At 40.2% G+C, this 71,694-nt stretch overlaps 3 protein-coding genes across 4 annotated transcripts; 2 read left to right on the top strand and 1 right to left on the bottom strand.

The window, feature by feature from the left end:
• Positions 1-16,342: 16,342 nt before the first annotated feature.
• Positions 16,343-19,791, top strand: LOC147530983 (uncharacterized). The gene is made up of 5 exons (XM_086649706.1): positions 16,343-16,495; positions 16,862-16,951; positions 17,048-17,668; positions 17,783-19,032; positions 19,134-19,791. The coding sequence occupies exons 1-5, from the start codon at positions 16,343-16,345 to the stop codon at positions 19,789-19,791; spliced, it is 2,772 nt and encodes a 923-aa protein (XP_086505832.1).
• Positions 19,792-54,775: 34,984 nt separating this feature from the next.
• LOC147530982 (uncharacterized) lies at positions 54,776-57,372 on the top strand. 2 transcript variants are annotated; one of them, XM_086648805.1, is made up of 4 exons: positions 54,776-55,157; positions 55,237-55,279; positions 56,225-57,024; positions 57,137-57,372. In XM_086648805.1, exons 1-3 carry the CDS (start codon positions 55,083-55,085, stop codon positions 56,863-56,865), a joined length of 759 nt encoding a protein of 252 aa, XP_086504931.1. In that variant the 5' UTR covers positions 54,776-55,082; the 3' UTR covers positions 56,866-57,024; positions 57,137-57,372. The 2 variants fall into 2 exon arrangements, with proteins under 2 accessions (XP_086504931.1, XP_086504932.1); XM_086648806.1 differs by having other exon boundaries at positions 54,811-55,157; positions 56,225-57,039.
• Positions 57,373-60,181: 2,809 nt separating this feature from the next.
• Positions 60,182-60,909, bottom strand: LOC147530981 (uncharacterized). Its single transcript, XM_086649705.1, has 2 exons — positions 60,780-60,909; positions 60,182-60,669 (listed from the first exon to the last, which is right to left on the bottom strand). The coding sequence occupies exons 1-2, from the start codon at positions 60,907-60,909 to the stop codon at positions 60,182-60,184; spliced, it is 618 nt and encodes a 205-aa protein (XP_086505831.1).
• Between the last annotated feature and the right edge of the window lie 10,785 nt (positions 60,910-71,694).

Here is a 71,694-nt window from a genome sequence, read left to right as displayed (position 1 = left end):
GTGCAGACATACCATTTTTACAAGATAAAGGTAAGAATGTCATTTAAATAACATAAGGGTAAAAATGTCATTTTGGTATTATACGAGGGTAAAAATGTCATTTTGACAACATACGGTAAGATTCCAATTTGATACTATAAAAGAGTAAAAATGTGATTTTGGCAACATAAAGCCAACATGTCTTTGACAACTTGGTAAACATGTCATTTGGTAAGAACGACAAAAATATCATTTGCCCAATGTATTAGTGAAAGTGTATTCTGTCAAATTTTATAGGTAAAAATGTCATTCTGAATGAATATACATGGAAATATATATCAGTTTCAAGTTTCCGAAAATATAAATATATATCAGTTTCAAGTTTTTTTTTGGAAACCATAGTTTCTAAGAAATATTTATCCAATCATATTTTCCTTCACCCTATAATCAAACACACCGTAGTCTATTTATTATTTATGTAGTGGGTTGGTGACCCACAAAAGTTATTAGTCCGGACTTCCAGGGTCCATTCCAACTACCCACTATCCAAGAAAACAAATAAAATGGACACAACTTTCAACTTGCCTATTTTGACTTTCAAAGCAAGCAGTATAATTTCTGTAGGGTTTCACGTTTATTATTCAGGACACGGCCAAGAAGACACGGCTTCCGAGGGGACTTTGTTTAGGAAGTGAAGGTGCAATAATTTCTCTGCCATTTTTATCATTACGCAGGACATAACTTCTTTTGATGCGCCAAAAATTATGGAATAAAGAAACAGATAAAACGTTCTTGGTTGTGTGGTGGTATGCAGGTAGAAACAGATAAAACGTTCTTGGTTGTGTGGTGGTATGCAGGTAGAAACAGATAAAACGTTCTTGGTTGTGTGGTGGTATGCAGGTAGGGGTGGGAATCGGGTGGGAATCGGGTGGGAATCGGGCGGGATCGGATGGGCTCGGGCAATTATGAACCGTACTCGGGCGGATCGGGTTCGGATAAGGCGAGTCCGCGCTAGAGAGTCGGGCCGGACCAAACACTCTTTATATGAGTCCGTAGCCCGTCCGAACCCGGCTGCCCAAGCGGATTCCAACGGGCTCGGGCTGGACGGGCTCGGGTAATTTTATTAACAAAAGTATTAAAAAACAAAAGTACGAAAACCCTAACTTCCAAGTACAGCTGTCACATTTTGAAGCCATTACACTCCGATTCATCCCACGTACGCACAATACTTTGGCCCACAGTATGGCGGAAGCTGCTCTAAGTCCTTAGGCTTATTGTTAGTCCTATCATCCTATGTTACTCCCATCTGTAATAGGGTTTTAGTTTTATTAACTTCATTGTATTCACAATAGCCTTATTGGCAATTAATGAGGTTTTTTTTCAAAAAAAAAAAACTTCCAAGTTCAATTAAAAGTAAAAAACCCTAATTTTCTCAAATTTGAATTCAGATATTCTCTTTTATTTACTGAGTTTGTTTCATGTGTGGGTAAACCTTAGAGTGAGATGAATGAAAATGAAAAGAGAGAGACATATACAAGCTACCCATTTCTTCAATCACCTATTTTATTGAATAATCACAACATTGATGCCAATAAACATCCCTTCCCACCCATTTATGTTCATACAGAAAGAAAGACAAACTAAAATAAAAAACAGAGATTTACATCAAGAACACCTCCAAACAAAAGTAAAAAACCTTAGGTAATTATAACATCTAAATGAAACACTAGACTACAATTTTATGAAACTTTGGTTAGCCAAAGATTTAAAAGATTCAAACAGATTGATGTTACAAGAGATATACAAGTCTATTGCCAAAAAAACCTACACGATATACAACTATACAAGTCTCTTGCCTCTCTGAAATAGATCTGACTCAATATAGTAGATCTATTTCAGAGAGTTTACAACTTTCTACAATTTTGAAAAAAATATAAGATAACGAATTTGATGTTCAAAGGCTTCAACCGCTTCCTCTGATCTGTAGATCATCAGCGTACAACCAACCGAACATATTAAACTTTTGATCCAATGAAGTTGTAAGCGGTTAAGATTTCTCCGAGATTTGATGTGATTAATAGATAGAGGAGATGGGATGAAGTGGTAAATGGTTAGGGATTTAGGTTAGTCTTTAGGGTTCATTACTTCATTGTGTCTGTTTGAGTTAGAGAGAAGAGAGGCAGAGAGAGTTTTAGGGTTTCATTTCTCAAACAAAAAAGAATTCTAGGGTTTCTGTTTGGAGGAGGTTATTTATGGAGATGAAGGGGTAAGGTGTTTAGATCCAACGGCTGAGAAGAGACGCCCTATCTCAGCCGTTGGATCTAAAGAATTTCACGCAGATCACGGGTTCTCGGGCTCGGGTAGCGGGCAGACTCTATCGGGCGGGGTAGCGGACAGGCTTTTCGGGCCGGGACTCGGATTTGAGAGCCTGTCCGAGTCCCGACCCTATAAGCCCTAGCCATCGGGCCGAGTAAGCCCGGCTCGGGTTGGCTTCGGTCATCGGTCTCTCACGATTCGGGCTGAACGGGCCGGACCCCGGGGTTTCGGTCAGTTTTCCCAGCCCTATATGTAGGTCAATGCTTTGAAAGTGATTTCGAAGTAACCTTGTTACAAATTGCAAATTACTAATTCCAATCACTTCCCAAGGATTTACCACAACTAACTGACTTCAAATGCACTGGAGAAGATAGTAATGGAGATTGCAGACTTCTCAACTCAGTATTCAGAGAGAAGATGATAACCAAATTTCTGTGTGTCTTCTTTGTTGATTTCAACCAAAATATATAGCAACAAAGGAAGACTTAACCGACTAGGAAACGTGGTAAAGAAGATAGGTTAGTTGGATATAAATTTGGAAACTGATTTGATCAACCCCACGAAGTCAGTTAGAGATAGACTCAAACACTGAGTAGGTTAGTCCCACGAACTCAATTGTAATCCTAGTTTAGCTCAAAGTAAAATTGTTCTTCGTGTCAAAAGAGTCATTTCCCTTTAAGCGCCCAAGCGCCCGAACACATGCGCACACGGGCTCACAAAGCCACGACCCCAAAACCGAAAGACCCAAATGGCCAAAAAAGCCCAAAAGCCTGCCCGCAAGGCGAGTGTGTGCGCGTGTGTGGGGACCTTATTTACTCCACTAAGTTCTTTACAATGAGTTATCAAACAACTCATTATAAAGACTTTCTAGTTTCACTAGTTCAAAGACGTGGGATACTGGGTTATAGAAAGAAGTGGGTTTGAATGCCATCTCCTTATCTAAAGGTGGTCCCCACCCATGTGCTAGTTAGAAGACAATATAGTCTTGACTAATATCAAGTGGGTGAGGTTCACTCTCAATTAATTTCAAGAGTGAGATAAAGCCAATAAACCCAACAATCCCCCACAAGATGGCTATCAAAGACTTCTGACTATTGAACGAAAGTGGAACATGTACTTAAGTGTTCAATATCTTTCGATTTGAATTGACACATAGTAGAGTGAGACAACAACCAAAAATAAAACACCTAAGTGAAATTACATTTGAACATGGTGATTCTTAGCCGAGACCACCACAACACATATGATACCCGTTGAATTATACGTTCTCCGTGATGCATTCATGTTCATTAAGTAGGCGCTAAACATGAAAGATATATTCAAAGATATATTCATTCGGTCTGAAGGAAGATGTCCTTCTGAAGGAGTGTCCTTCGACCAAGATGGCAATGCGTGCAATTTGACGAATAGGATAATGATGACCTTATCCGCAAGATCATCCAGTACTTCGGTCAAATTAGGGGTCGTAATGCTTAGCTAGAAGCCGCTTACGATCGTCGGATCACTTAGGTAATCTGCGGCTAACATAGACCGGATCCTACAAGGTTTACACATAAGAGAGGTAACTTGAAAGGAGATAATATGACTAGTGGGAGCTTGCCTATAGATGGATATGATCCAGTCTGATAGTGCCAAATAGAAAGAAAGAACCGGACTCGAAAGGGAAGCCCGGAAAGGCTTAAAAGGCAACTATGGGTCGGGTAGATCAAGCCCACTAAAGGGGTGATCTAACCGGCCATACTAAGGGAGTGAGCCGGCGAGGCCAAGCCCATAAATAGACTACTCTTGCCGGCCACACCATTAGGGAAAAACCCTAATGAAAATTCTAGGATTTTTCCCATTCAGATGGGACCCTGGTGTTTATCTTTTCTAGGACTCTTATTGAAACCTAATTCAACTGAAATTCTAATTAAGGTTTCTCTACATAAGGATCATTAGAGAACCAAAAAAGGTGTGGAATTTTCTCAAGAGAAAATCAACTCTCTCACACATCTTAGAGAGAGAAGGTTTTAGAGAAAAGCTCCAAGTTCTTTCTAACTAGTCAAGAAGGAGTTCTTCATCTCAACCTTCATCAAGGTCCTAGTTCTTCATCTTTCTAACTGGTTTTGGTGTTCTTCTAGACTCCACAGAAGACTTTCGTTGACCCATTTCAACGACCTCTAATCTATTTGCTAATTCAGTGAAAGCTGGATGGGATTTTATATGGTATATGCCTCCCTTGTTAGCTACATTCCTCCTAGGCTCTTTAAAGGGTTCCCATTGGTGATATTTCTCTGCCACATCATAGTGGTACTCCATTGCCTCTTCTGATGTTTTATTCACGAATCCACCATTGCAGAATGACTCAACCATGGTTTTCGTTTGATAATCTAGTCCATCAAAGAGAATCTGGACTATTCTTATTTTCTGGAAACCGTGGTGAGGGCATGGTAAGAAGAGGTCGTTACACCTCTCTAAATAATTACCAAGGGACTCTCCATCTTGCTGCACAAAACCTGCAAGATTTTGCCTAATGGTAGCGGGTTTGTGTACCGGGAAGAACTATGAAGAAAAGTTGTGGTTAACTCTTCCCAATGACTGATCGACTAGGGTTGCAAGGCATGCAACCAAGATTTAGCTTTATCTTTTAAAGAGAAGGGCAACAACCTCAATTTTAACTCATCCTCAGACATATCTCTATATTTCATAGTTGAACAAATCTCATCAAATTCCCTAATATGGTGATATGGATTCTCATTTTCTGCACCACGGAATATGGGCAACATTTGGATCATACCAGGTTTTAGCTCGAAATGAGTTGTGGTGACAGGCAACTGAATACATGACGGACGACTAGTCCTTGTGGGGTACATGTACTCTCTAAGAGTTAGTGGCACATTTTCAATCCTATGTTGATTCTCGTTCGCACCCAATTCTTCAACAAATTCACCTCCTGGATCTCTTTTAATGAAACGACCTAAGTGTCACGAGATCTAGGTGGCATAAACTAACACGGACGGAGGGAACTACGAAAACCCTAGGAGGAAGGAAAATCACAATCAAGCTGACTTAGCCAAATAAATCCTAATACTAACAATGGGGGTACTCAATTTCACCTAAATTAATCTAGACAACTTCAAGTTCTTATCAGAGCTTGAACTATGATTGTTAGTAAGGTTACTCCGTCACAGTACCACGATCAAGCAATTCTCCGGTGAACAACCAGCTACGGAAGCCTGTCCTCCTGGCAACGTTTCCTCTTCTCGAGGCGGCCCTGGAAAAGAATTATGTGCTTGGCTCGTTCCCTCACCCTGGGAGTGATCAAAATAACAAGCGAGTTCGAAATTTGTTAAGAATTTTCTATAAGCTCGAAACCTTAGGCCAATGTCTAAATCAATTTTTAAATTTAAGTGAGACTTAGGATCGAGTACAACGAGGAATCCTATGTGGGTAAGAGATCGGTGATGAAATCCGACTCTTATCTTATAATGGGTTAAGTGCCCTTACTAAAACGGCCAAACCACGCAGTTCCTCAAGCAATTATGCACAGAAAAGAAAACACAAAACCCACTCACAGGAGATTCATGGGTGATAGAAAAACGTACCTCCCGTTCTAGGCGGGGGATGAATCGGTTGTAGTCTGATGAGACATGAAAATGTCTCATTAGAACCTCTTAACTCGGGTTAGTTAGTCCAGTTCGAGCGGTTACTCTGATGATTTGTCTGATTTTCTTTCTCAGGTCTCATTTATGGAGTTCGATACGAAAACATCATGATAAAGACATACTTGAGGGGCATTTTGGTCATTTTAATGACAAGGGTATTCTGGTCAATATTAGTGCTCATGTGAAAGTAGAGTCCAATACGAATCTATCGGTGAAAGCGGAAGTGGAATTGGAGTTCGGATCAAGGAGATAGTCCAAGTCAACGTTGGAGTCAAAATCATTTGACCAAAGTCATCTAGTTGACATGTGGCAACCAACCAGACGGCGAGGGATACGTTCTCGGTACGCTGTTGGTTACAATTCGGGACAGTTATTTTTGTGGGAAGGCAGTTCAGATCTAGCGGTCCCTGTCGCTCCGGATGCACGTGGCCTCATTTGGGATGACGTTGCAAGTATCTCCCGTAGTCCGCGACGCAGCATAATGTTCTAGGTAAATAAATGCCAACGTCAGCTCCAGCTTGTGCTTACTGGTTGGGCCACATCAAATCACAGGTTTCCTCTTTCTCTCTTATCCCCTCCATTCTTCATTAGGATACAGTAGAGAGAGAGAGAGAGAGAGAGAGAGAAAGATATTTTCTTTCTCTCTTTAAATAAAACCGAGAGATCGAGGAGGAGACAGAGAAGGGAAGTAATCAGCTGAAGATGGCAACATTTAGAAATTATAGTTCTTTCTCCAGAAGATGGAAAGATTGATAATAGAAAGAAGGGATTCTATGGAGAAAGATTGATGGCTGTTTATAAAGAGATTACAGTGGAGCTGAATTGAGAAAATTTTCTAAAGATGGAAGGAGTGGGTCGGTTGGAATTTTTCTCCTTTGATTCTATAAAACAGGAAGGCTAAGAACGAGTTGAGTATCACGGTTTAAATAGGGAACTCTCCACAGCTAAGGAAGATAAAAAAAACAGAGAGACATCTCGGCCATTAAAGATCAAAACCGAGCTAGAGAGAGAAAGAGAATTTTTGAAAGTTTAGAGTTTTGTTTCTTTTTCCTCTTCTTCTTCTGATTATTCTCTTTGTGAGGGAGAAAAGATTAGAAAGAAAGAGTTAAGAGAGATACTGTAAACAGAGAGAGAAATTTCATATTAGTAAAATCGATTTTGTTACATCTCTTTATCTTCTTCTCCCTTTACTGGTTCGGTTATAGAGAGAAAAAGAGTTTCTTATTGTTATAAAGAGAGAAAGTGAAAGTCTAGAGGAAGAAAGAATGAGAAAACAGTAGAGAGAGAAAAACCAGGTGAGGAAAATAATTTTCTCACCAGGAAATCGTTTCCGGGAGGACGAGAAAATTATTTTCCCTAAGGGTCTGTTTGGCTGCACAGAGGGAAATTTGCGAGAAAAAAAGGTGTTTTCTTCTCCGATTCTTTTTCTTTCTCTAATGTTATTATTTCTCATTTATCCCACCATGATTATGATCTCTTTAGTGATGAGTAGCTAATTTTCCTTTAGTCTAGGGTTTTGATGAAGTTCTAATTATGCATATTACACAATTATTTTGATAAATTAAATGCTTCATGTATTGATTTCTTTCAAACTTTGTTCATGATTTATTCATCGATTAATATTCTTGAGTTGATTTATCATATTTAGATTGACACCTTTAATGATTTATACTTCTTAGTTGTTAGTCGATCATTGAATCGTGACTTGTCTTTCATTACCTATGCTTCTTGAAGCTTGATCCACCATGTTTAGGTTAGGTTCTTTAATGGTGGATACTTGCTAGTTGATAGACAATAGTTGGAATTGATAAGAACTTAGTATTTTGATTCATAAAAGATATAAAATTTAATTCGAGGTCTATGCATGATTAGAATGGATTCTGAACCCTAGGCTACTTCTCCCATAAAATCATTTACCATTATTATTTGTCTTTATTAGTATTATTGTTTGAAATTGCAATAAAATCAAAATCTGAAGAAAATCCAAATTAGTTATAGGAGTCGGAATAGATTGACTTAGTCTCTGAGGACCGAACCGGTCTTACCGGAACTATTACTTGACGCCCGTATACTTGCGGGTGGTGACCTATTTAGGAAACTTTTTAGGCCCATCATAGTCGACTCGGCCCACCGATTCCCTTGTCAGTGTACAAAACCGAGGGGCCGAGACAAGATCGTACTTTTTGTCCTTCTTTCCCTATTACAACTTGTTCCCAAATTTGGGTCAAAACAAATTTAAAATAATACTATTTAACTACTTCCTGTTCCTGAACTACCTAAAAAGAAAGTTTCTAAAAATGAAAAGCTAACCCAGGAATTTCTAAAATTCTTGGATCTTTGCTTTTGCTTCACACTTTTTGCTTTCCTGGTTTCCTTTTCTCGCCTCTTGCTAAAATCTGTAAAACAATCACAAATAATCCGAATTTAGAAAGTTCCCTAGAAAATTGTAGAAATAAAGTATTTTTGTGAATTTTGTTTTAAAAGGCAAATAAATTCCTAAACTAACTAGTTTACAAATCAATTCAAAATTTAGAAACAATTCCTAAAAACAAAAGCGGCGCCAAAAACTTGATTTGAAATCTAGTACACCTAAATAATAGGCTAAAAACTCGCAAGTGCACGAACCGTATATGAATATGGTATGTATTACGAAGTCGATCTCACGAGGATTTGTTTGGAACTAAATCTAAACCTAAAATTAACTATTAAACTAGGAAAGAAAATAGTTGATTGTGAGAAGATATTTGAAAAACTAATAAAATTGACACTTAGAAAATAAGATAAAGTTGTAAGGAAACTATAAGATGATAAATCTAGGATATTGGAATTCACCACTAACGATCAAATTTGAATCTAATATCTAATTCAAATTATTTCCCTCTTTTGATAACTCAAAAATTGCTACAAATCAATCTTCAATTTTCAGAAAATAAGACATTTAGAAACTTTGACGATACTCAAAACCCATAACCCACTTTAGTTAAAATATATTGCAATTCAAATCCAAGTTGTTAGTTTTTTAGACTAACCGAAGTACGATTAATTTTGAAACTTTAAGGCACATCAAAAGAGATAATATAATAAGGCCAGCGCTTTGGGGAAAGCTAAATAGTTTCCGGGGTGTGAAATTTTAAAGGGAATATGCAAAATTTCGAAAAGTTTCCGGGGAAACATATTTTATGGGGAATATGGCTCAAAATAAAAAATTCTCCCCCTCACCTCCCTCCACCTCACCTCACCTCCCTCCACCTCATCTCACCTCCCTCCACCTCATCTTCTCTCTCTCTTCTCCGATAGGTCGCCGGCCGGGAAATTTTCCGGCCGGCGACCATGAAAAAAAAAAAATTTTTTTTTTTTTTTTTTTCTCTCACACCTCTCTCTCTCTCTAAACTCCGGCGAAGGGGGTTTCCCTTCGCCGGAGTTCCGGTCTGTTGAAGAACAGACCGGAACTGGTCTGTTCTTCAACAGACCGGATCTGGCCTGTTGAAGAACAGACCAGATCGGTCTGTTCTTCAACAGACCGGAACTGGTCTGTTGAAGAACAGACCAGTCCGGTCTGTTCTTCAACAGATCCGGTCTGTTGAAGACTTCAACAGACCGGATCTGTTGAAGAACAGACCGGACTGGTCTGTTCTTCAACAGACCAGTTCCGGTCTGTTGAAGAACAGACCGATCTGGTCTGTTCTTCAACAGATCCGGTCTGTTGAAGACTTCAACAGACCGGATCTGTTGAAGAACAGACCGGACTGGTCTGTTCTTCAACAGACCAGTTCCGGTCTGTTGAAGAACAGACCGATCTGGTCTGTTCTTCAACAGACCAGTTCCGGTCTGTTGAAGAACAGACCGATCTGGTCTGTTCTTCAACAGGCCAGATCCGGTCTGTTCTTCAACAGACCGGAACTCCGGCGAAGGGAAACCCCCTTCGCCGGAGTTTAGAGAGAGAGAGAGATGTGAGAGAAATTTTTTTTTTTTTTTTTTCATGGTCGCCGGCCGGAAAATTTTCCGGCCGGCGACGTATCGGAGAAGAGAGAGAAGATGAGGTGGAGGGAGAGAAGTGAGGTGGAGAGAGAGAGAGCTGAGGTGGAGAAGCTATTTTGCTTTCCCCCTAAATAAAATTGTCAAACAAAATTGACCAATTTTTGACCAAGTCTTCACACCCCGGAAACTATTTAGCTTTCCCCAAAGCGCTGGCCTATAATAAATATGATACTAGAATTCAAATACTCATGTTAGGGTTTCATCTTCTATCCTAGCGGAAGAGTTAGAAACCCATGAATATTAAATACCTAGTTCAATAATAATTTACAAGTAAAAGAAAAGAGAGAGAGAAAAGATAAAATCGAATTAATATTGATGAAGCCTTTTACTTTCATCTTTCTCCAAAACTTGTCTTCAATTGTAGCTCAAGAATCTCCCAAAAATTACACTCCAAAAGAAGCTAATGAGTCTCTTGTGTTGCTCCTCTAAATTTGTACTCAATGTTGGTATGTCGAGTTGTGTTTGAACTCTTGGCTTCTCCGCCCTTTTATAGATTGACAAAATTGATTTAATTCGGAACTTCTATATCTCAGCCGACGTGCAGACCTCCCTTGTGAGCACCTAGGGCGGTTTCCCATTCTTGATTATTGTAGGCCTTGGACAATTAGAAGTTGCTGATGTCCGGTTGACTTGTTACCAAAATTTACAACTAGGTGCTAGGGATGCGTTTGAGAATAGAGAGGATGGAAGAATATCCTTTTTGATTAACTTCACGTGGTCCCAGCCTAATAATTACTGTATAAGGTGCTGATGTCAAAAAATAGCCTTCCGTTATATAAGCATGAAACATGGACTTGATGCATGATGGCGTACGTTATGATCGAATATTCTGTGAGTTGATTAGGATTCCTTCTTTCTGCTCCTTGCTCCAGCTCCAACTCCTCCTCCTGCTCTAAGATCCTAGCTCCTGTTTCCTGGGGAAACCTGTAAAGGGTTCGAAAACCACTCCGACACTCAAGGCAACCAGGTTGCTCTTTGCAGTAAAAAAATGAATATTGATTGATCTTTTTGGGGGCGAGTTATGGGAACTCTGTGAAAAGTGGGGATCTTTCTGGTTGAGAGATCGGGTCTTGTGGAAGACGATGGTGGGCCATTTTACAAGCGATGTTAGACCGACTATGATAAGTGGCGTAGGTGAGGCGGCTGTCGTCAAATGGTTAGAGAAGCTACCTCTTAATTGTATCTAGGGTTTCCTTTAAAGTCTATCTCATATCTAAGTTAACAAGAAGTTCCTATTTTTAAGGGTACTTTGTAGATTTCCTGCCGAGGTGATAGATCTTTGGGGAGATACTTTCTCCTTTGAGACTCTTGAAGTCCGAACTTGCTGAAACACTTAAGATCCTTAACCGACTGGGATCTTTTCGGGAGATTCCGGGATTGAGTCAGTATGTGTAGGCTCGCTTCTGCCTCCCTAGTTTAGGGTTTGAGACATCGGCCTAGATTACACGAACCCCCCCCCCCCCCCCTCATTCCTTTATAGATTCCAGGGATGATCTGTTCGTGCAGCTTGGTCAAATCCTTCGAGTTTAGGATGAAGACAGAGGGTTTACCTGGACCAGAGCTGTTTCGAGAAGCTTGGTCAATTCCTTCGAGTTTCCTGAGCTCCGTGTTTCGGGGCTGATTTTACCTGGGTTATTTGTGTAGCTTTCTTCTTGGAGTGTGTTGATGAGGTGTTGTCTAGCAAAGCTGTTCTCAGCCAGATTCATCCAAGCAGTGGTTTTCTGAATATTAGCACGCCTACCTTTTCACATGACACGTCTCGATTTCTGCCGGGGGAGATTGATTTCCACTTCCATGTGTAATTCTTTGATGTCACAGATTTGATCTTCTGATCCCGCGTTTTCGGCGTTGATCTTTTGTGTACCTGCGCACGGTACCTCAGCTGCCATGTGTGGGCACGTGGTGTCTTGCAAATGGGGAGGCGGACGAGTTATGTCGGACCCAGTAAGTCCTTCCCTGTGTCAGTCAGTCTTGAGCCACACCCAAATACTTTGTCATTATTGCTTTACACGTTACCGAGGTGCTTTTTCCTTCTTTCGTTTTAATGTTCTCTTATCTGTTGGGAGAATCCATTGATCTTCTTCCACTATAAATAGCCTCCTTGTGCTTGAATTTTTCCAGGAACAGTCTTTTTGATTGTTTTGCCTTCTTGATATTCCTTTTTTTGCCCTTCTCTCTTGGTAACTTTGAGATGGGGCCCCTATTCGAGTTCTTATTTGGTACCTTCTTGGTAGATCTTTTTCCGATGATGGCGATAATTAAAGGTATCTTTTCTGACAATGGAGATAGTTACCGAGGATGCCAATTTGAGTCTGGCCCCTAAGGTGGTAGTGGGCTTAGATGTCATTCTAGGCTTGGCTTTTGGTCGAAGACTTCTTCTTTTCGGCCAAGGTCTCTCCTTCTCCTCTCATAGGGGAGATACGTCTAAAGGTCGACTGGCAGCCAACTTTCAAGAGGCGATGCTCTGCATGAGAGGATTCTCATCTCGGTCGTGTTGTTGGTGGATTTGGCTCTAGTTCGTCCGAAACCTTTTTTTGTCCTCAACTGCTTTTTCTTTCCTCTTGCAATTTCTTCTATAATAGATGTTTGGTCATCCAGTCCGGCTTGGGTGTCCTTATTTGTAATTTTGTTTGTAAAGAATTATGAATAAATAATTGCTTTTATCTCCATTGTGTTTTTCTCTTTTCGTATTTGTTTGGCTCGAGGATATATTTTTTCCTGAGCCATCAACTATTGCCTCCTCGTGTTCGCTCTCTATTCGTGACTGGCGTTGGCACGGATCCGCAGTTGATATCGCCTTTGGGGCTGCTTTATAAGTACCTCGACCCTCAAGATACATCTTTTCCTTTTATCTCTCATATCTCTGCTCTTTTTATCGTCGTTCTCGGTTGTTCTGCAAACACTCCTTTCTCTCTCTTCCCTTTTCTCGAAAAAAATAGCTGCTCATACTCCTTATTCTTCTTATCTTGGTCAGAGACGTCATCCTACTTCGATGACTCAGAGGGATCTTAATAATCTTCGCGCGGAGCACTCATTTCCAGCCTCTGTTGAGGTCCTCCTTCCCAGTTCTGATAAACGGGTCTGCCTCACCTCCGACCGTCGTGTTGGCGTTTATGAGGTTTTCTTCAAGTTGGCCATGTTTTTCCTTTTCCAGCTTTTGTGGTGGAGCTGTTGAATCACTACGGCCTTCACCTCTTTCAGATGAGCCCTAACGTTGTGATGACGATCATGGCGTTTTACTTACTCTGTAAGCATCTGGGTAAAAAGGTCAGTCTCTATGCCTTTGATAAGATTTTTTTCTACTAAGTCCTGCGATCACTTTTGGTATTATTTTTCCTCTCACTTGGGGCCATTCATCTGCTCCATCTACTCCTAAGGATTACAAAGAGATGTTCATCTTTGTCTGTCCGTTGGATGCTGCCAAAGATCTAGGTTTCGTCGCTCGTACTCCTGATTTTCCAACCGAACTTCCCAAGTTTTTTCTTGATGCCGAAGATATCAAGTGTTTAGAGGCTATGTCCGCCTTGGATAGAGGGATAGATGGGTTAGTTCTTGAAGATCTTGCTGATTTTAACGCTCTTCTTGCGGCTGGTTTGATTTCTTCTCATCCGGGTATGTGTTTCTTGATTTCTTCCGTCTTTGTGCTCCTCTTGTTCTTATGCTATTTCGCGTTTTCCCCTTTCTCCTCTTTTAGTTTTCCTGGAGAAATGGGTCGGAACTGGTGATCAACCACCTTCTTCTAGTGTCAAGAAGCCTCGTACTAAGTCGGTGGTTGATCGGTGCTCCGCTGGAATTACTAACCGTGAGACTGTTAGTCCCGTCACTCCTTCGGCTCCCCTGGGGTCTTCCTTCAAGGTGACTCCTCCGGTGAAGAGCGAGGTTTTCGCTTCCCAGATTCGGGCCAGTAGCCTTTTTACGCCTGACAAGGGAAAGGATCCTGTTGTCGCTGAACTTCCTTGGAAGTTGTCCCGTTGGCCCAGATGCCTTTGTCGTTCCTTGACCTCTATGGTTATTGTCTTCGATCAACATCTTGTGGGCGAGGTATTGTGTTCTTCTCAATCTATCCGATATTTTTATGCGACTCGTTTTAGCTGATTCTGTTTTGTTGCAGGGCTCTCGGGCTAGCCAAGATGTTGCCTCCTATTTGAACAAAATTGAGCTTTTGGAGGCTCAATTTTCCCAGTGTCAAAGGGACGCCAAATCCTTCAAGACTGAGGCCAAAATATTGAGTACCGATTTAAAGGTCTATTGAGTACCGATTTGAAGGTCACTATCGCCGATCGAGATTCTTGGAAATTGCAGACCGAGCAATCTCAGTCCAGCTCCGCGCTACAATCTGAGCAGTTTAGTCTCGTATTTCTGCTCTTGAGGAACATCTAAAAGCTCATAAGGAGAGGGAAGTTGGTCTTGTTACTAAGAGGGAGAAGGATAAATTTCCCTTCAAGAGGCTCGCCGCAGCATTTTCTAGTTAGCCTGTTTGAACCGGGAAAAGGCAATCGCCAGCTTTAAGTGTGGAGACAAATTTTCCAAAATTCTTAGTAAGCATTGCAAGTTAACTTTCAAGGCTATTTGGGAATCTGGTCGTTGCTACTTCGCCCCTGACAGGTCTTCTTCTCTGCGCCGTAAAAACAAGGAAATAGTGGTTGAGCTCGTTGACTTTGTTGTTGTTTAGCAGGGCATAAAGGAAGACCTCCCCTTTAGTGACGATGAGTGGGAAGATGAGACTACTACTTCTGTGTTCCGATAGATGATGATTCTGATGAGGGATCTACTTTCTCGGTGCCTCAACCCAGCTCTGGTGGTCGTCTTGACCCTTTTCCACTGAAGGGGGACTTTGTTTGTTTTAAGTGCCTGCTTTTCTCTCTGTTCTTCCTTTGTCTTTGTTTCTTTTTCACCGATGAACCTTTTAGTTGTCTCTCTTCCTGTTTTGGTATGTATTTTCGTGTTTCCCTGCTTGCCTTATATGGGGGCAAATGTTTTTTGCTTTTTTTTTCAGAACGCCGATCGTCTTTCCTTTGTTTCTGTAATCACATTTGACCGATATATTTAATTATTTCGTTAGCGCAATCTTAGCTTACTAATGTAGTTTTCCTAAGTTACTACGCATGCTCCGTATGATCGCTTCTGCAACATAACACAGAGAGTTAGACCTATTCTACCATGCCCTAGTCTTACTATTTCCTTCTGGAAAATAGAAACCCGAGTTAGCCCTCTATAATAATTTCCAAGTAGCTTCATAGTTTAATCTTGGCCCCTGGTCGTTGCTCTCGCTATTAGGGATGTTTCGTCAGCTTGAGCACGACTAGTTTAACTAGGACTTCTCCTTAGGGCCCCTGGTCGTGGCTTTCGCTACCAGGGCTGTTTCGCTGGCTTGAGCACGATAGTTTAACTAGGATTTCTCGTTAGGGCCACTGGTCGTGTCTTTCGCTACCATGGGTGTTTCGTCGGCTTGAGCACCACTAGTTCAACTAGAACTTCTCCTTACGACCTGATGCTGGAGCATCGGAGCTAGATCAACCAGAGCTGACCCAAGCAGCTCTAGATCACGAAACAGGTCTGGAACAAGCCGCGCTAGGATACGACGATATTCCTACCCGGGATCCGAGCGTTACTTTACTGAAGTTGGACCAATCAACTGGATAATTAAGGTCTTTAAAGAAGTTTCTTGCCGACTTGAAGAGTCATTCTCGTTTTAGTAGCTTGCATTAAATTGAGTCTAGTCTTTCTACATTCATGAGTTTAAAACTAAGAAAGTTTCCAAAGTAACTAGATTCTATGCATTTAGACTAGCTTTTATTAAACTAAGAAAGTTTCCAATGTAACTAGATTCTATGCATTTAGACTAGCTTTTATTTCCCCATTTAATGTATTCTCCTCTATATAATGAAGCTTATTATGAATGGAAAAAAATCAGAGAATATTGAATTGAAATTGTAGAGTCTTTGTGACTTTGGATCTGTTTAGATCAACTCCTTTATCTTCTGGTTTTGGAAGAGCCATTGGAGGTGGATTTCGAGCGTCTTTATCATCTGGTGGTGACAACTTTATCCAGGTGTGGTGTTAGCTCAACCGGTTTCTTTATCACTTTGTGGTGACAACTTTATCAAAGTGTGGTGATCCGAATCTTCCTAGTTACTCTGTTACGATACTCCCCTTTCACTCCGTACTCACGCTTACGGGAAAACGCATCAAGTGGTATCAAAGCTCTAATTCAGGTTGGTGGAGTGAAATTATAATCTTCTAAGGATTGACTCTTATAATTCAAGTGGTATCAAGTGAAATTATAAATCCCCTGTTTTGATAATATAGAATTTCCAAGAGGATTGACTCTCGAACAAGCATAAGCTGAACGTATTGGTAGAGAAATGGAGGAAATGAGGCAGCAAATGCAACAAATGATTCAGGCTTTTAATGGCATGAATGTGCAAGCGCAGCCAAGAAGACAAAGAATTGGAGATAACCATTCATCTTTTGATGAAGACGGTCGTGTTTCTCTTAGTTCTAATGATGATCATAATGTTAGTTCTGGACGTGGGAGAAGAATTGATAATCGACCACATCAACAACACACTCGGCAAGAAGAATTCAAAGTTGATTTTCCTTATTTTGAAGGTAATCTAAATCCAGATGACTTTCTAGATTGGTTAATATCAATGGAACGCCCATTCGAATATAATAATTATAATGATGAGAAAAAGTATAAAATAGCAACCTTAAGGCTAAAGTGGTATGCTAGCCTTTGGTGGGATACTCTTAAGTCGCAGCGTTTAAGAGAAGGCAAGACCAGAATCAGGTTTTGGGAAAAGCTAAAACGACTTATGAAGAGGAGATTTTTACCCGACGATTACAAAAAAGTTTTGTACCTAAAGCTTACACACTTGCAGCAAGAGAAGAAGACAGTAGAAGAATATACAAGGGAGTTTGATCTTCTGCAATTACGTTGTGATATTCAAGAACCCCAAGAGAGGACTATTGTACTCTTTGTACATGGTTTGAATGATGAGATTTCAACCCAGGTGGAGCTGTAACCTTTCTGGACTCTTGATGACGCAAAAAAGCTTGCTATCAAGGTGGAGAAGCAGATTAAGACGAGCAAGAAGCAATACACCCGATCCTATAGTGTTGTTTCGTCTTTAAAAGGAGCTATTAAAGGTGATGTTAGTAGCAGCAGCAAAAAGACAGAAATTCAGAACTCAGCAAAACCTATGGACTTGAATTTGAAGAATAAGTGCTTTAAGTGTCAAGGATTTGGGCATTTCCAGGCTGAATGTCCTAATCGAAGAGTTATGACCATTCAAGAGATTGAGGAAGAGCTAAGGCAGGAATCTCAAGATTTAGAAGTTGCTGATCAGAAAGTTCATGAGGAAGATGATGAAGTCATTGAACAACCTGATCGAGGAGAATTGTTGGTGATTCAAAGGGTGTTGCGTTCTGTTCCTAATACAGAAGAAGAGCAACGAGAAGCTATTTTCCAGAGCCGGTGCACAATCGAAGGAAAAGTCTGCAGTTTGATTATTGACAGTGGAAGTTGTACTAATGTGGCATCTAGTACACTTGTGGAGAAGTTGAGTTTGCCAACTATAAAACATCAACAACCTTACAAGCTGAAGTGGTTGACTAATGGGAACAAGTTGCAAGTTTCTAAACAGGTTGTGATTTGCTTTTCTATTGGGAAGAACTACCATGATGAGGTAATCTGTGATGTCATTCCAATGGATGCTTGTCATCTATTGCTTGGCAGACCTTGGGAGTTTGAAAGAAGAGCTGTACATGATGGGTAGAAGAACACTTATTCTTTTCATAAGGATAAGAAGCATATTACATTGGCACCTTTATCACCTACTATGTGTGCTAAGTCTGCAGCGGAGAAATGCAAGGAAAATATGTTTTTGGGTGAAACAAAAATCATGAAGAAGATGGATAAGGGCAAAGAGGTCTTTGCTTTGCTGGTGGTTGAAAAGAATGGCGGAGCTGAAGTGATTTCTCATCCATTGATGCAAAAATTGATGAATGAGTTCAGTGATGTTTTTCCTACAGATTTACCACCCGGACTACCTCCAAACAGAGGTATTGAGCATCAAATTGATTTACTACCAGGTGCACCTTTGCCAAATCGTCCTGCTTATAGATGCAATCCAGAAGAGGCTAAGGAGTTGCAGAAACAAGTGCAAGAGCTGATTGATCGAGGGTATGTCAGGGAGAGCATGAGTCCATGTTCTGTATCAGCTCTTCTTGTACCAAAGAAAGATGGTTCGATGAGGATGTGTGTAGACAGTCGAGCTATTAACAAGATAATTATCAAGTATCGTTATCCTATACCCAGGTTGGATGACATGCTAGATGAGCTGAATGGCTCAAAGGTATTTTCGAAGATCGATCTAAGGAGTGGATATCACCAGATCAAAATGAAGGAAGGTGATGAGTGGAAGACTGCATTCAAGACGAAGAATGGACTGTTTGAATGGCGAGTCATGCCATTTGGATTATCCAATACACCTAGCACTTTCATGAGACTAATGAATCTGATTCTGCATGATTTAATTGGAAAGTTTGTTGTGGTTTATTTTGATGATATTCTTGTCTATAGCAAGAATGAAGCTGAGCATGCTAAACACCTCAGAGAAGTTTTCAAGGTGTTGAAAAGAAACAAGCTATATGCTAAGCCAGAGAAGTGTGAGTTTTTTACTTCTAGCATTGTGTTTCTTGGTTATATTGTTTCAGATAAGGGCATTTCAGTCGATGAAAGTAAAGTTGAAGCTATAAGGAGTTGGCCAGTTCCGGCAACCCAATCTGATGTTAGAAGCTTTCATGGACTTGCATCATTCTATAGACACTTTGTGAAGAATTTCAGCACTGTCGTGGCGCCAATAACTGAATGCTTGAAGAAGGACAAGTTTGAATGGAGCAGTGCTGCCCCAAAGGCATTTGAAGTGGTGAAACAGAAGCTATTCGAAGCACCTATTTTAGCACTTCCAGATTTTAATCAAGTGTTTGAAGTTGAGTGTGATGCTAGTATGGTTGCTGACTTGTATTTTAAGGAGGTTATGCCTTCATGGTATTCCTAAGACCATTATGTCCTATCGTGATGCAAAGTTCCTGAGCTATTAATTTCTGGAAGACTTTGTGGAGATTACTTGGTACTAAGCTCATTTTTAGTACTTCTTATCATCCACAAACTGATGGTCAAACAGAGGTGACAAACAAAACCTTAACTACTCTTTTGAGGGGCTTGATAAAGAAGAACTTGAAGAAATGGGATCTGAAGCTAACTCATGCTGAGTTTGCTTATAATAGGTCAACAAGCTACACTACAAGACGTTCACCCTTTGAGATTGTGTATGGTCTTAATCCACTTACTCCAATTGATTTGATTTCACTACCTTTGGGGTTTAAGGCAGATTTTGAAGCCAAAGAAATGGTAACTACAATGAAGAAGCTACATGAAAATGTTCGGGCAGAAATTGAAAGAGCCAATGACAAGTACAAGAAAAAGGCCAACAAAAACAGACGTGCTAAATCTTTTGAGCCAGGAAATCTGGTCTGGTTACACCTAACAAAGGAGAGGTTTCCAAACAAACGCAAGTCGAAGTTGATGCCAAGAGCAGAGGGTCCTTTTAAGATACTTGAGAAAATTGGTGATAATGCTTACAAGCTGGAGCTTCCAGGGGACTATGGTGTTTCAGCTACATTCAATATAGGTGATCTTTCTCCATATTTTGAAGATGAGGAGCTATCATATTTGAGGACAAATCCTTTCCAACCCAGAGAGTCTGATGCGGGAGAATCGGAGCTAGATCAACCCGAGCTGACCTAAACATCTCTGCATCACGAAACAGATCAGGAACAAGCAGCGCTGGGATACGACGATATTCCTCCCCGGGATCCGAGCGTTACTTTACTGAAGTTGGACCAATCAACTGGATAATTATGGTCTTTAAAGAAGTTTCTCGCCGACTTGAAGAGTCATTCTCGTTTTAGTAACTTGCATTAAATTGAGTCTTGTCTTTCTACATTCATGCATTTAAAACTAAGAAAGTTTCCGAAGTAACTAGATTCTATGCATTTGGACTAGCTTTTATTAAACTAAGAAAGTTTCCAATGTAACTAGATTCTATGCATTTGGACTAGCTTTTATTTCCCCATTTAATGTATTCTCCTCTATATAATGAGGCTTATTACGAATGGAAAGAAATCAGAGAATATTGAATTGAAATTGTAGAGTCTTTGTGACTTTGGATCTGTTTAGATCAACTTCTTTATCCTCTGGTTTTGGAAGAGCCATTGGTGGTGGATTTGGAGCGTCTTTATCATCTGGTGGTGGCAACTTTATCTAAGTGTGGTGTTAGCTCAACCGGTTTCTTTATCACTTTGTGGTGGCAACTTTATCAAAATGTGGTGATCTGGATCTTCCTAGTTACTCTGTTACGATACTCCCCTTTCACTTCGTACTCTCGCTTCCAGGAAAACGCATCACGGCCCCTGGTTGTGGCTTTCGCTACCAGGGCTGTTTCGTCGGCTTGAGCACGACTAGTTTAACTAGGACTTCTGCTTAGGACCCTTGGTTATTGCTGCCAGGGTTGTTCGTTTTACTTGAGCAAAGTAAGTTTCACTAGGACTTCTCCTCAGGGCCCCTGGTCCTCGCTTTGGCTATCAGGGATATCCGTTTTGCCGAAGCAAAGTATGTTTAACTAGGACTTCTCCTTAGGCACCCTGATCGTTGCTTTCGCTACCAGGGCTATTCGTTTTGCTCGAGTAAAGTTAGTTTAACTAGGACTTCTCCTTAGGGCCCCTGGTCGTGGCCTTGGCTACCAAGGCTATTCGTTTTGCCTTAGCAAAGTTAGTTTAACTAGGACTTCTCCTTAGGGCCCCTGGTCGTGGCCTTCGCTACCAGGGTTATTCGTTTTGCCTTAACAAAGTTAGATTAACTAGGACTTCTCCTTGAATAATACTTGTTTTTGGAAAGCATTATTTATTAATAGGTATTGTAGCTATTGATACATCATAGCCTACTGGCCTTATTGTAAGATAAGTTGAAAGGAAGTAGTTACGGAAGTGGTTCATCGTACCTGAATGATTTATGCCTCACCCTAGCAGGTCAGCTGTGGGGTCGTCGTAAAAGGCTACCTCATTTTCAGTGCTGACTGGGGTGACCACTTTTTTCTGCAGCTCCGTGTCGAGACTGCGTAGCATTCTTGGGCTATCCCCTGGTTTCCCCGGACTGTTCCCACGAGGCTTGTTCCCGGGATTGGGAATTTCTTCGTCAAGTAGTTCATAGAGATGACAACCCCAGACTTTCTTTGGAAGTTTCTCCCTAAGATGATGTTATAGGTGCGCAGTTTATCTACTACGGCGAAGTTCAACGTCATGATTTTGCTTCCTACTCCGTCCCCGATCAACATTGGTAGTGATGCAGTCCCGTCGATTACGAATTGATTTCCACCGAACCCTGTCAAGCAAGATTTATAAGGTTTAGGTATGGGGAACTTGCCACGAGTTTCTGGAAGCATGTCCTGCTCATGACTTCGGTTGAACTTCCCGTGTCAACTAAGACCCGTCCGACGTTCTTGTTAGCTGTGACCGTCGTAATCACTAGGCGGTCGGCATGCGGGGTGAGTACTCCTGTTAGGTCGCCGTTTTCGAATTCGATGGGTGGTGCCGATGATTTTTCGTCTTGGTGATGTCCTCGAGCTGTTTGTCTTTAACGTTTTCATCGGGGATTGTGAAGGATATGGTGCCTGAAGTCTGAAGGAATGGTATCCTTCCGAAGGAGTGTCCTTCGACCAAGGATGCAATGCGTGCAATTTGGCTATTAGGATCTTAATGACCTTATTCGGAAGATCATTAGTCCGGTCCAATTAGGGGTCGTAATGCTTAGCTAGAAGCCAACTACGATCGTCGAATCAAGAGTTGATTCGCGGCTAACATAGACCGGATCCTACAAGGGTTACACAACAGAATAATGATTTGAACGGAGAGAATTGACTAGATGGATAATGGCAAATAAGTGGATTGGATCCGTTATTGGTAAGTCCAGAAAGATTCGGAGAAGTCCGAAAGAGATAAACATGTCCGGGCCCAAAAGGGAGGCCCGGAATGGCTTTAGGGAAGCCGGCCATGTGATGGCCGGCCAAGGCAATAGGGCCGGCCATGTGATGGCCGGCTAGGCCCTAAGTGGGCCGGCCAAGGAAGCCCATAAAGGGCTATGTTGGCCGGCCACACTTAAGTGACCCAATGGAGGGTATTTTGGGTGTTGCCTAATAATTAGGTTTATGGAATCCTAGTTTGAGTCTAATACCTCTTCTAGGGAATTCTATATATACCTAATTATACAACCTAAAGAGAGAGACATGCAACTGAGTGTTTGAAAGAGTTTCAGAATATACATCTCAGAGAGAGAGAGAGAAAAGGAGTTTTCTCAAGTATCTAGTCAAGAAGAAGGAGTTCTTCATCTCAACCTTCAAGAAGGTCCTAGCTGACTGAAAGGAGGGAGTTCAAGTCATTATTCAGTGTCTCAAGTAGAGGAGCTACACTTGGAGCTCTTATCTTCCGAATACTGATCGGAATTTAGTTCGTGGGAAAGCGATTAAGAGGTAATCTTCTTTCCAATCTAGTTCATTGGTATGTTCATGTATAGATCCTGGAATTAGTGTTAAACATATGATGTTTGAGATTCCGCTACCAACACTAATAGACAATTAGGTGTATGAGATACACTAGGTTATTCCCCTACAGATTGGGCCCCTCTGCGACGGTGCTGATATTGCCCATTACTTCCGAGTGTTCCTCGGATCTGTTGGCTGGTTTTTTGGCACGGCCCGAATGCGCGTTGCCTCCGGGTCCCCCTTTGCTCAAAGATCTTTTGTCTTTGTGATGGGACTGTCGATCCTTATCGTTTTGACATTAAACTTAAGGGTTAACTCCAGCTGCTGGGTTATGATTATTTCGTTGAGGGTTAATATGATCATGCATCCGGTATTGACTTCTTGGTTTTATGGGATTCCTGTTTGGTTTGGGCTAACTGCTGGTTGCTTGTTGGTTGGCCCTGACGGTAGACTGCTTGCAGGTATCGGGGAGAATTCCAGGTACCATCTCCTGATTGCCCCCATCCGTTCCTCTGTCCTTGCTCTCTTTCAAGCGACTTCTGCTCTGCATAGGTTTTCCTCTAACCGCTTCATCTCTGATTCTTTTCTTAGCTGGTCCACCTCGAGTCATTCGATTTCAACCAACCACCTCGAGTCGTTCGATTTCCGCAGTGAGGGGTTTGTCCTGAGACCCCCGAGGGGTGCGTTCGCCTGAGAGAATGTTTGCTTGAAGGGTTGAGAAAACGGTTAGTTCGAGAGTGAGAGAGAAGTTGGGTTACCGAATCGATGATATTGCTGGAGAGATGCCCTCCTTCTAGCACCAAATGCCGATATCAAAAAATGGCCTTCCGTTATATTAGCATGAAACATGGACTTGATGCATGATAGCGTCTGTTATGATCGAATATTCTGTGAGTTGATTAGGATTCCTCCTTTCTGCTCCTCGCTCCAGCTCTAAGCTCCTAGCTCTAGTTTCCTGGGGGAAAATCTGCATAGGGTTCGAAAAACGCTCCGTTGCTCAAGACAATCCGGTTGCTCTTTGCAATAAAAGAATGAATATTGATTGAACCTTTTGGGGGCAAGTTATGAGCTCTGTGAAACGTGGGGATCTTTCTGGTTGAGAGATTGTGTCTTGTGGAAGATGATGGGGGCCCTTTTATAGGGCCGACTGTGATAAGTGGCGTAAGTGAAGCGGCTGCCGTCAAATCGTTAGAGAAGTTACCTCTTAATCGTATCTATGGTTTCCCTTAGAGTCTATCTAGTATCTAAGATAACAGGAAGTTTCTATGTTTAAGGGTACTTCGTAGATATCCTGCCGAGGTGATAGATCTTTGGGGAGATACTTTCTCCTTTTTGAGACTCTAGAAGTCCAAACTTAACCGACTGGGATTTTTTAGGGAGATTCTGGGATTGAGCCAGTATGTGCGGGCTCGCTTCTGCCTCCCAGTTTAGGGTGTGAAACATCGACTTAGCTTACGCGGACCCCCCTCACCCCTTTACAGATTCCAGGGCTAGTCTGTTCGTGTCGGGGGCGAAACAGAGTTGATACCCCTTAGCTTGTCCTGGCCGACCTCCCTGTTAGGGGTGTAGGTGACGAAGCGTTGAGGGCTTAGTTGTTCTGTTGCCTTAGGCCGGGTTGACCCGTTAGACTTCAGGTCAAATCTTGACGTCAGTCAACGTCTGGACAATTTATGCATCATCATAAGGGATAATGACGTCATCCAATATTTCAAATTTCACAAGTTAGTTTCCAGGCCACATCAATACCAACTAAATGGTTCCACTTATGTTTAGTCCCTCTAAATTCAACCATTTTGTCACCATGTCCATCAAAATGTCGGGTATACAAAACGCACCCTTTCCAACTATTTAGTTAAACCGATTTAATTCTAATGGATACCAAGTCACAAATCTAGATGGATATCTTCACCAACCCTATGTGCCATTTTGGATCTTCCAACCGGAAAGAGGTGGTTCCCGATGCCGCTTCAAGCATCTTTTCCCGAAAGGAAGGCGATGCGGGTGTTGGAGAATTCTTTCCTATGGTTGTCCTCTTCCTGGAGCTCACTCATTGGATTGTCTTCTCAGGACCAGATGGATGGGGTGGCTTCTCCGAGTTTCCCTTGTAGTTTAAGTTCATCCATCTTTCCCTTTTTGTTATTTTTCTTCCTTTTCTTCTATTTAGTGGGGTTTTGGGGTTGCTGATCTATTCACTTTCCTTCTGCAATTTTTTCTATAATAGATACGCACACCCACAATCGTCTCCATGTCCTTAACAGTAATTCCTTTCGTAACAGATTTTCTTAATTAGGAATGAATAAGATTGTGGTAATTGCTCGTGTGTCTTGAATGACTTCTTTCATGGGCGTCTTTTCATTTTCCCATGCTGTGGCTCGTCGGTTTACTCTTCTTTTTATTGCTTCATTAAAGCCCTTCGGCAATCGTGCCTGGTCGTTCCAACTGGTTTTCCCTATACATATAGGCTGAATGGAGAGGGCAACTTCATCTTTTCCTCATGGCTACTTTATCAGTTCGAGGTACTCTTTGTAGAGGTATAATCTTGAAGTAGGTTTTTACTTGATTCTCGTTACTCCCGATCTTTTCATTCGTCGCTTCAGTGTAGATGTTGAAGTACCCTTGTCAGAGTTTTGTCAGAGTTTTCCGTTGGATTGGTTTATCTGTGTTCGAAAATTTAGAGATGGTCCTCTTTGCCGACCCTTTTTGTCCACTGCTTTTCAACTGAGGGGTGTTCTAAGCGATCATCGAGGTGACATGGTATCTGTTTTGTCGGAGGGGAGACGACCGACTCATAGATGTGGTTGTTGGTGTTTCAGTGAGCCTGGTAATCACTTCTCCAGATGTTATTTCTTCTTCTCTCCCGTCTTTGTCTTCTTCCTTTTCTTCTTCTTAATGTGTATATATCCTTCGATCGATGTTATAATGAATACTGTTAAGTTAATGATCAACTCCTCCATTTTTGCTTTGCCTGTATGCATGTCAAAATACTAACCGAATAATTCGTTACTCTGTTAGTGTAATCCTAAGCTTGAGCCGTATTAAGCTTGAGCTAGGACTTCTCCTTGACCCCTGGTCGTAGCTCTTGGTATTAGGGATGTTTTGTCGGCTTGAGCACGACTAGTTTCGATTAGGACTTCTCCTTGACTCCTGGTCGTAGCTTGGGCTACCAGGGTTGTTTAGTTGGCTTCAGTACGACTAGTTTCGACTAGGGCTACTTTTGGACCCCTGGTCGTAGCTTGGGCTACCAGGGCTATTTCGCCGGTCGAGCACGATTAGTTTAGACTAGGATTTCTCCTTGAGCCCTAGTCGTAGCTTGGGCTACCAGGGATGTTTCGTCGGCTTGAGCACGACTAGTTTCAGATGATGCACAAAATGTCCAAACGTTGACTAACGTCTGAAGAGTCAAGATTTATGATGTAAAAAATGTCCAGACGTTGACTAACGTCTTAAGAGTCAAGATCAGACCTAAAGTATACTGGGTCAACCTGGCTTAACGTAGCAGGACGGTTGAGCCCCCGATGGTCCACCTAATATTCCCCTAACTGGGAGGTCAGCCAGAAGAAACCAGCCCTGCAAAACGCCCTTGGCATGGACATATCAGCCTTGGAGTCTTCAAAGTAGTAAGGGGGTCCGCATAGGTTCGGCCAGTGTCTTACGCCCAGAACTGGGGAGACAGCAACACCAAGCGACCTACCAACTTAATCCCGAAGTTTCAAGAAAGATCTCAGTTGGCTACACATCTCGAAGTGTTTAAGCCAGTTTGGACTCCACCTATCTAAAGGAGGATTCTCCTTTAGAGTCTATCACATCGGCAAGATATCTACGAAGAATCCTTGAACTTAGGAACTTCCACTTATCAAAGACCCGAGATAGACTCTAAGAGAATTCCTAGATATTCAGGAGAGGAAACTTCTCCTTCGGTTTGACGGCAACCGCGAACCGCCTCACCACCACCACTAATCACAGTCGACCTAACATCGCCTATAAAAGCCCCCCCCCCACATCGTCCTTCACAGGACACGATCTCTTTACCCCAAAAAGATCACAAAAAACTCAGAGTTCTCATAACTCGCCTCCCAAAAAGATCAATCAATATTCATTGTTTTACTGCAAAGAGCACCCTGACTGGCCTGAGCGTCGGAGCGGTTTTCGAACCCTTTGCAGGTTTTCCCCCTCGGAAACAGACGAACAGGAGAAAGACAAAGGAGTTGGAGCGAGCAAGGAGCAGGGGCAAGGAGCAGGAGCGAGGATCTGGAATAAAGAGAAGCTGTCATGCATCAACTCCCTTTTTCATGCTGATCTAACGAAAGGCCAATTTTTGACATCGGCATTTGGCGCTAGAAGGACGGCATCTCTCCAGCAAAATCATCAATTCGGTAACCCGAACCCTATTCATTAAACTTTTTAGACTAACTATTCCTTCAAATCCATCAGGAAGATATGACGTCGGAACACGGCGCCATCACGAATCCAGTGACGGAATCACCTCCCCCAGAAAATCGGGGACCCGAAATCAAAGAACCAGAAAAAGAAGAAATCCAGGAAGAAGAAGAAAGGACAGCGGACCTGACCGTACCGGTGCATATTAGGGAAAAGGCCAGCGAGGTGACTTATGTCGGGAGCACCTTAGACGAAGGCGAGAAGGAAGAATTGGGTTCCTTTTTTAGGGCACCCCGTCATATTTTCGCCTTCGGTACCGACGAGGTACCTAGGATAGATCTCGGGATCATCACTCACAAACTCATCGTCAGAGAAGGGAGTAGACCCATAAAAAAGAAAAAGAGGAACTTCACACCGATTAAACAGGCCGAAATAGCCAAACAAGTCGAGAAACTCCTAGCGTCAGGATTCATAAGGGAAGCACGATATTCGGAATGGTTGGCCAACGTGGTATCAGTAAAAAAGAAGAACGATATGTGGAGAATGTGTATAGACTTCACCGATCTGAACAAAGTCTGCCTGAAGGACAGTTTCCCGCTACCATCTATAGATCAGCTAGTGGATTCCACAACCGGCCACGAACTACTCCGTTTTATGGACGCCTTCGCGGGATACCATCAGATCGCCATGCACTAGACCGATCACGAGCACACCTCATTCACAATTGACCGAGGACTAAATTGCTACCAACAAATTCCCTTCGGTCTCAAAAACGCCGGAGCTACATATCAACGCTTGGTCAATGGAATATTTAGAGACCAGCTCGCAAAACGGTCGAGTGCTACGTGGATGACATGATCGTGAAAAGCAGAACCCGAAGGGACCTGATACCTAACCTCAAGATCGCCTTCGATAGACTTCAGGCCTGATGATGCATAAAATGTCCAGACGTTGACTAACGTCTGAAGAGTCAATATCAGACCTGAGGTCGGCACGAAGAAACCAGCTCTGCAAAGTGCCCTTGACACCGACACATCATCCCCGGGGTCTTCAAAGGAGTAAGGGGGGTCCAAACAGGTCCGGCCAATGTCTGACACCCAGAACTGAGAAGGCAGCAGCGCTAAGAGATCTACCGACTTAATCCCGAATCTTCCAGAAAGATCTCAGTCGGCTACACATCTCGAAGTGTTTAAACCAGCTTAAACTCCACGTAACTAAATGAGGAAATTTCTCTTCTAGAATCTATCACATTGGCAAGATATCTACGAAAGATCCTTAAACTTAGGAACTTCCACTTATCAAAAATCCGAGATAGACTCTAAGGGAAACCCTAGATACTCAAGGAAGGAAACTTTCCCTTCGGATTGACGGCAACCGCCTTATCACCGCCACTAATCACAGTCGGCCTAACATCGCCTATAAAAGGCCCCCCACATCGTCCTATACTGGACATGATCTCTTTACCCCAAAAAGATCACAAGAAACTCAGAGTTCCCATAACTCGCCCCCCAAAAGGATCAATCCATATTCATTCTTTTATTGGAAAGAGCACCCTGACTAGCTTGAGCTTCCGAGCGGTTTTCGAACCCTTTGCAGGTTTTCCCTCCTCGGGAATATACGAACAGGAACTGTAGACCAAGGAGCAAGGAGAAGGAGGAAGGAGCAGGAGCAAGGAGAAGGAGGAAGGAGCAAGGAGAAGGAGGAAGAAGCAGGAACAAGGAGCAGGAGAAGGAGAAGGAGCAAGGAGCAGGAGAAGGAGTAAGCTAATATAAGGAGAAGCAGAGCTGGAAGCAGGAACATCAGGCTGAGCAAAACTCAATCTAACGGAACAATCATACATAACTGAGGCTGTCATGCATCAACTCCATTTTCCATGCTGATATAACGGAAGGCCATTTTTTGACATCAGCATTTGAGGCTAGAAGGTGAGGATCTCTTCAGCAAAATCATCAACTCGGTAACCCGGATCTTACTTAACAACCCTTTCAAATTAACTATTTTTCTCGAATCCATCAGGAAGGCATGACGTCGGAACACGTCACCATCACGAATCCAAAGATAAAGTCGCCCCCCCAGAAAATGAGGAACCGAAAGTCGAAGAATTAGGAAAAGAAGATCTCCAGAAGATGGACCTCTCAGGACGGCTAACCAAGTGGGCAGTAGAGCTGAGCGACTTCGACATCAGATACGAACCCCGGACTGCGATAAAGGGACAAACATTAGCAGATTTCGTGACAGAATAATCAGTCTCAGCAACCAGCGATGGACCAGAGCAGGTCGGAACTCTTTTTGTAGAAGGAGCCTCGAGCGAAGCTACGAAAGGAGCAGGAACAGTACTGATTAGCCCGGAAGAGGAGAAGACTTTCCAAACTACCACGTTCAAATTCGTCGTTGATGATGCACAAAATGTCCAGACGTTGACTAACGTCCGAAGAGTCAAGATCAGCCTGAAGTCTCCTGCATCGACTCGGCTTAAGGTAGTTGGACAGCTAAATACCTGATGGTCCACCACATTTTCCCCTCACTGGGAGGTCGACCGGAAGAAACCAGCTCTGCACAAAACGCCCTTGACATGGATGGATCAGCCTTGGGGTCTTCAAAGGAAAAACAGGGTCTCCACAGGCTTAGCCCATATCTTACGCCCAGAACTTGGGAGATATCAGCGCTGCACGACCTAAAGACTTAATCCCGAACTTTCTAGAAAGATCTCAGTCGGCCGCACAACTTGAAGTGTTTAAGCCCTATTGAACTCCACGTATCTAAAGGAGGAAACTTCTCCTTTAGAGTCTATCACTCCGGCATGATATATACAAAGTATCCTTGAACTTAGGAACTTTCGCTTATTAAAGATCCGGGATAGACTCGAAGAGAAACCCTAGATATGCAAAAGAGGAAGCTTCCTTACGGTTTGACGGCAACCGCCTCACCACCGCCACTAATTACACTCAGCCTAACTTTGCCTACAAAAGGCCCCCCACATCGTCCTTCACAAGACACGATATCTTCAACCCGAAAAGATCACCCAATACTCAGAGTTCCCATAACTCGCCCCCCAAAAGGATCGATCAATATTCATTCTTTTACTGCAAAGAGCACCCTGACTGTCTTGAGCGTCGGAGCGGTTTTCGAACCCTTTGCAGATTTTCCCCCTCGGGAACAGGCGAACAGGAAGCAAGGAGCAAGGAGCGAGGAACAGGAGCAAGGAGCGAGGAGCTGGACCAGAGAAGCAGAGCAGTGAACCAGGGCTGAACAGAGGAATCTCTCCTCTCACCACAGAATATACCATCATCACGGAGGCTGTCATGCATCAACTCCCTTTTTCTTGCTGATTTAACGGGAGGTCAATTTTCGACATCAACATTTGGCGCTAGAAGGAGGGGGATCTCTCCAGCAAATCATCAGATTCGGTAACCCGAACCTCATTAAGTACCTTTTTTAGAACTAAATATTTCCCAAAGTTCCACAGGCAGACGTGTCCTCGGACAAACGCACTCCACGTGGGACACCCCACAGGCTTCCCGACTCGGTCGAGCTTATGGCCGAACTGGAACAGCTCAAGGCCGAATACGTCCGAAGGGATCAGGAGGCAAAACGATTGGAGGAAAGCCTCCGAAAAGCCGAGACAGTCAGGAAGGCTGCCGCACCCGAGGAAAGGAAAGAAGTGATCAGATCATACGCGAGAAAGCTCTTCTCGCTCGGCGACGCCTACGCTTCCGGAACCCTAACTCTACAACCAGGCGACTAGATGCACTTGGAGAGCATCTTGGATGAACAGGGCGTGCTGGACCCGAACTGACCTTACGTCCCCAAGAAGGCGGGGATAGGCAAAGGATGCATGGACGACCCTACTATTTGCGACGTACTCTTATACCAGGTAACGGAGTTGACAAGAGAAAGAGAGAAGGATAAGCTCTGGGGGATGACGGTAATTCGAAAGCCACCCCTCTGCCGGGAAATACTAGAGTCCGAAAAACCAAAAAACTTCAAATGTCCCGCGCTGGATCATTATCACGGTTTAGAAGATCCAGGTGTAGTCGTCAACAACTACGTTGCTATGATGAGCTTATGCATGACTAACCGAAACATATGGTGCGTGGTCTTCGCCACTATCCTGAAAGGACCAGCTCAGGCATGGTACCAAGCGCTAGCCCCGGGATCGATCAAGTCCTTTGATCAGCTCGCCCAGGCCTTCTGCGAAGCCTTCCAGGGAAGCACCACCATCAAAAGAGGAACCGAAGAGCTGTTCAATGTGGTACAAAGAAAAAGTGAGGCTCTGGCAAGCTATTGGCAGAGATTTTGCAACCTTATGGTACAGGTCCCCGACCTAAAACCAAAGGTCGCCTTATAGAGAGGCCGCAGACAGGACGACATAATTAGAGATGTCTCGTGGAGGAAACCAGACACTCTCGCAGAACTGATTGAGAGGCTGCAACAGTTTATTAGAAGAGAGGAAAATTATCTACGAATGAAGGAAGTGACAACATCCCATACGAGAGTGAACCTCCCTGAAATAAGGAACGGGACTAAGACAGGCCACCCAGGGATCGAGAGCGAGGCAGGAGGCCCAGACCTTGCTTCGCCACCTACACCCCACTGATGAAAGGGTGGGAGGAAATCTTGCAAGTGTTGATAGCGAAAGGAAAGGCTGAGTTACCCAAACCCAATGATGACAGAGAGGAGTTCGGGACCAGAGACATGACTGCGTGGTGCGCCCTCCACAGAGGCTACGCCTACAAGACCAACAACTGTCAGCACCTCAAAAATCTTATCGAAGAAATGGTGAGAAACGGTGAGTTGGACAAATACATCCGCAAAGAACAGCGACCCTATGAACGCCGGAACAAGAGGCCAATAAACAGGGCAGGAATCGGATCGGAACCAGAAACTAACGAGCAGGGCCCGACCTTCAAAAAAGTAAACAAGGGCTTTGAGGATCCCGCCGGAGTGATGGGAAATATCAATACCATAGCAGTGTAGGGTTTTGTGTATCCTATACACTAACTAGTTTTGTAAGCGGAATCTCAAACATCTCATGTTTAACACTAGATTGCCCAGGATCGTTATGCATAAACTAATCAATGAACTAGAGAGGGATAAATACCTTAACGCGTTTTTCCCTCGAACCATTCCAATCGCATGCAAAGATCGAGAGCTCCAACTGTAGCTCCTCTACTTGAGACACCGAGTGAATAGACTTGATCTCCCTTCCATTCAGACTGCTAGGACTTACTAGAAGGTTGAAAAAAACTCTTCTTCTTGACTAGATTGATAGAACGGGAGCTTTTTCTCTATATTCCTCTCTCTCCAATAGCTGTATATTCAGAGAGAGAGAGAGCTGTATATTTTTCCTTAGAGAAAAATCCACACCTTTTCTGTTCTCAACTGACCCAATATATAGACCAACCCTAATTAGAATCTCATTCAGATTAGGTTTTCTATTTTCTGGGTCACAGAAAAGATAATTACCAAAATACCCTTTTTGGGGTATTTTGATAATCCCCTTAAGTGTGGCCGGCCAGGGCAGCCCACCATGGGCCTTATGTGGCCGGCCCACTTACTCTGGTCGGCCATCTCATGGCCGGCCCAAAGAGCCTTCCTTCCTTCTATCTTGTCCCGAATCGCCATTCGGACCCTTTCGGCCTTTCCAGTTGAATCCCATCCAACTTTAGCCAGTTCCCGTCTAGTCAATTCTCTCCGATCAAGCTACCACTCTTATGTGTAACCCGTTGTAGGATCCGGTCTATGTTAGCCGCGAATCAACTCCTTGATCCGCCGATCGTAGTTGGCTTCTAGCAAAGCATTACGACCCCTAATTGGATCGGACTGGATGATCTTTACGTGTGGTCATCGTTATCCTAACTGACAAATTGATCGCATTGCCACCTTGGTCGAAGAACACTCCTTCGGAAGGACATCTCCTTCAGACCGAACGGATAAATCCTTCAGTCTCCCACTTGTACTTAGAAAAGTGCAATGTTCGATTCCCATGTCTCTTAGTATCTCATCTGATACGTCACACCGTTCAGACTTTCTTGATCCAGAGAACAACTGTCAATTCAAATGATTAACTCTAAATCCCTATTTAAACATAAAATCATCTAATCAATCAAGCTCGAATCTAATTCGACTAGTCAGAGATAGTTTCATGCAACCGGCTCGTGACGCCACTGTAGGGTTTTGTGTATCCTATACACTAACTAGTGTTGTAAGCGGAATCTCAAACATCTCATGTTTAACACTAGATTGCCCAGGATCGTTATGCATAAACTAATCAATGAACTAGAGAGGGATAAATACCTTAACGCGTTTTTCCCTCGAACCATTCCAATCGCATGCAAAGATCGAGAGCTCCAACTGTAACTCCTCTACTTGAGACACCGAGTGAATAGACTTGATCTCCCTTCCTTTCAGACTGCTAGGACTTACTAGAAGGTTGAGAAGAACTCTTCTTCTTGACTAGATTGATAGAACGGGAGCTTTTTCTCTATATTCCTCTCTCTCCAATAGCTGTATATTCAGAGAGAGAGAGAGAGCTGTATATTTTTCCTTAGAGAAAAATCCACACCTTTTCTGTTCTCAACTGACCCAATATATAGACCAACCCTAATTAGAATCTCATTCAGATTAGGTTTTCTATTTTCTGGGTCACAGAAAAGATAATTACCAAAATACCCTTTTTGGGGTATTTTGATAATCCCCTTAAGTGTGGCCGGCCAGGGCAGCCCACCATGGGCCTTATGTGGCCGGCCCACTTACTCTGGTCGGCCATCTCATGGCCGGCCCAAAGAGCCTTCCTTCTATCTTGTCCCGAATCGCCATTCGGACCCTTTCGGCCTTTCCAGTTGAATCCCATCCAACTTTAGCCAGTTCCCGTCTAGTCAATTCTCTCTGATCAAGCTACCACTCTTATGTGTAACCCGTTGTAGGATCCGGTCTATGTTAGCCGCGAATCAACTCCATGATCCGCCGATCGTAGTTGGCTTCTAGCAAAGCATTACGACCCCTAATTGGACCGGACTGGATGATCTTTATGTGTGGTCATCGTTATCCTAACTGACAAATTGATCGCATTGCCACCTTGGTCGTAGGACACTCCTTCGGAAGGACATCTCCTTCAGACCGAACGGATAAATCCTTCAAGCAGGCCAACCCTCGGCAGAGCAACCAAGGGAGAACATCGTAGATATGCCCACGAGGCAAAGAACCCGCCAGTCCTGCTAATCAAACCTATCATAGAAACACCACCCATCGTTTTTACTGACGATGATCTAGTTGGGGTATTAACTCCGCACGCGGATCCGTTGGTAAGAACATCTGTGGTGGCCAATTAGAGGGGAGGACGCATCCTGGTCAATACAGAAAGCACGATGGAAGTCATGAGTCGGACATGCTTCCAAAAACTCGGGGTAAGTTAGCACTACCTCAAATCTTATAAGTCTTGCTTGACAGGGTTCGGCGACAACCAGGTCGAAACCCTACCAGTACTAATCGGCGAAGGAGAATCTATGAAAGCAATGATGCTGAACTTCGACATTGTCGACAAGATGTACGCCTATAACATCATACTAGGCAGAAACATCCTGAGAGAGTCATGAGCAATAGTTTTCATGAACCACCTCATGATGAAATTCCCGATTCCAGGAACGAATCTCATAGGGACGGTCAGAGGAGACCAAAAGGTAGCCAATGAATGCTACCTCATTTCCGCCCAGGGCTACGTGGAAGAAGAGATCAATCTGATCACCGTTGGGGGAGACAAAGTGTTCTACGGTGACCCCATAGCGGACATGCAGAGCTGGGTAAATCAGGTCATCACTACCCCTAATCTATTTTCTTTTTAAATAAAGCCATTAGGGAAAAGAAGTAGCGCTACTAGCTACATATTTTATCTAATAAAATAAAATATTTAAGCAAAAGACGCTATAAAAGGAGGAGTCCTAGTTAAACTCGCTCTAATTGAGCAGGTAGCCCTGATAGCGAAAGCTACGACTAGGAGACCCAAAAGGTAGCCTTGGTAAGCAAAAGCAGCGAGCAAGGGCCCTAATTTAAAAACAGCCCTGCTAGCGATAGCCACGACCAGGGACAAGACAACCTCGATAGCTATGGCAACGATCGAGGGCCCTAAGGAGCAGTCCTAGTAAAACTGAAACTTCATTCGAGTAAAACTGACCCTTCACCAAGGTCCCAAGGAGAAGTCCTAGTCAAACTGATCGGCTCAAGCCGCCAAATGAGGTAGCTCCGGTAGCTACGGCTGCGACCCGAGGCCACGCAAGGAGAACTCCTAGTTAAACTTAAAATCTTTACTTGAGTAAAACGTGGTCCCCATTAAGGATCCCAAGGAGAAGTCCTAGTTAAACTACAGCCCTGGCGAAGGCGACCGGGGGAATAAGGAAAAGTCCTTGCGAAGCTTGTCAGTTAAAAGCACAGAAAACAGCTCTGGTAGCCCAAGCTACGACCAGAGGTACGGGAGGAGTCCCGGCAAAAACTAGTTGTGCTCAAGCCAACGAAACCAGCCCTGGTAGCGAAAGCAACGACCATAGGGTCTAAGGAGAAGTCCTAGCTAAACTAGTTGAGCTCAAGCCAACGAAACCAGACCTGGTAGAGAAAGCAACGACCAGAGGTCTAAGGAGAAGTCCTAGCTAAACTAGGTGTGCTCAAGCCAACGAAACCAGCCCTGGTAGCGAAAGAAACGACCAAGGGTCTAAGGAGAAGTCCTAGCTAAACTAGTTGTGCTCAAGCCAACGAACACAACCCTGGTAGCGAAAAGCAACGACCAGGGGTCTAAGGAGAAGTCCTAAACTAGTTGTGCTAAAGCCAACGAAACCAGCTGATGAGACATGAAAATGTCTCATTTAAATCTCTTAACTCGGGTTAGTTAGTCCATTTCGGGCAGTTACTCTGATAAATTGATTGTTTCTCTTGACTAGGTATCATTTACGAAGGTCGATGCGAAAAAAACGATAAAACGGGAGAAATGCACACCTAGGGGTATTATGGTAATTTGGAGATTATGGTGTTCTCGAAATTGTGGCAAATAGTGATACTCGGATGAAACTAGAGTTTAAGACGAACTCGTGGGTGAAAACGGGAGTCAAATCGAAATCCGGACGAGTAAGTTGGGGCAAGTCAAAGTTTGGTCCAAATTAGGATTACCAAAGGTCAGCTTAGATTTCTCATTGACACGTGGCGCGTGCAAGAGGATTGCATCTGACGGAGCAAGTGAAAGTCAGGCTATGCCGGGACGTTTTCGGTATATTTTCTGGACGCTGACCTGGTGTAACCAAGCGCATGATAGTGTGGGTGCATCTCTGTCGCGCCAACTAGATCTGACGGCTGCCGAATGGTAAAACAGATCCTGTGATGCTGGGCATATGATACAACTTATTAAGATACCCCACACCACACTATATCTTCACTCTATCCAGCACGCATCATGGTATTGGTCCCGCATTAGTGGAAGATGAAATTGACCATTGCTATATCCTCTCATATCTACTACTATTAAGGGCTATATATATATTCTCCCATATCTACTACTATTAAGGAAACAAGAGGATTATGTGATATTTGATTATTCAAATTTCTTTCTTTACAACCAAAGGAACCAGTAGAAAGAGAAAGTATCTTTTCTGAAACAGAGCCGAGAAGGAATGAAATGACTGGATATGAGACGGCGTTTGATTGGAAGATTTTCCTTCCTGTTAGCACAGTAGAGAGAGAGTTTAAGCTTGGGATTTGCATATTTTACAGAGAAAGAAAGAAGATTTTAAAAGAGGTGAAGATTGATTTACAGAGATTGAGCAAGAAGAGATTTGATTTCTAGAGAGAGAAATATTTTTCAGATTATGTTTTCTTTCTTTATTTCTTTGATCACAGGAATTTATAGAGATTGAAGGAGATTTGAGAAAGGATTTAGAAGAAGATATTTGAATTCTTATAGACAAAGATTACAGAGAGAGAGAATCATGGCTGAACAGGAAAGAGAGAGAGAGTGAGTTGTAATGGAGATATTTCGAAAATGGAAGGGGAGAGAGCTGCGATTGATTGAAGAAAATATCTTTTGCATTATGAGTTCGTATTATAAAAGTGGATTGAAGAGACAGGGAATATCATCTCATCTTTAACCTTTGGACAGGAACTAACAGAGAACTTCATAGAGAAATAATCTCTCTGTTGTTCTTCCTCTCTGTGCTTCAATGTTGTAATTTTTAGAGAGAGCTTTTATGTAAAGAGAGAGAGAGAGAGATCTGAGCTACCATTATCTTCTTGTTCTTCTCCTGTTTTATAAATTCAAAGAGAAAAAAGAGAGAGAATTGTAGAGAGATGGGGAGGGTTTGTGAGAGACGTTAACCTTATTCTTTGTAATTTTCTTATACAAGCATAAATCAAAGAGACAGAGAGAACAATTAACACATTTCTTGTGTTTAAAGAGGGTTTGAGAGGGACTTGATAAAGGTTCTTGTGAGAGGAACCAAATATTATCAAAACTCTCCATCACTTACATCATCATCATGTTGGGATTTTGAGCATCTTCTTGGTGATTTCTTTTACTTGTCTTGGATTTGTTTTATTTTCTTAGATTGATAACAAGACACTTATAAGGATCACATTGGTATTAATGTTTATGTCTCTTCATATACGGTGTTGATGAAGTAAGCATGAGTAAATAATTTAATCTCTTCCTTTTTGTGATTCTTAGGATATGCGTTATTGTTTTACTATGCTCATTTCGATTCCATAAAATAATGGTAGTAGCTTCATCGTCTATACTTAGAGCTTGATAGGTCATACTTAGAAGTAAGTTTCTTTGATGGTTTCACTTGAAATTTGATAGGTGATAGTTGGGATACAATTATTTAGGACTTGAATTTAGCATAGTTCATTCTAGATATGTTTATTTCAAATGTTTGATTTTCCGATGTTTAGGTAAAACTACTTTACTAGACGTTGAGTTATAAAATGAAAGAATCGTGTCAGAAAAGAGTTAAATAATTTATGATAGTTCAAAGTGGAATTCCATAACCCTAGACATCTCCCCCCATTTGAGTTCATTTTTAATATTTTATATATTTTAATTTATTACCAAAACCTCATCAAAACCAAAAACCGAGTTACTTCCAAGTCTTAGAATAGGTTTCACTTAGTCTCTGAGGAACGAACCGGACTTACCGGAATTATCACTTGACGCCCGTATACTTGCGGTTGGTGACCTATTTAGGGTAACTTTCTAGGCCCATCACCAGCCCTGGTAGCAAAAGCAACGACCAGGGGTCCAATGAGAAATTCTAGCTAAACGGTTCAAAATTAGATTAATAAAAGACAGCCCTGGGAGCAATAGCCATGATCAGGGACAAAAGTAGGCTCGGAAATCGTCGTGATTTACAGAGCCACGCTAATTTGGGTTCTATTTTGCAGAAGGAAATAGTCAGAGTAGAGCATGATAGAGTAAGCCTAACGTTCTTTGAATTTTGCAGAAACAATCATTCGGAGCATGCGTAGTAAGTTAGGGAATGCATTAGTAAGATTAGGGCTTTAGATAAATAACCATTCCACATTTAAGTATTTGCAGATAAAAACAGAGCAAAAAAGAAGAGCATCAAGAAATGCCCATCATCAACTATTTACAGGTTAGACGAAGAAGAAGAAATAGGAAAGGAGGCAGACAAAGAGATTACATCAGAAGGAATTAGTTTTATGGAAGTTCGTATAATCACTGCCATGAAACTACCGTCTAACAAACGAACCAAATATCCCGTTATTTCAAAAGTCACTCGCCGGCCATCATCCAATATATACCCCTCTCTGGGAGAGTTGCAAGGGACCAAAGGGTTCGCCGAACAGAATCGCTTCTAAATTCTCAAAAACGGACAAGCCCATAAACCGAAAGACCCTGATCGGACCTTCACCTTCAACATTTATGTGATAGCGGCGAACGTAAAAACTTTCAGCAAGAAGCGTCAGACGAAAACTAATCCCAAGGTTATCTCAGGGAAGAAGCCCCTCGATGGAAAAACTGGCCATGAAGGAAGTGGATGGAATTATCCACCCATTCAAATCATATTTAAGGGCCTAGGTCAGAGGAAGACGGAATGAACAGACGGATCGGTCAAGGAAAAATGAACCGAACAGTCAGTATTGAAGATAAATCATCGCTCTTTCATAAAAGGGCGATCGATATCAGGAAAACAATAAACAGTAAGGGGAGAGCTCTAACAGGTGATTTTATTCAATTACTTAACTAAGCTTATTACAGAAGAAATTGCAACACGAATACATCAAGAAGAGTACGACCATTCAGATCTAGTACAGAAGAAATTGCAAATGGGACGAAAAATTAACAAAAACAAGAGACAGGGCAAGGAAAAAACCAAAGAACGTGAAAGACTAGAAGAGCAGCCACGCCATTTAGTTAGACGGAAACTGAGAAATTACCAGGTACCCAATTCCAGAAAAGTTGCCAAGACAAGAAGACAACCAAGGGAAAATAACCCCCTTTGTCATCATCACCATGTCCTGAGCATCCAAATCGGAGGCAACACTGGCATCTCAACCACCTTGAGGGATCCTCCAAAGTAGCTCATGGGAGGACAACGTCAGAAGAGGGGTTCTCTTACATTCCCCCTCAAAACTTTTGGTGATAAGGAATTAGAGAACCAAAGCAAGTTATTTACAGTGGAAAAAGATAAACCAAGGGACTTCTCGAAAACAAACAAGGGTCATTGAAGACAAAGACCAAATGTATCTTGGGAACATACGAAGGAATGATGACCAAGGGATACACACGACTCGAGATCGATCAGGTTCGATGGAATAACAACGGATTTCAAGGTAACGCATTCTATCCCCCATTAGCAAGGCTCTACACGTCTTCGCGTGAGGGAACGAACTGCCCTGTGCAGTAACCCAAAAGATCAATGTTTGATGAGTCATGAAAATGCCTCATCTGAATCTCTTAACTAGGGCTGGTTAGTCCAATTCGAGCAGTTACTCTAATGAATTGTGTGTTTCTTTTATCTAGGTGTCTACTACGAGATTGAGCTCGAAAAATAGCTAAAATCGGGAGAAGAACATGCTAGGGGCATTATGGTCATTTGCTGGTCTTGGAAAATCTTAACTAATCTTAGTGCTCTGATGAGAAGTGGAGTCCATGACGAGTCCGTAGGCGAAAACGGGAGTCCAATCGGAGTTCGGACGAGGAGAATATAACTAGTCAAAGTTGGGGTCAAAATCATTTGACCTAATCAGCAAGCGGGACACGTGGCGCGAAAGAAGGAAACGGATCAGTGGCACAGATGAGCTTGTGGTACACTGTTGGGTATCGCAGTTGGTGCTCGGCATCAAAGTGCGGTCTTTTTTTTACACGGTGTAGCGCATGGCAAGTTATTAGTATACGCCGCAAGGATCTAATGGACAATAAAATGGTGCACAGATCAGTTGGCTATCCCACTTCGTCACATGTTAACTAGCTAGTCCCTGTTACTCCATATCAGTCCCAATGAGCAACCAGCCTGGCATTCACACATGGGTCAGAATCAAATCTCTATCTCATTTCTATCTCCCGTGAATACATTAGAGAGAGAAAGAGATCGGGCAAGGTTATTAGTGAAAGAAAATCTAAAGAAAGAAAGTTGGATATTTGGAAAGAAAATTCTTTGTGAGATATGGAAACAAGAGATTGAGTGGGAGCTGGAATTGACAAGGATGGTAAGAGAACATTCGGCTGAAAATAGAAGTTAGAGAGAGGGGAGGATGACCACGGCTAAAACAGGGGGATTGGCTCTTCAACAACACATCTCCTCACGGCTAAAACAGAGAGTTGTAGAGGAGTTTCATCATCTCATCTTTGGGGTCTCAAGCTCAATTAAAGAGAAAGATTAGAGAGAGAAGAAGAAGAGAGAGAGAGTTGTCATCATCATCTCTCCATCCACCATTAAAGCTGAAAGCTAGAGAGAGAGGGAAATTTGTAGTTTCTGTTTCTGTTCTCATTCTTTTTCTTCTTATGATTCCTATCTTTGTGACAGAAAGAAGGTTAGAAAGAGAGAGAGAGATACTGTAGAGAGGGAGAGAGATTTTTATATTAATAAAACCGATTTGCTTCAAAAATCTCTTTATCTTCTTCCTCCTTCATTGATTCGGTTATAAATAGAAAGAGAGTGTTCATAGTTTGTTATAGAGAAAGAAAAAGGAAGTTTAGAAAGAGAAAGAAAGAGAAAACAGAGAAAGAAAGAGGATAACCAGGGAAGGAAAATTATTTTCTCACCTGGAAATCGTTTCCGGGAAGACGAGAAAATAATTTTCCCTAAGGTCCTGTTTGGCTGCGCAGAAGGAAAAAAAGGCGAAAAAAGGTGGTTTCTCTCCGATTCTCTTTATTTTATTTTCCAATTTCTTTTATATAATGTCCATGAGTAACTAATTCTCTATCTAGGGTTTAGATGAAGTCGTAATAATCATTTTCTCGACAATTTATTAAAGTTTTTACCATTTTAACGATAAAATCTTCCGGGTTTTTAGACCGTTCATGGACTGAAAACCTGAGTTATATAAAGAACTATCTAATCAGACCAAAATTAATTTGTCGTTAGAATTGTTAGGAAGACGGATTCAGAAAACCCTAGGCTCTCCCCCATTTGAGTTCCATGTATCATTTGTAATTATTTTCTTTCCGTAATTTTACTTTAACATTTTATTCATTTCAAAACCAAAATCAAATCATTTTAAAATCCTATTACTTCCTAGTTTTAGAATAGATTCAACTAGTCTCTGAGGAACGAACCGGTCTTACCGGAATTTATTACAACTTGACACCCGTGCACTTGCGGGTGTAGACCTATTTAGGGTAACCTTTCTAGGCCCATCAATCAACGCTGAAAGCGCATGATCAGAGGATCAAATCTATGACGTCACAAAATCTCGCATTGAAAATATTAATTATTCAAGCAGAAGAGGAGACATGTCTTGGGAGAAGAAACCACATGTCGAGACAAAACATGGCTGGATGGCTCTAACAAAAACAGCGCTTCATGGGAAATGATCTCCACTTAGCAGGTACCAATCAGCTCTGGAATATCAACAAAGAGACCGAGCACTATGAGACAGCCCAGGTCCAAGTAAGACCCAAAGAGTTTCACGAAACATCTCTGGGACAGGTATTACTCTCGACTTTAGGTCTTCAAATAAAGTAAAAACACACGGGTTACTTCTACTCCTTAGTCTCTTTACTTTCAACTAAGGAGTGGCGGGACTCATGATGATGCACAAAATGTCCAAACGTTGACTAACGTCCAAAGAGTCATGATCAGACCTAAAGTCTCTTGGATCGACTCGGCTTAAGGCAGCATGACAGCTTAATACCTGATGGTTCAACATATTTTCCCCTAACTGGGAGGTCGGCAGGAAGAAACCAGCTCTGCACAAAACGCCCTTGACATGGATAGATCAGCCCTGGGGTCTCCAAAGGAAAAAGGGGGTCTGCATAGGTTCGGCCCATATCATACGCCCAGAACTGGGGAGATATCAGCGCTGCGCGACCTAAAGACTTAACCCGGAACTTTCTAGAAAGATCTCAGTCGGCCGCACATCTTGAAGTGTTTAAACTCGATTGATCTCCACGTATCTAAAGGAGGAAACTTCTCCTTTAGAGTCTATTACTCCGGCAAAATATATTCAAAGTATCCTTGAACTTAGGAACTTTCGCCTATTAAAGATCCGGGATAGACTCGAAGAGAAACCCTAGATACGCTAAACAAGAAACTTCCCTTACAGTTTGACGGCAACCGCCTCACCACCGCCACTAATTACAGTCGGCCTAACTTTGCCTATAAAAGGCCCCCCACATCATCCTTCACAAGACACGATATCTTCAACCCGAAAAGATCACCCAATACTTAGAGTTCCCATAACTCGCCCCCCAAAAGGATCGATCAATATTCATTCTTTTACTGCAAAGAACACCCTGACTGTCTTGAGCGTAGAGTGGTTTTCGAACCCTTAGCAGGTTTCCCCCCTCGGGAACAGGCGAACAGGAAGCAAGGAGCAAGGAGCGAGGAACATGAGCAAGGAGCGAGGAACAGGAGCAAGGAGCGAGGAACAGGAGCAAGGAGCGAGGAACAGGAGCAAGGAGCGAGGAGCTGGACCAGATAAGCAGAGCAGAGAACTAGGGCTGAACAGAGAAATCTCTCCTCTCACCACATAATATACCATCATAACGGAGGCTGTCATGCATCAACTCCCTTTTTCATGCTGATTTAACGGGAGGCCAATTTTCAACATCAGCAGTCGTAACCAATAACGAGGCTGAATACGAAGTCTTGCTGGCAGGTTTAAAACTGGCCCTGAAAGCTAGAGTTGTTAATGTCCGGGTATACAGTGACTCTCATCTAGTCGTCAATCACGTCAATGGAGACTATGAAGCGAAGGGACCGACATGATAAAATACTTGAAAAAAGTCAAGGAACTAGTTGAGTACTTTGAGAAGGTCACCCTAACTAAGATACCCTGAGAAGAGAACACACTGGCCGATGCCTTGTCTAAAATGATCAATGACCAGACCACCATTCCTGGAGTGATATTTCACATACTAGAGGAAAGAAGCATTGATAAAGTACAAGAAATAATGGCTATCAGAATAGCACAAGGATGTCTGGATGAAACCATACATCGAGTACTTACTAACCCAGAAGCTGCCAGAGGATGTCAACGAAGCCACGAAAATACGTTGGAACGCTTTGAGATACACCCTGCTTGGAGGACTGCTATACCGAAAGTCTTTCATTCACCATTTGTGATGTTGTTTAGCAAAGGATGAGCAAGAGTATGTAATAAACGAGATGCACAGAGGGGCTGCGAGGAATCACGCGGGTCCGAGAACGCTGTACAGGCAGTTGACCTTATATCAGCTCCTTGTCCCTACTCCCTGCTCCTGCTCCTTGATCCTTTCTCCTTGCTCCTGCTCCTTGCTCCTTTCTCCTTTCTCCTTTCTCCGGCTCCTGTTCGTCTGTTCCCGAGGAAGGAAAACCTGCAAAGGGTTCGAAAACCGCTCTGACGCTTAAGCCAGTCAGGGTGCTCTTTGCAATAAAAGAATGAATATTGATTGATCCTTTTGGGGGGCGAGTTATGAGAACTCTCAGTTTCTTGTGATCTTTTCGGAGTAAGAGATCGTGTCCACCAAAGGACGATGTGGGGGGCCTTTTATAGGCGATGTTAGGCCGACTGTGATTAGCGGCGGTGATCAAGCGGTTGCCGTCAATCCGAAGGGAAAGTTTCCTTCCTTGAGTATCTAGGGTTTCCCTCAGACTCTATCTCGGATCTTTGATAAGCGGATGTTTCTAAGTTCAAGAATCATTCGTAGATATCTTGCCGATGTGATAGATTTCTAGAATAGAAGTTTCCTCCTTTAGTTACGTGGAGTTCAAGCTGGCTTAAACACTTCGAGATGTGTAGCTGAATGAGATCTTTCTGGAAGATTCGGGATTAAGTCGGTAGACCGCTTAGCGATGCTGCCTTCCCTATTCTGGGCATAAGACATTGGTCGAACCTGTTTAGACCCCCTTACTCCTCTTAAGACCCCAGGGCTGATCTGTCGGTGCCAAGGGCACTTTGCAGGGCTGGTTTCTTCTGGCCGACCTCCCACTTAGGGGAATATTCGGTGGACCATCAGGGGCTCAGCTGTCCTGCTGCCTTAAGTCGGGCTGACCCAATAGACTTTAGGTTTGATCTTGACTCTTCAGACGTTACTCAACGTCTGGAGATTTTATGCATCACCATAGGTCCCGCTACTCCTTAGTCGAAAGTAATGAGACTAAGGAGTAGAAGTTACTCGTGTATTTTAAACATTGAAGACTCTTAAGTCAAGGATTTTACCTTGACCAGAGCTGTTTCGCGAAGCTCGGTCTTTCTTTATTATTCCAGAGCTGCATATTCCTGAGCGAGTTTGTACCAAGCTAGTAGGGACTGCTGGTGATAAAACTTCCTTTTTCTAAAGCCATGTTTGCCAGAACTGATTCGAGTTGTATTTGTCTTGGACTGATGGTCACGTGGTTTGTTCTCCCGAAAAACGTTTCAACTTCTGCTTAAGCAATTAATTTCCTTTCCATGTGTGATTTTGTGACATCACGTTTTTTTATCTCCTGATCACGCATTTTCGGCGATGATCTTTTGGGTTACTGCACACGGCAGTCCTTTCGACATGCGTGGACACGTAGTGCCTTGCTAGTAGTGAGACTATCACGTCTCCTTGAAATCCGCTGGTACCCCATCTGACTTGATCGAGCTTGAGCTGCATGTATCTCTTGGTCATCATTCCTTTGTGTGTTCCCAAGGCGCGTTTGGTCTTCGTCTTTAATGATCCTTCGTCTGTTTTCAAGAAATCTATTGGCTATTCTTTTCTGGTATAAATAACCTACTTTGGTTCTTTTAACTGCTTATCATCAAAAGTTTAGAGAAGAGAAGGTCCTTCTTTCGCAGATCTATTTCAACCTTGCTCCTCACCTTCTATTTTCATTGGAGATGCGAGATGAGGCCTCTGTTTGACTTCATACTAGCTTCCAGCTCGAAGTATGTTTCTCCATAATGTCTGTGGTAAAGGGTGGACTTCTCCATAATGGTCGTGGTAACCCCATGTCCCATTTGGGTAGGTTCCCCAAGGAAGTAGGGTTACCAGTGTTGTCTTCAATTGGGGGGCTCAGGGCAAGGTGGCAACGACAAAGGGGTTATTTTTCCCTTAGTTGTCTTCTTGTCTTGGTCACTCTTCTGGAAAGGGGTGTTTGGTAACTTCCCAGTTTTCCTCCAACAAAATTGTGTGACTGCTCTTCTAGTCCTTCGCGTTCTTTGGTGTTTTCCTTGCCCTGTCTCTTCTTTTTGTGGATTTTTTATCTCTTTTGCAATTTCTTCTATAATAGACCTGAATGCCTGTTGCAGCTTCGGCGTCCTTTTCTGCAATTTCTTCTATAATAGACTTAGCCGAGTGATGAATAAAATTATCTGATGTGGCTCTCCCCTTACCGTTTGTTGGATGTTAACCGCCTATTCGCGAAGAAGTGCTGGTTCGTCTTTAAAACTTATTGCTTCGTTAATACTTTTCAGACCGAACCGTCTGTTCGTTCCGTCTTCCCACGACCTAGGCCTATAAACATGACCTGGATGGGCGAACAATTTCATCCGTTTCCTTCATGGCTAGCTTCTATCTAGAGGCTTCTTTCTCCTGATAATCTTAGAATTAGTTTTCGTCTAACGCTTTTTACCGATGAATTTTACGTCCGTCGTTATCATGTTTAATGTCGGTATTCCGGATAAACTAAAAAGGTTTCCGGAAGAAAGGTGGGATACTGAAAACAAATTAACAAAAACACATTAAAGTCGCCGGGCGAAAATGACTGGCGACGACCGGCTCTTTTCTCAATCTCTTCGTTGTCTCTCTCTCTCTTTTCTCTCTCTCCATGTTCCCACGATGGGAATGGTCCCTTTGCTGGAACCATGAAAAAAAAAGTAAAAAACAGAGAAGAGAAGAGAGAGGGAGGAGATGACTAGAACTGTTGTCTCCAAAATTAATAGTCGCCGGAGTTGATGATAGTGTGAAGGAAGATGGAGGAAGAAGAAGATAAAAACATAAGGCCGCGCCTTTGGGGAATAAAGAAAAGTCTCCGGGGCATAAAGACGTAGTCCATTAAGATTGACTTTAGTGATATATTTAATTTTTAGTCCAAGAATAAATTTCTTTGTTATTTTGTCCTTATTCTTCATCTTCTTCACCCCACCTTTACTCACAAATTCTAACATCTGCCACCACAATTTCTCACCACCACCACCACCTTTCTTAACCATAAGTCGTCATCTTCTTCTCTCTCTCATCCCCTCTCTCATCCTCTCTCTCCTCTCTGTTAAAATCCGAGTTGGGCAAATTGTGAGATACCAACAACTACAAATAAGAGGAATCACATTCTGAGAATTCTCTAACTTGATCAAATTAGTCTTGGGAATGTTATAACAAATTAGTACAAAGAAAAGACTACCATCCAGGAAACATGGGCGCAAGAAACAAATACGAAACCCTAATTCATATTAGTAATACCGTAATTCAAAGAAGACAATCTTTTGTCCATCTCATAGTTGTACTAGAAAAGAATAATCATACAAAAGCAATTAAATTGAACTATCAATAAATATTAAAATCAAGGAAAAACACAAAATAACTTACTTTGGAAGGTTGATGAAACATGGTTAGCTGATGAAATTGAAAGGAAGACGAGATTTTAATGAAATTGCAGAAACATTTGGAGCAACCATGGATTTCCTATCGAACTACCTAGATTTGAAATCAAACTAAATCCCCAAATATCACTTGAAAAGCAAAGTTTCTTTTGTTTCAATTTACAGGGTTTCGGATTGGTAATGCCATTTTGCAGATTAGGTTTTTGGTTCTTAGTTGCCTTTGTTAAGTATTATTCTTTGCTGGAACTCTGATTCAACTTATGGGTTGATTGATCAGAATTCAGAACTTCTGTTGCCATGGTTTCTTAATTTATTTTTTGTTTTTGTTAGGTATATTTGTGCCCTAAAAAGAGGAGATGAAGATTAGGGATCAAAAAATAACAAAGTTAATTTTAGGACCCAAAACAAAGATGTTCCCTAGGTCAAATAATGTTGATCGACGACTTTATTTCCGTAGACTTTTCTTTATTCCCCAAAGCGGCGGCCAAACATAAAAAATGGATAGTTTTAGGAGGAAACAAAAAAATAAATAAAAAAAGAGCAGTGATTGGATGAGCTCGAGTCATCCAACGGTGAGAATTAGATGCTGCCCCCCCGTGAGATCTTTTGCCACCAAAAAGAGGACAACTAATCATTCCTTAATTTTCTTCAAGTTTTAAGGCTATTATATATAACCCATTAAAAATCAAGTATTCACAGGATTGCCACCAATACAGATGAAACTTCAAATTTTTCTTACCAAAATGAATTATCCATCTTCTTTCTCACTAATTTTCATTTGTCATTGCTTTAATCATTTTCTCTTAGACTTTTGAGTTCAAACTTTTACTACTCATTTATTTTCCTCTTCTTCTTTAAATTTTTATCTAATAGGATTTAGGAATCTTAGGGCATACCTTCAGTTGTCATGTAAACCTGAAAATCAGAAAATGTCCCAAGAAGAAGAGAGGGATCCATGATTATTTCATGTAATCATCTTCGGTTTTAACATGTCTCAAGGTTGAGTTGTGTATATTTGATACGGGTTCATGCCCAAATGCTTACTATCTCCGCCAATTTGTGCTGAAGAAGAAATAATTAAAAAGAAAAGGCAAGAACCAAATAAGTAGGCCTCGGCTTAACCTGTTTACCAACCACACCCTTGTCCGGACACTACCCATTCATACAAATGTTCCAGTTTAGAATAAATTACGCCACGGATGGAAAATATTAATCTTTACGTGGAAACACTCTCGAACATCAACAGCGAGGGCAAAATACGAGTGTATCATAGTTGGTATCTTATTGAGTTATCGACAAACAATTCTCGATATTTTGTTAGAGTTGCATAAGATATGATTGTTGGAATCGGAGCCGATTTTGGATCGGTTAAAGTCGTCAAACTCAGAAACGGAGCATGCCATTGCGTTCCTCTCGTCGAGCTCTTAAGTTTAGACTCAAGAATCACTCAAATCCGATTCCGGATGAATGAGATATTCAAGTCCGAAGTTTGATCGATGTTTGGTTGATTTAGGGACTAAGTCGCAATAAGGAAAAGTTAGTTTAGGGACCATTTACGCAAAGCGGACACGGCCAGATCTGATGGCAGGCGTTCCTCCCGAGATCTTGAGCGAGATCTGACGGTCCTCATTGTTGCCGACAGAAACCGTTGCTAAGAAGTGATCCGTCACGTTTCTTTTCAACAGATGCGTCCCTAAAAGCCAACAGACCTGTCCCTTATGAATGTATCTATTCGAAACCTATTTATAGGACCCAAATCAACTCCAAATTTCAATCCGTTTTTTCCAGAGTGTCAAGCATTGTTAGAAGATCATATTAGAGTGTCTAAGAGAAAGATTTAGCAGAGTTTTCAAGGAGTTTCATAAGCAAGAAGTTTGGTCCATTTGCATAAGTCAGAGGTTAGTATACTTTCAAGTTCGACTGCTTTCTGATTCGAAGTACCATTGAATCGAAAGGTTAATCGTTGTATCCTGGGAGACAAACGCCGGTAACTGTTTGGTACTATACAGGGCGTCAATTGTCTTAAGGAAAGAGGAATACCTCGCCTCGATTAAAAAAAATTATTTTTCTTCTAATCCTCCGATTTTCTTTTTCTTTTTAGTCTATCTGATTTCTTAATCAAATACATTCTGATTTTCCAAATCAGAAGTGTGTTGATTTTTTAAAGTAATAAATCAGTAAACACAGAAGGATACAATTCCTCTTTCCGATCTTAAATCGATAGTGAGATTCGACTACGAATCATCTGTTCTGGATAACAGACATTATCGGTTAGAAATACGAAAGATATTGAGTTGTTTTATTCCTTAGTTTTTCTCCATTAATTTGGAAAGAAAGTGTTTTTGATTAATTTACAAATAAAATCAAACCAGTTTCACCAGTGATTCGGTTATAGACTCGCTCAGTCAACTCGTTGAATCGGTACACCGAAACCAACAATGGGCTCTTTAAATTGAATGTTGCAACTGTAACTCCAAATATTATTAATAAAGAAAAAGCATTAGCTTATGTTGTTGATTCTTGTAATATTTGGCATGAGAGACTAGGTTATGTTCATTATAACTCTTTGAGAAAGTTAATGCACATGGACTTAATCTCGAAGTTTGATATTAATTCTTCGGAAAAATGTCAAACGTGTGTAGAGTCTAAATTGACAAAGACTCCTTTTCATTCTGTGGAAAGAAATACAGAACCATTAGAGTTAATTCACAGTGACATATGTGATTTAAAAATGGTTCAGACTAGAGGAGGTAAAAAATATTTTATCACCTTCATAGACGATAGTACAAGATACTGTCACGTTTACTAGCTAAGAAGTAAAGATGAAGCAGTAGAGAAATTCAAAATCTATAAGAATGAAGTTGAAAATCAACTTAATCGAAAAATTAAGATTTTGAGAAGCGATAGAGGCGGAGAGTATGAATCCCCTTTCGCTGAAATTTGTGCCGAAAGCGGCATCATTCATCAGACTACTGCTCCTTATACACCTCAACAAAATGGTGTAGCAGAGCGAAAGAATCGAACTCTGAAGGAGATGATGAATGCATTATTACTCAGTTCTGGATTACCTCAGAACTTGTGGGGGGAGGCAATATTGTCGGCCAACTACTTATTAAATAAGTTACCTCACAAGAAAACAGGTAAGATACCTTATGAGTTGTGGAACGGCAGAAAACCATCCTTTAAATTCATTAAAGTGTGGGGGTGTCTAGCCAAAGTCCTGGTGCCTTTACCTAAACGGGTCAAAATAGGACCAAGGACAATAGACTGTATTTTCGTTGGATATGCAGAAAATAGTAGTGCATATAGATTCCTGGTTCACAAGTCTGATATTGAAGATATACATATAAATACAATCTTAGAATCACAGGATGCCGAATTCTTTGAAAACATATTTCCATGTAAATCTATATCAGAGGAAAAATCTCTAAAGAGAGTCAGAAATGAAGAAAATACAGAAATCTCTGAAAGAGATAAAAATCTAGTAGAGGACAAGTCGGAAGAGCCTCGAAAGAGTAAAAGGGCAAGGGTAGAAAAAACCTTTGGTCCTGATTTTCTAACTTATATGTTAGAAAGTGAGCCTCAGACATACAAAGAAGCTATGTCGACTCCAGAAGCTCCTTTTTGGAAAGAGGCAGTGAACAGTGAGATTGAGTCCATTATGAATAACCATACATGGGAGTTAGTAGATCTCCCGATAGGTTGCAAACCATTAGGTTGCAAATGGATCTTCAAAAGGAAATTGAAGACAGATGGATCAATCGACAAATACAAAGCCAGACTTGTGGCTCAAGGATTTAGGCAGAGAGAAGGTCTAGATTATTTCGACACTTACTCTCCTGTTACTCGAATCACGTCAATAAGATTGCTAATTGCGATAGCATCTATCCACAATCTAGAAATACATCAGATGGATGTAAAGACAGCTTTCTTAAATGGACAACTGGAAGAAGAGATCTATATGACTCAACCAGAAGGGTTTGTGGTACCCGGCAAAGAGAAGAAAGTGTGTAAGTTAGTAAAGTCGCTTTATGGTTTAAAGCAGGCTCCTAAGCAGTGGCACTTGAAATTTGATCAAGCAATGTTATCAAATGGGTTCAAAATAAATGAATGTGACAAGTGCGTCTACACTAAGGTCACTGCTAAAGGATGTGTAATCCTATGTCTGTACGTTGATGACATGCTTATTATGGGAGATAATTTAGATGTCATAAACACAACTAAGCAAATGTTGTCGAAGAATTTCGACATGAAAGACTTAGGTAGGGCCGAAGTCATTCTCGGAATAAAAATATCTAGAAGTTCTTCTGGGATAAAATTATCTCAGACTCACTACGTTGAGAAAATTCTAGAAAAATTCAGCAAGAATGATATGAGTTTAGCTCGGACACCGATAGATCCGACTGTGCATTTGATGAAAAATCGCGGTCAAGGAGTAAACCAGTTAAGGTACTCACAGATTATCGGAAGTCTGATGTACTTGATGAATTGTACACGTCCAGACATAGCTTATTCTGTTAGCAAATTGAGTAGGTTTACTAGCAATCCAAGTAAAGAACATTGGACGGCTATAGTAAGGGTACTCAGGTATTTGAGACAGACTAAAGAGTATGGGCTATTATATACCAAATATCCAGAAGTATTAGAGGGATATGCGGATGCCAACTGGATCTCAGATACTGATGATACCAAGTCAACTAGTGGATACATATTCACACTGGGTGGGGCGGCCATATCATGGAAATCCTCAAAGCAAACATGCATAGCTCGATCGACAATGGATTCCGAATTCATTGCTCTGGATAAAGCAGGAGAAGAGGCAGAGTGGCTGCGACACTTCCTGGAGGACATTCCTATATGGACTAAGCCGGTGCCTGCAATAAAAATACACTGCGATAATCAGGCAGCTATTGCAAGAGCACATAGTAAAATGTATAACGGTAAGTCACGACACATTCGTCGACGACATAACACCGTAAAGCAATTACTCTCAGAAGGAGTCATAACAGTAGATTATGTCAAATCTAAGGATAACCTAGCGGATCCATTTACAAAAGGGTTACCTAGAGAGTTAGTAATTGCTTCATCAAGGGGAATGGGACTTTTGCCTAAAGTAAATGAGTAAAGTCATAACGGAAACCCAACCTATGTGACTGGAGATCCCAAGATGTAGGTTCAACGGGAAAACTGAAGTTATATACTGACTCGAACGGAACACTGAAAGAGATTTATCTCTTACCCATTCCTAGGATGACATCAGTGTTGTCTGCAATGAGAGGTTAAGCGTTAAGCTTTTAATGAATCCGAAAACTTAGAACTTGAGTCTAACGTGAGGTATAGCAGAATACCTTATTACGGATAACCTATATGTGTGCGAACTGATGCCGGTTCTATGAGAAGGTCGTAATGGCCGACTTCTCTAGAGCACACATGAAAACCAGGTTGTTCAGGGCCGAAATGAACACAACCGAGAACTTTTGAAAGTAAGGAACTAGCTGTGTGATAGTTACTCGTTGGTTTACAACTCATGGGACCCAGTTCAAGACATAGTTCACTAAGGCCTTTGTAAACCCGATGGCTACTCACTACGGAAGATTCAAAGCCGCAAGCTATCTATCCCGATGCAGCGAAATTCCGCCTCTAACCTCTGTCAGTGTCAGTGTGTCAGTCTAGTAAGTCTGCATTATAGGAAATCTCGAATATTCATTCATGTGGGGGATTGTTGGAATCGGAGCCGATTTTGGATCGGTTAAAGTCGTCAAACTCAGAAACGGAGCATGCCATTGCGTTCCTCTCGTCGAGCTCTTAAGTTTAGACTCAAGAATCACTCAAATCCGATTCCGGATGAATGAGATATTCAAGTCCGAAGTTTGATCGATGTTTGGTTGATTTAGGGACTAAGTCGCAATAAGGAAAAGTTAGTTTAGGGACCATTTACGCAAAGCGGACACGGCCAGATCTGATGGCAGGCGTTCCTCCCGAGATCTTGAGCGAGATCTGACGGTCCTCATTGTTGCCGACAGAAACCGTTGCTAAGAAGTGATCCGTCACGTTTCTTTTCAACAGATGCGTCCCTAAAAGCCAACAGACCTGTCCCTTATGAATGTATCTATTCGAAACCTATTTATAGGACCCAAATCAACTCCAAATTTCAATCCGTTTTTTCCAGAGTGTCAAGCATTGTTAGAAGATCATATTAGAGTGTCTAAGAGAAAGATTTAGCAGAGTTTTCAAGGAGTTTCATAAGCAAGAAGTTTGGTCCATTTGCATAAGTCAGAGGTTAGTATACTTTCAAGTTCGACTGCTTTCTGATTCGAAGTACCATTGAATCGAAAGGTTAATCGTTGTATCCTGGGAGACAAACGCCGGTAACTGTTTGGTACTATACAGGGCGTCAATTGTCTTAAGGAAAGAGGAATACCTCGCCTCGATTAAAAAAAATTATTTTTCTTCTAATCCTCCGATTTTCTTTTTCTTTTTAGTCTATCTGATTTCTTAATCAAAGACATTCTGATTTTCCAAATCAGAAGTGTGTTGATTTTTTAAAGTAATAAATCAGTAAACACAGAAGGATACAATTCCTCTTTCCGATCTTAAATCGATAGTGAGATTCGACTACGAATCATCTGTTCTGGATAACAGACATTATCGGTTAGAAATACGAAAGATATTGAGTTGTTTTATTCCTTAGTTTTTCTCCATTAATTTGGAAAGAAAGTGTTTTTGATTAATTTACAAATAAAATCAAACCAGTTTCACCAGTGATTCGGTTATAGACTCGCTGAGTCAACTCGTTGAATCGGTACACCGAAACCAACAATTTTCCCGATGTTGGAAGTTCAAAAGACCAAAAAGAAAGTGATATTCCATTGGCTATGTTTTGTTGAAGGTTCGGTAGGCGGTAGTATTAGACCTTAAGTATAAAATGATATTGGCGTAGTAACATAAGCTCAACAAGAACATAGAACAGAAAATCTAAACATTTTTGAATCATGCCCCAATTGCCCCAACAAACAAAAAACAAAAAGAACTTAATGACATTTCTAACTATTAACATAGGTCTATATAGAAAAATGGAAGGAAAGAAAATAAACTACCCTTCTGTGAAAGCACATCATGATATCAAGAAAGAAAAAACACAAGGAAAAAGATTCAAGCTACAATTAAATACGATTCAGCGAGTATAAATTGTTTGTGGCAGAACTAGTGTTCATACACAATCAAAACAACTCAGAGTGTTGGATTCGACTGAGTGGTTCAAATTTCTCCGAGTCTGTAAGTGCCCTACTAACGGCTGGGAGGTCAGTGGCCGAAACTTCTTAAGAAACAGACGAGTTGCCAAGAGAATTTGAAGTTTCATCTGTATTAGTGGCAATCCTATGAATACTTCATTTTTAATGGGTTATATATAATAGCCTTAAAACTTGGAGAAAATTAAGGGATGATAGCTGTCCTCTTTTTGGTGGGAAAAGATCTCACGGGAGCAGCATCTACTTCTCACCGTTGGCCTCGTATGAGCTCGAGCGGATCCAATCACTGCTCATAAAAAAATTGTATATCCCGGAGACTTTCTTCCGCTAAAAATATGCTTATTTCCTTAAAACATCTTCCTTCAATAAATGTTGAACTTCTAATTCAATGAGATCATCAAACGTGAGAAGATAAGAACTTCTATTTGAAAAAGGACTGGAACTAAACCCTATTTCAGAGAGAGAAAAAAAAAAAGATTCTCGTACTATTTTAGACGATCTCCTAAATTCCTTATCCCATTCGGTTTCCTATTACTTTTGATTATTTAAGCGGAAGGGATTATCAAATTGATCTGACTGTTCAAGATTACGAATTAGGGTTTCATTGATCAATTAGGGAGATTGATTACTAAAATTATCCTAACAAATTGTTAAAATACTTTTCACTGAAGATGAAGAGGAAGGACTTTGAAGGTGTTAACGATGAATCCTCGCTATCATCACCCGCCAAAAAGATATGCAAACTGGTACGTATGTGTTTGTCAATTTCTCTGAATTTATCTTTTTTGTATTCTGATTAATTATTTGAATCATTGAATGTTGAAGGATTCTGAGATTCCACTTTCAAACTCTGAAGCCAAAATTAAGGGTAAGTTTAGATTCTTCCTTCTTCTAATTAAGTAATAATTAAATTGATAATGCTCAGAAAACCCAAAATTAGTGACAAGCATAATTAGGTCAATGTTCAAATGTTTATATTATTACTGTGTTTCATCAGTTCTTGATGAAAATTCAAACTTTAGTAAGGGTAGGAAAATAGTTGCTTGTAGTTTGGTTTGCAGAAAGATAAGACTCTGAAATCTAAAGCTTATTCAGACCCATCTAGCCCTAATTTCAAACTCAGACTACTCGTCTTACTCTATCGTGTTATGTTTTATTTTTGTATGATTTCTCAAGGTGATATTATCGCTTTGACTCTTGAGATCCGAATTTATAAAAACTATGAAGAATTCTATTTTCGTTAACTTCTCAAGATGAAATTGTCGTACTGAAATAATGTCGGATGTATGCGCTAAGTGCTATTGTATCTAAGCATATGTACCTTCAACTCCTAATGTGGTGTTGCAACAAAAACAAAAAACTCCTAATGTGGTGCTTGTGGCCTTGCTTTAAAAAAAGAAACGATGTTAAATGTATATTTGAAGTAGAATACTCTCATTGTGATATTCAGGCTATCGGGATGAAAAGTTTAATATGTCATTTTATTGGTGTCTCTAATCAGGGTGGGACATCTCAATCCTATTCCAACAAATAATATGCTAATTATTTATCACCCTGCTGTTACGTTAGGGACATGCCTTATTGTATTAAAGCTCCATTTACTTAATTAAGATAAAATAGAAGCTAGTATATTTTATATACCTCATTTATGTTCAACTATATAATAACTTATCTAATGGAAGCTTGGGGGGATATGAAGTAGAACGCATATTCAGGGAAGTGGGGTTTTGGAATGACTTATGTTCAAAAGGGACAGTTTTCCTTGAATAGAAGTGTAGAAAGAGGTGTTTAAACTTTTTCATCTTTTATGCAGAAATGGCAAAAGAAAAAGTCAACCTCCTTGGGAAGGGAAAGTTCAACGGATGTAACTTCCTTGAATGGGAGAGGAATTTGAAAATCATTTTCGAATCCGAAAACAAAGAAAATGTTCTTGACACTCCATTCCCAGTGTTGACTGCTACTTCGACAGCTGAGGAAAAAGAGCAAGATAAGACTATTCGGGAAAGCTCACGAGATGTAACAGGCTTTATGTTGTTAGCCATGGAACCTGTTTTTCAAGAGGGATTTTTGGAAATGGATGCCTATACAATCATTCGGCGATTGAGGAATATGTTCCTACCTCAGAGGTACAAGACCTTGACGGCTATTCTGGACAGTCGCCTTGAAAGAGGAAAACCGGTGGGTCCTCATGTTCTCAATATGATTGGTCTTTTTAAAAATTTGGAGCGACTTGGATTTCCCTTTAGTCTAAAGTGGGCTACTGATATTATCCTACTCTCACTTCATAGTGGGTTTAGTCAATTCATATTTAACTACATCATGAGTGATATGGATAAGACCATGGAAGAGTTGTTGGACATGTTAAAGACAGCAGAGCGGAACATCGGGGACACTGAATATAAGAAGGATATTCTTATGGTTCAGAAAGACAAAAGGTTTAATGAAAAAAGGTGAACAGAAGAAAAAACAAAAAGTCAAGGAAAATGGCAAACGAGTTGTCACGTCCAAGACCAAGGGTGAATGTTTTTACTGCTATGGTGTGGGTCATTGGAAAAGAAACTGTCATAAATTCTTAGAGGACAAAAAGAACGGAATTTGCGGTTTCTAGCTTAGGTATGTTTAGCTTAGGTATGTTTGTTACTAAAATTAATTAACAAATACGGTTGATTTATCATATGGGATATTAGATAGTGGATGTGGTGCTCATAAGACTTTGAATGTGCAGGAGGTTCAGGGATCTAGGTACTTGGCTAAAAGGAGAATGAATTCGCGGTGATAGACAAATCAACCGTTGCAGTAGTAGTTGTAGGGACTCGTCTTCTTCGTTTACACACTGGTTTATAACTTAATAGGTGCTTTTACATTTCTTTAATTTTTTTTTTTGTTGAACTAGCTTTCATATATTAAATAACAACGTTATTACAATATTTATTAACTAAAATACAAGGTACATTCTTCCAAGTTTTGCTCGCGTTTTTCTTCCTTGCCCATTTAGCTAATCTGTCTGCATTGGAATTGAGTTCTCTTTTTGTATACTTGAATTTCACCACTTCGAATTCTTTTCTGCTTTCACGAATTTTGCGGATATGGATTAAAGATTGCCAGTGTACCATGTGATGTTTATTGTGGAGATGTTTGATGAGATTGATATTGTCACTTTCTACGATTATATTCTTGAGTTGATTAGCTTTCGCCTATTCGAGGCCGAGTAAGATTGCCATCGCCTCTCCTTCTTCACTGTTTCTGGCTCTAGTGGATTTTACATTCGCTTCTACGAATTTTGATTCTGCATCATGAACAATCAAGTTAATTCCCACATTGGATGTTACATTAGTAAAAGATGCATCTACATTCACTTTAATAAAATTCTGGGGCGGGGGTTGCAATTTTTCACTAGTAGTATGTTTGATTTTCTCCTGTTTAATATTGATTTTTGGAAAGTTTTCAATCATTCTGATAATTTTGCTAAGGTCATTGATTTCATATTGAAAGCAGTGGTCACACCTCACTTTCCATAAAATCCATAAAATGGTCGCAAAGTGAATATTTTCTCTGGTGTAGCAGAGATGACTATGATTTTCCCATGAGAAGATCCAGTCAGATATGGACGTAATATTTTCAGATATGATATTGTAGTTAAACCAGATGTTATTAGCCAAAGCGCAGTGTAAGAGAGCATGCTCAATAAATTCTATACTAGTGCAGTTGGGACAAGTATTATTATTGTCGATATATTTACCGATTCTTTCCCTAACTGGGAGAGCTTTGGTGCACATTTTCCAGATGAACATTTTGATGCGCGGAACAGTCGGGAGAGACCAGATGAAATTCCAGTTCTGGTTGTTAGAGTTGTGATTACTGTTATTATTGCTGAGGTGCTGGTACATTGAGGCAACCGTGAATTTACCCGATTTGGTGAGCTTCCATTTGAGTTGGTCCTTACCTTCGCCATTCACCGGGATAGTCTTTATCAGATTCTGAATGTTAATGTCGAAATACGCTCTGAGCACTTCATTATTCCAGGTGTTATTCGAGATAAGCTGAGATACTTTGGTAAGGTCGGATTGATTGCTGTTCGGAATAGTGCCATTGATTTCAGGGATCCAATTGTCAGTCGAGATGTTAATGTCGTTACCCGATTGCACTTCCCAAGTTGATAGATCGTCAAGAAGGTTGTAGTGATTTCTGATCGTCTTGCAATTCCAGGAATGATGAGCTTTAGCCGGGCCTGGGGTGTTGGAGTGCGGGAAGTACTTGGCTTTAAGGAGTTTGACCCATATTGCTTCTGATTCAGTCTTGAGACGCCATGCCATCTTAGAGAGGAGAGCAGTATTATCCAGATCTGGCAGATGAAGCCCTAGCCCTCCAAGTTTTTTAGGAGTGCAAATATAAGACCAAGCTGTGGTGCAAATACCTTTCGACTTACCCTACCAGAAGTTCCGTTGAACGGCCTTGATGCTTTTGCTTATTCCTTTAGGAATTGCAAAGCACTGCATCTGGTATTGGGGTACGGCCGCCGCTATGGCTGATATGACCACAGTGCGGCCAGCTTGGGATAGGAACGAGTGGTTCCACTTGTTGAGCTTATTTTGATCTGCTCCAGGATATCTTTGAATACTGTGGTTATCTGTGCTCCGATGAACAACTGGGCTCCCAGGTATTTCTCTGATGCGGAGGCATATTTAACTTTCAGAGTGCGCATGATCAGTCTTTTGAACTTGGGGTGTGAGTTCTTAGAGTAGAAGATGTTGGACTTAGCATAATTAATCATTTGTCCCGAGCTAGCACAAAAGTCCTGAACAATCTTCTTGAGGATGTGGATGTTGTCTATAGTTTTTTTTTACCAAAAATGATGCAATCATCCGCAAAAAGGAGGTAGGGGATCTCAAAGTCTGCATTATAAGTAGGAAAGCCCAAAAACCTATCTTGAGTATTATTCAACATAAACTTACGACTAAGGCCTTCCATAGCTAAGGTAAAAAGGAACGGGGAAAGGGGGTCACCTTGCCGAATACTTTAGACGGATAAAAAGCTTTACCAGGTCGACCATTAATAGAACTGACATAGATGAAGTAGAGATGCAAGTATAGATCATCTTAATCCAATGCTCGTCATATCCTAGTTTCCTCATGATGTCTGATAGAAATTTCCATTCTATTCTATCGAACGCTTTGGACATGTCTAGCTTAATACCAAAATATCCAGCAGAACCCTTCATCTTTTTGAAGGAGTGGATAATTTCCTGTCCCATAATGATGTTGTCTGTTATCTGGCGACCGGGGACATAAGCTGCTTGAAAGGGAGAGTTAATAGGGTTTAAAGTATGTTTGAAACGTTCAGTCAACAACTTGGTAATGATCTTGTAAGTAGTGTTCAGGAGACTGATGGGCCGATAATCCGCCGGGGTTTGTGGGATAGGGGTTTTGGGGATCAGACAAATATGAGTATGATTAATTTCTGGAGGTCAGTGGGTTGTTTTGAAGAAATTCTGAACCAGGTCATAAATATATGCGTTTACAGTCTCCCAGTTAGATTGGAAGAAGAAAGGAGGGTAACCGTCTGGGCCCAGTGCAGCTTCTTTCTTGAGACTTTGTATGGCCCAATTGATTTCTTCCTTATCAGGAATAGCTAAAAGGTCTCTGTTCTGGTTATGTGTGATAGTGGGAGTGAAAAGGTTTAACGTATTCTGATCTTCTTCAGGATTGATCGTCTTACTAATATCAAGAAGATGAGAAGTGAACGTATCTTGAATGTCTTTAATATCTTCGTGTCAGTCTTCATTTTTATCTTTGATAGCACTGATTTTGTTGGTCCTGTTGCGTTGAATAGCCTGAGAGTGGAAATATTTGGTATTCTTGTCACCTAAAGTGATAAAGTTGTTTCTGGATTTCTCCTTCCATAGACTCTCTTGCTGGTTGTAGAGCTCCTCCAGGGCAAGAGTGAGTTTGTGGTCTTCCTCTTTAGAAATACTATTTTGAAGGCTATTAGTAATCTGATTGATATTATTTTCTATGTTACCGAAGACCTTTTTATTCCAATTAGATAGCTTCTTGCTAAGCTTTCTAAGGTCCTGTTGAATATTGTTGGAGTTCTGATAATGTTTAATATGCTTCCAGTTTTCAGCAATGAAATTGAAGCAGTCAGGGTGGGTCATCCACGTTCTGATAAACTTGAAAGGTTTAGGGGTAGTATGACTAGGATCTTTGTTGTCATGAAGAATGGGCAAATGGTCTGATCCGACTGCTTCCAAGTGAGTGACTTCAGAAGAGTGAAATTGGTTAAGCCAATAAAGATTAGCCAAAGCCCTATCCAACGCTCTTGAATCAGATTCTCTCCAAGTTGTTTATTACTTCAGGTGTAAGGATTACCTTGATATCCCAAATCTAATAAGCCTAATTTATTGATAACCTCTAAGATTTTGGGAATATTAGAGTAGGATCCTTTAGATCCACCATTCTTCTCTATGGGATCAAGAATAGAGTTGAGGTCTCCAATCATCACCTAAGGGTTCTCTAGGTCTTGATTCAGCTGGCTGAGTGTTTTCCAAGGCTTGAACTTGTTCTTGTGGTAAGGGGATCCATGGAAACCAGTGATGATGATGGGATTGGGCCAGCTGGCATTCTTCAATTCAGCTTGAATAATGTTGTTGTCTGAGTATATAACTTGTAGATTGAGATGGTGTTTCCAGTAAATAGCGAGGCCTCCTGCCTTGTTAATAGGGTCTACAAAGTAACTAGAGTAGTTTTTTGAGATAGGAATGTGTTTATTCAGATTGTGTGATTTGTTTTTGGTTTCTAAAAGAAAAATGATGTCTGGCTTGTGTTTCATAATAATGTTGAGGGTGTGTTTCTTAGTAAGGAAAGTTGAGGCTCCCCTCACGTTCCAACTTAATATTGAAGGGCTATCTATGTTGGGCTTGTTATTGGACATTCTAAGTGTAAGTGAAGGCCTATCCTCTGAGAGCCCAGTATAAAGGCACACCCAAGGGTAATAAGGCAGAAAGGTCAGTATTCTAATGGCCCAGTCTGGAGGCACTCCCAGGGTATAAAAGACAGAGGCTAAAGGGACAGAAAGGGGAGGCCAGGACTCGGAAGTCCTATACTAAAGGCTACCCTAGGAGATAGAAGACGGAAGAGGAAGGAAAGAACTATAACTATTAAAACTAATAACTACCTACTACTAATATAAACAAGATCAACAAAAAAACTACTAATATACACAGAATAACAAAATCTACTAATATAATCAGTAAAACTTAACTACTAACAATAATAAGTACATCAAGAACAACTAATCTACCTAAGATCATCAGCTAACCTCTAATAAAAAGATCTACAGAACTACTTAGAACAATAGTACCTCAAAATATAATCTATGAGTTGACAGAAAGAATATATCTAAACTATAACAGAGGAGTGAAAGACTATAAGCTAGAACTATCACTAAAAAGAGAGACTACAAATAATCTTGAACATAGAACAGAATTACAAGAGTAATAATAAGTTAAACTGAATATATTAATAGATGGAAGATCAAACAAGAACTAACAAAATGCTTCCATACAAGTCTGATAAACAAAATCTAAAACTTCTTGGCTATCTATACCCTCATATATGAACACAAAATAACTAAACTAATAGACCAAGGAAAAATATAAGAAACCTACCTACTGATAAGTTAATATAAAGACCAAGGCTAACTAATCCTAATATTCTACAGCAAAGGTGAAGTTAAAACAAAACCATATATATATATATATATATATATTTAATGAACTAGATAACAGTAAACCTGAAAAACTCTATCAAAGATTGAGAATCCAAACAGAAAACCAGCAAGCCTCAAAGCAAATTTGTCTAATTGGCTCCGAGATCCACTAAGAAATAAGGCTACTAGTTAATAAAACTATCAAAATAGAGATTGTGACACCTACGGTTAGGGTTGCCGTCATAGCGACCTGCATGCACGAAAGTAGATGATCATGAATATCAGGTCAGATGAACTTAACTATGTTAATAAGAAACAATTCGAGTCAAAATGAAAATAGTAGAGTAGAAAAGTTTGACTTCCCTGATGTCGAACAAAAGCTATACCAGAAAACCAATTTTCAGAAATTTGGTATAACTGGATCAGATGAAATTTGGTATAAGTTGACCTCATGATTTTTTTTTTTTTCAAAAAGTTTGTATTTTGTTAGTCAATTAATGTTTCTCAAGAGGTTTTTTTTTTTTGATGAGAGAACATTGCATTAAAAACTAACAAGAGTACTACAATCACCAACAGTGAAAGAAAGCCGACACTTACAAGAGTACTACAAACACAACTAAAGTAAAGTCGACACAAAAGAAGGTACAGAATTTCATTATTTCCTTTCTCCATATCTTCTTCCCCATTTCGCAATCGCATCAGCTGGAGCGTTGCAATCCCTAGGAACATAGGTGAACCTGATTCCTTCGAAATTGTTTATAAGGGATTGAATTTGTAGTATCATCTTTAGAGATTGCCAGTGTAGACCAATATTATGACCATTGAGGTAATTGATAAGTGCTTGGTTATCGCTTTCAATATGAGCATGAGAAATATTTAATTGTAATGCCCATTGCATACTAGTTAGTATAGCTAATCCTTCACATTCTTCCGCATGTTGACTTCGAACTGAATTTGCTGCTGCTATAATGAAGTTCGACTCTTCATCTCTGATAATACATCCTATTCCGGCTGGTTCTGTAGCTTTCGTAAACGAGGCGTCAACATTCAACTTTAAATATGGTGTCGATGGAGGTCTCCATTTCTCAAAGGTTTAACTATGTCAAAATAATATTGAAAATAAGTAAAAAAAGTACCAAGCATTTTGTGATTATTTATTTAGTTTAAAAAATATATAAAGACTTAAGTATCTTTTTGTAATTTTGTGTAACTATATTTTTTATTTGAGTTATTTTCTTCTTGATCCCCTATTTTTTATAAATTCAAATTTGGTCCCATATTTTCAAGTAAATGCTATAACTATCTTTATAATTTCAAAATAAAAATATTAAAAACAAATTCTCACTTCTCTCTGTCTTTCTAAATACTCCGACGAAGGGGCAAAGGGGTTTCGGAGGTCTGTTGAACAGATCTGAAGGTTTGCTTAGAACAAACCCTTGAAGGTCTGTTCTGAGCAGACCTTCGACGGTTTGTTCCGAGCAGACCTTCAAACGTTTGTTCCGAAACGATTTGAATGTCTTTTTGGAACAGACCTTCAGATCTGTGGAACCAGACCTTAGGTCTGGTTTAATAGACCTCTGACGAAGGGAAACTCCTTCGCCGAAGTATTTAGAGAGAGAGAAAGAGAGATGAGAGAATTTTTTTTGAGGTCGCCGGTCGGAAAATTATCTGGTCAGCGACCTTAGTCGGAGAAGAGAGATAGTGAGGTGGAGAGAGATAGAGATGAGGTAGAAATATATATTTTTTTTTAATATTTTTATTTTAAAATTAGGAAGGGCAATTATGACATTTACTTGAAAATAGGGGGCCAAATTTGAATTTATGAAAAATAGGGGCCAAGAAGGAAGTTGGTCACAAAGTAGAGGCCAAAAAGGAAACAATTCTTTTTATTTTTGTTCTTCAAAATTTCAAATCTATGTAACTTTTCCTTGACATTACGAATTTCTGTTAAGTTTATATATTTAAAATGGAAATTTCATTAGCTTACTAACAATATCCACTTTCAATATATTTTTTTTCAAAAAACAAACTCGAAAAAGTAACTTTTTTTTTCGTTTTCTCTACAAACTCAATAACTCTACATGTTCTCAAATTTTGAAATATAAGAATAACTAAGGGGCGGTAAATATAAGGCCCAAAATGGGAAAGTTAAAGAGAATCAGGCCCAATACTAAATAATAATGAGGAAAAAACCCAGTAGGTTAAAATATAACTTTACCCTCCAAGATGAAATTTTCCGCCCAAATCAACGTCAAAAACAATTTTGAACATTTCTGAACAATTCTTGGTTTGCTCTCAACAATTTTGTAAGTTTCTGATCATATCTTAGTTTGTCTCAACAATTTGTAAATTTCTGAACAAATTCGTTTTTGCTTAGACATTGTTTTGCCAAAATTATTTCGCATTTTTTTCTTTAGCATTTCACATAGACAAACTGACACAAACATTTTGGCTACAACATTTTTCTATTTGTCTTGTGAAAAAATAAATGGTTTCCGCATTTTTTGTTTTGCTTTCGACATAAATATTAAGACTAAAGTATTTTTTTATTTGTCCTTTACAAAAATTAAAATGTTATGCATATTATCCTTTGTATTTAACAAATCCGTTAACGAACAAATAATATTTTGACTAATACATTATATATGTTGTTAAGAACATAATATTATACGCTAACATTTTATAATAAGTCGGGATATTATTATAGATATTGTCAACATATAAGGGTAAACATGGAATTATGAAAAAAAATATGTTGTCTTGTTAACAACATAATTACATATGTTGTCAACATTTTGAAAAATGTTCAAAAAAAAAAAGTTTTTTTGACATTATTAATTTTTAGTGGGTTTTTTCCTATTGAGGTCTAGATTTTTGGGTTTTTCACTCATTTTTTCAATAACTAAACCCTTGTGAATTTAATAGAAAATTCTTTTCCAACGAAGAAGATTAAACCATCATTCAACCACTCATTTGTCTTGTTTTGGAAGTGAATATTGATCAAATTCAAAGCTGCAAAAAGTTCTCAATGGTGTTAGTAGCTACCCCAAAGTCAATGCTAAAGTGGAAATGAAATAAACATGGAGATGTGTTTTATTTCTTTCGGATTCCGTCAATTTTCTTGGAACGCCAATTCCATATGAATTTGAGAAAAAAAAAACACAATCTAAGCATATTCGTCAACAACCCTAGATGGAATGGTTACCAGGCTGATTTACTTGAAGTATGCTAACAATTACTTCAAGCTTCATAGATTCATAACTATAAAATTCTGGCTAATAAAACCCAGTTGCGAAAACGTATCCTTAATAAATTGGAAGGGTTGGGCCAAAGCCCCAAAATAAGCCCATAAATAAGGACCCAATCCAAGTCAGAAAAAGAATGAGATGCAGGTCCACGGGTCAGGTTCCATATTTGAAAGACGGGAACGACCTTGTGAATTTCGGTATTTACTAAAGTACCACTCTTCCTTCTTCATTTACTAAAAATCGGCTACCCTCTCTCTCTCTACAAATCTGCATCAAAAAACTTCTCTTCTTCATTTCTTCTCTAAAAAATCTCCATAGAAAAGTTTATCTTCTTTGCAACAAAAACATTTACAGCAAACAATATGGTTCAAAGCAGTAAGTTTCTTCTACTCTATCACCAAGATTAAACAGAAAAACCCTAAGTCTGCTTTAAATCCCCTTTTCACCACTGATCAACCAAGAACAATAAATAACACTAAGAAACAGTAAGTTTCCTCTTCATTCTTCAACCTGTTCTTTTTGTTTTTGTTAAAAATTAAATCAATGATCTTTTGTTGATTTGGGGAAGAAATATTGAGATTTGATTTTGTGTTTCTGCTCTTTAAAGACCTTTGTGTTTTTGTTTTTTCAACCTATTTTACATGTTGTCTTCTTGTGAATGTGTTTTGATTCTCAACTTTCCATTATGCAAAACAAACCCTAAATCGAAGAAATTTTGTGTTTTTTTATTTTTAAGAACCCTAAATCTGCAAAACTTTTTAATTTGTATTTTTGTAAGAACCCTAAATCTGAAAAAGGTTTCCTCTTTTATTTTATTTAAGATTCCTAAATCTCAGAAACTTTCTAGTTTGTTTTTTTTTGTAAGAACCCTAAATATAAAAAAACTTTCCTCCTTTATTATATTTAAGAACCCTAAATCTTAGAAATTCCCTGTACATATTGCAGTGTATGATGGACTGAGAAATTTTTAATGGTTCTTACACAAGTAACACAATTCACTGTAAATCCTTGGGTGGACGTTAAATTTACCTATGCATTAAAAATGTTATACGGATTTACACAATTTTGTTCCTGGTACATAATTTCACATCTTGTAAACTATTTTCTTTCCGGTAAATTTACCTATGCACCACCAATAAATAAATTTACAGTAAATAAATCGATGTACTAGGGCATTCTGGCACCTGACTTGTTTCGTAGTATATCATTGATTTTTTTTTCTGTCCAGCCAACTATTCAGAGAACATTACAACATGTACTAAATGTGCTATTTGGTTCCATGTACATTGTTCACTTGAAAATGTTATATTGTTTACAAATTATCTTCCTGAGAAATAATTGTGAGTAAACTATTATCATGTACACGAATTCCGTCTCTTGTATACATGTTTGTTCCCTGTACATATACACTGGATGGTTCTGATACAAATGTATTTACCACTGACTGTTCATCCTTTTCAGCAAGCACTTGCAAAGGCGAGCAAACTCCTAGAGAAATCAAAGGGGGTGGACGAAGGCTCCAGAAGAAGCAGTAGGCTCCAACGTTTTATGGCAAAAAACTAACACACCCACAAAATTAGGGAAAAGGTTCCAATAAAGCCAGAAATGCGAGATCTACATTGGAGACAAAACGGGAGAAATGGAAGAACAAAGGAATGTAGAGAACAAAACCCTAGGAAAAAAACTAAGTAGTTTCCCATGTATTTGTTTCATTGTACATATAATGTTTTATACAATTTTATACCGTTCTACACAATTTTTTTCTCGGTAGATATTTTCCTATACAAATTGGTTGTGATATTACCCCAATTGTTTTGATTACAGTATATAAAATCTTGCATTGCAAATATATTCTTTTGCAGAACAAATTTATGTACTATACATATATTTATGCACCCGACATTATTTCCTTCACTGTAAATAAAGTTATATACTCGACATTATTTCATGTACCCTACATAGAGGTATGCACCCTAATTACGTACAGACCCTCAACAAACTTCACTTCAAAACTCTATAAGTGTACATTTTGTAGTGTATATAAAAGAATGTACAAGAAACATTTGTACTGGGAATTATCTTGTGTACCGGAAATTATTTTATGTACACCTATTTAGTTATGTAATAGACACTTTTGACCTGGGAATTTTATTGTGTACCGGGAATTGTTTTATGTACTGCCCATTTGATTATGTACAGTATATTTTTCAATGTCATATATCTCTCCTAGCTTAGTTTAGAAATCGTTCAAATTTGTCATTTGGTCCTCGTTCAAATTTCAACAGATTTCTTTCTCTTTTCATTTTTTCCTCCAGATTTTCTACTTTTTAAATTTAAATTTTCCTCATTTTTGGTTGTTTTTCATTGATTTGTTTCCATATATATTTTTGTAGTTTCCAATTGATTTGATCCTCTCTGGGCATTTGGTTATGTACTAGACACTTTTGTACCAAAAATTGTTTTATGTGTTGGCCATTTGGTTATGTACTAGACACTTTTGTACTAGGAATTGTCTTGTGTACCGGGAATTATTCTATGTACTAGCCATTTAGTTATGTACGAGACACTTTTGTACAGGGAATTTTCTTGTGTAACCGAAATTGTTTAATGTACTAGTCATTTGGTTGTGTACTAGACGCTTTTTGTACTGGGAATTTTCTTATATACCAGAATTGTTTTACGTACTGTACATTATGTTATGTACAGTATATAATAAAATGTGGTATACGTTTCTTCTCTCAAATATTATTCTTTCTTTTCCAATTTGAAATTTCTATCTGGATTTTTCCTATTTTAGCTCAATCTAAAAATTTATTCCTTTTTCATATTTCCTCTCCAGATTTTTCTCTTTCCATATTTTTCTTTTTTAAGCATATCTTCTCTCTCTAATCTTAACTACTTTCCTTCTCTCACACATTCTTGCCTTATATGTTGGAAGATTTTTTAATGAAGTTTCGGTAAACAAAAATCTAAAAACGCACGTAAATCTGGTTGTTATAATGTATCAAATTTAGACGCCATTCTCTTTCTAAACTTTCCTTTCGTAGAACAGATCAAGATACTTTTTTCTCTATAAAAGTATTAGATACTTCCGATTATCGTACTAGATTTTTCATTCAACAATCATTCGTACAGTAAACTAAAACATGTACAGTAAACTTCCACATAACAAGGAAACGTGGGAACTGACTGGGAACGATAAAATGTAGTGGGAACTGAGGAATGTACATTACATTTCCTCGAAAACTTGGTAATGTATTTCCTCTAAAATTAACATTTATCATCATCTTCTTCAACAAAAAAACACAAATTTGTACGTAAAAAAACATTCTCAATATCAAATCAAATGTATCAGAAAAATTCAGAAAACTTCATTTACATATATGAAACAATTTTGATTCACACATGTAAAGAATTTCAATCCTACAAATCAATTAATAAGAATGAAATTAGGGTCTTGAATTTAGATCTAAACCTCTTTGATCTAAACCTCTTTGGTCTTCACACAAAAGAAAATTACCAGATCTAAACTTGGTAATGAATCTCCTCTAAAACATCTCTGGTCTTCGACCTAGATAAAATTTTGATATAAATCTTTTGTTGATTTTAAGCTTCTTGTACTGCTCGAGAGATTAAAAACCCAGATTTAAACTTGGTGATGAATCTCTCTCTAAAATTAACGAATCTCTCTCTAGAATCTTAAGCTAAACTTGTTGGTGATCAATATGAATAAAAAACAAATTTAAATCTAACTAGGTCTATGCCGTGAAGAAATGTTGATGGAAGCAGTTGTGTTCTCGGAGAAAACCAAACACCCAAAAATCTAGATCTAAATATTTATTTTCTTGAATCTGGAAAGTTAAAGTAGAGAGAGAAAAGGGAGATAATTAAGGAGAGATAAAGGTGTAGAGAGAGAAACAAAAAACAGAGAAGAAGGTAGATAAATAAGCTTGAAGGGTGTTTGGGGTATTAGAGAAAAAATCATTGTCACTTTTTCCTTGGGCTTAGCAACTCTAGGTAATTTGGACCTGCATCTTATTTTGTTTCTGCCCTGGATTTTTAGCCCATTAAAGGGGGATTTTATGGATCTTTGACTCATTTTTCCATTATGGGTTAATTCCGTTTTGGCCCCCATATTATGACCTTGAACATAAAAAAAAAAATTCTCTCTCTTCTTCTTCTCCTTCTTTCTCTCTCTTTTTTTTTCTCTTCTTCTTCTTCTTCTTCGTTCTCCCTTTCCATCTTCTTCTTCCTCTCTGGTTTTCAGACCTTCACGACTTGGTTTCCAGGCCTTCAAAGTCTGGTTTCCAGACCGTGAAGGTCTGGAAACCAGACGCCCAGCGAAGGGGATCCTCCCCTTCGCCTGACAGTTTCTACAGAGAGAGAGGGAGTGTGGTGGAGAAAGAGAAGGGAGGGGAAGAAGAAGAGGGAAAGATAGGAAGAAGAAGAAAAGAGAGATTGAAGGGGAAGAAGAAAAGGGAGAGAATTTTTTTTTTTTATGTTAAAGGTGACCCGGCCGGAAATTTTATTCTGGCCGGCGACCATTCACCGGAGAAGAAAGGTGAGGTGGAGAGGAGGTGGTGTGATGGAGGAGAGATAAGGTGAAGTGGAGGTTAAAGAAATAGGTGATGTGGCTTTTGTGTTTTTCTCTTTTTTCCAGAAATATTTCTATTTTGGCCTCCGAGGATAATTTGGTAAAAAATTAGGCCCTTTGGGGCCAAAACGAACTGCCAGACACAATTGGGGGTCAAAACAGTGAGTTGGTCACAATATGGGAGCCAAAACGGAATTAACCCGAAATTATATATTATATTAATCTTGTTTATTGTCTTGGAATATTTAATTGTTGACAATGGATACAAGTATATACTATCCATCCAAAACAAAAACTTATAGTGTGTTCGGATGACGGAATCATAAATCCGCGGATTCATGAGTCCTTCAGATTCATGATTCCACGGATTCATGAATTCAAGTAATATTTTTTTGTTTATTTGAAAACTTACAAGAATTCTATGATTTATTATTATCTAACTATTTTTAAATACACCTTTAAGAAAATAGACGAAACTTTGTTCTCGAAACTCGTTTTTTCAAATATTGCTTCATTCGAGAACCCTCTGTTTTCTTCATTTTCATTTTCGTGAACCGTTCCTCCAAATTTTTTCGTAAACAATATTTTTTCAAAAGTAGTTTTCTTCGAAAGCCGCTTTTTCCTCGAAAAACCCTTTTTCCCGAAAATAAAAATTTCCCTTTTTTTTTAAAAACCATTTTTCGGTAACCGAGATTTCACGAAAATCGATTTTTTTTAAAACCAATTTTTCCTTAAAAAAACAATTCGGGAAAAATGGTCTATATGAAGTAAAATAGTTTTCAGGAAATTTTAGTTATCTAAAAAACGGTTTTCGAGAAAAAAAAAACCGGGTTTGGAGAAGAAGAAAAAATTTCAAGAAAAAAATATGTTTTCGTGGGAATAAAAACAGCTGTCGAAAAAATTGAATTTTGGGAAAGAAAACGCTTTTTAGAAAAAAAAACACAAGACGCTCAATTTTTGCAACAATTTGCTGGCCTTTCAAAGGAAATACTTTTTTTTTGTTGATTTTAAGTTTGAAATCTAGGTTTATTAATCAAAAGTCCTAGCAAATCCTAGGGGGTAGGGTGGGATTTAGTCCAATACAAATTTTAGAATTAGGAATCCTTAGGATTCAAGAGTCCTAGGATTCTTGTAGGCAAACAGACCAAAAATTCTTGAATCCCACCAAATCCCACTTTTAATAGGAATCCTGCGACCAAACACACTGTTAATTCTTCTTGGCTCTGACCAAGTAGGCATTAGGAGCGGCGGCACCAACTTTGGGCGGCGTGAATAGTTATTGTGTTCAGTTATTGACTGTTTTCGGTACTTTCGACGGTTTCAACTTGAATAGTCATCTCTTTTGGGTAACTTCGGCCTTACCCATTCCCTTTAGTGTGTCTTTTATTCTGGAAATTCAATCTTTTTCACTTGGGTTTCTCCATTATTCCTCTTACTTTTCACAATACTTCTCTACTCACAGACATGGAAGCAGAAGACGCTCAATTTTTGCAACAATTTGCTGGCCTTTCAAAGGAGGATCAATTTCCGGTAATTGTAGCCGGCGAAGATCTCACACCAATGGATGTCGATATTATTAAGAACGGTGTAATATGCTTCCAAAGTACCAAATGGGTAGACATTGGCCTTGTTATGGTTAGACTTTCAGGGTTCTTCATAGTCCAAACGTATTCACATTGACGGACGTATAATACAATGTACTCCTTATACGATTCATCACGATGTCACAATTAG

This window comes from Eschscholzia californica, unplaced genomic scaffold (assembly GCF_041429995.1).
Source record: "Eschscholzia californica isolate CP2 unplaced genomic scaffold, dmEscCali1.0.p SCAF_6, whole genome shotgun sequence".
NCBI lineage: Eukaryota > Viridiplantae > Streptophyta > Magnoliopsida > Ranunculales > Papaveraceae > Eschscholzia > Eschscholzia californica.
This window is presented reverse-complemented; position numbering and strand designations above follow the sequence as displayed.

What these genes read in the sequence shown, in the direction of transcription:
- LOC147530983 (XM_086649706.1), top strand. Translation starts at nt 16,343, where the DNA reads ATGGAGGAAATGAGGCAGCAAATGCAACAAATGATTCAGGCTTTTAAT. An exon ending in GTTCTAATGATGATCATAAT is followed by an intron (nt 16,496 to 16,861) that starts GTTAGTTCTGGA and finishes ACACACTTGCAG; the next exon opens with CAAGAGAAGAAGACAGTAGA. An exon ending in AAGGAGGTTATGCCTTCATG is followed by an intron (nt 19,033 to 19,133) that starts GTATTCCTAAGA and finishes GCTCATTTTTAG; the next exon opens with TACTTCTTATCATCCACAAA.
- LOC147530982 (XM_086648805.1), top strand. Translation starts at nt 55,083, where the DNA reads ATGAAGAGGAAGGACTTTGAAGGTGTTAACGATGAATCCTCGCTATCA. An exon ending in CCAAAAAGATATGCAAACTG is followed by an intron (nt 55,158 to 55,236) that starts GTACGTATGTGT and finishes TGAATGTTGAAG; the next exon opens with GATTCTGAGATTCCACTTTC. An exon ending in CTCTGAAGCCAAAATTAAGG is followed by an intron (nt 55,280 to 56,224) that starts GTAAGTTTAGAT and finishes TCTTTTATGCAG; the next exon opens with AAATGGCAAAAGAAAAAGTC.
- LOC147530981 (XM_086649705.1), bottom strand. Translation starts at nt 60,909, where the DNA reads ATGATTGGAGACCTCAACTCTATTCTTGATCCCATAGAGAAGAATGGT. An exon ending in ATTAGATTTGGGATATCAAG is followed by an intron (nt 60,670 to 60,779) that starts GTAATCCTTACA and finishes ACTCTTCTGAAG; the next exon opens with TCACTCACTTGGAAGCAGTC.